This window comes from Pinus tabuliformis, chromosome 5_2 (assembly GCF_031772625.1).
Source record: "Pinus tabuliformis cultivar Carrire ecotype Pingquan chromosome 5_2, CPIR1, whole genome shotgun sequence".
Classification (NCBI taxonomy): domain Eukaryota; kingdom Viridiplantae; phylum Streptophyta; class Pinopsida; order Pinales; family Pinaceae; genus Pinus; species Pinus tabuliformis.
Window position 1 is genome coordinate 533,415,926 of NC_142306.1, and position 72,089 is coordinate 533,488,014.

The 72,089-nt window shown below is 36.9% G+C and overlaps 1 protein-coding gene across 1 annotated transcript; it reads right to left on the minus strand.

The window, feature by feature from the left end:
- Positions 1 to 8,324: 8,324 nt before the first annotated feature.
- On the minus strand, positions 8,325 to 22,533 carry LOC149160076 (oligopeptide transporter 4-like). Its single transcript, XM_089434504.1, has 7 exons — positions 22,455 to 22,533; positions 20,969 to 21,059; positions 20,169 to 20,735; positions 19,811 to 20,066; positions 19,561 to 19,706; positions 18,959 to 19,083; positions 8,325 to 8,871 (listed from the first exon to the last, which is right to left on the minus strand). The coding sequence occupies exons 1-7, from the start codon at positions 22,531 to 22,533 to the stop codon at positions 8,342 to 8,344; spliced, it is 1,794 nt and encodes a 597-aa protein (XP_089290630.1). The 3' UTR covers positions 8,325 to 8,341.
- Positions 22,534 to 72,089: the final 49,556 nt, after the last annotated feature.

Here is a 72,089-nt window from a genome sequence, read left to right on the forward strand (position 1 = left end):
CCTTCTTTAAGCATGAAACATGAAAAACTGGGACAGTCGAGAAGATGCAGGAAGCTCCAATTTGTATGCCATAGTACTATTCTTTTGCAACACCTTGTACAGACCATAATACTTTGGTGATAATCTATTATCCTTCTTAGCTTTCTTGAGAGACATTTTTTTGTATGGTTGTAGTTGTATAAATACCCAATCACCTACATCCAGACGTATTTCGCTGCGATGTTGATCTACCTATTGTTTCATTCTATTCTGCACCAAAGTGAGGTTATCCTTTAAGAGTTGGAGAACCTATTGTTGATGGTCGATGTGATCTTCCATTGCTTGAACCTTAGAATTTTCTGATGTTGTGATGGATAGTGGATGATATCCATAAAGTTCCATAAATGGGGTCATTTTTTCTATAATATGGAAGGAAGGTTATACCATCATTCAACCAGAGGCAACCACTTGACCCATTGTGTTTGTTTATTAGATAAAAAGAAACAAAGATATCCTTCCAAACATGTGTTCACTATATTAGTTTTCCCATCAAATTGAGAATTATAAGATGAGATATGAGCTAATTGAGTACCCAGACAAGAAAATAATTTGGTCCAAACATTTGAAGTGAAAATGGGATTTTTGTCGCTTACAATAATCTTTGGGTTTCCATGTAGCTTTCAAATTGTTTCCATAAATGCAGTAGAAACTATATTGCGTTTAAATGGATGGGATAATGCACAAAATTGTGCATACTTGGTAAGTCTATCAACTACCACCATGATGACACTCTTTCATTCACACTTGGGAAAACCTGTGATAAAATCCATTGAAACCTCTCCCCAACGTTGACTTGGAATGGATAAAGGTTGTAACAGACCCGGGTCTTAATTTCCTCAACTTTATTTTGTTGGAAAACCAAACATTCCACCACAAACTTTTGAATATCAGATTTAAGGCCATTCCAAAAAATTTCCTTCTTAACCCTATGGTAAGTTTTCAAAAATCCCGAGTGCCCTCCTAAGGGAGATGTGTGCACTTCCAGAAGAATATTTTGTTTGAATTGGGAATTATTACAAAGGTATAAGTGATCTTTGCACCATAACGAATCATTTTTCCAACTAAATGTATCAGATGTATTGGGATCTTGCTGCAACTTTTGGATGAGTGCCCACAATTCTTTGTCATTCTTCCATGCATCCCTTGCCTTGTTTATCTAATCGGGTTGGATGATAGAGATGGCACAAAGAAATGCTTTCACATCCTCATCCTTTCTTGAGAGTGCATCTGTAATAGCATTTTGCTTCCCTTTTTTGTGTATGATTTCAAAGTCGTAACCCAACATCTTTGTGACCCATTTTTTCTACTCTTCTGAAGATAATCTTTGTTTTAAAAAGTATTTAAGACTATCATGATCCGTTTTTTCCTTGAAGCGTCTTCCCATTAGGTAAGGTCACTATTTATTAAGTGAATGTATTATTACCAACATTTCCTTCTCATAAATAGCTTTATGTAAATATTTTCCTTTGATTGGATGACTTTCAAAAGAAATGGGTCTTCCTTCTTGGATTAAAACAACACCAATTTGATTTGTTAAGGAATCACATTCCACAATAAAGGTTTTTGTGAAGTTTGGTATGGCTAAGACCAATTCTTGGCACATTACCTCTTGAAGATATTCAAAGGCCTTCGTTTGTTCTTGAGTGCAAGAAAATGCATCTTTATTTAGTAATGTTGTTAGAAGTGCTTCTATTTTCCCATAATTCTTAAAAAACTTGCAATAATACCCTGTTAACCCAAGAAATCCTCGCAGATGCTTTATGGATGTGAGGATTTTCCATTCCTTAATGGCCTTAATTTTGCTAGGGTATATCTAAAAACCTTCATTAGATACAATATGACCTAGATATTCCACCTCCTATACTCCAAAGAAACATTTGGAGGTTTTTGCATATAATTGTTTCTCCTCCAATAGTTTGAGCACCCTATCAACATGTTGAGCATGATGCTTCCAAGACTTGTTGTAGATTAGTACATCATCAAAAAATACTAACACAAATTTTCTAGGGAAGGGTTTGAAAATGGAATTCATCAAACCTTGAAATGTAGAAGGTGCATTGATAAGGCCAAAAGGCATGACCAAAAATTCATAATGACGCTCATGAGTTATAAATGTTGTTTTTGGAATGTCTTCAGTCTTCATTCTGATTTTATGATATCCTAAATGAAGATCCAACTTGGTGAAGTAAATTTCTCCATGTAATTCATCCAATAATTCATCAATGACAGGAATGGGAAATTTATTTTTAACAGTGAGCTTGTTGATCTCCCTATAATCCAGACATATGTGGTATGATCCATCCTTCTTGTGCACCAATACTACTCAAGCAAAAAAAGAACTTTGACTAGGTTGGATTATACAAGCCTCTAACATTTTTGCAACCATACATTCAATTTCACTCTTTTGGACATAGGGAAATCTGTAAGGCCTCATGTTTGGAAGAACATTTTTTGGAATGAAATGAATAACATGATCATGATCACGAATAGGTGGGAGGCCTTTGGGAGTCTCAAATACCTTGGAATGATCATCCAAGACTTTCTGGAGATCTGGAGAAATAGATTATTTCAATGTGGGAACTTATAGTGAACATAATTGTGGAATTACGCCCCATTGTTATTTCTCTAGAAGCTTTGTCATGCCATTAGAGATGATTATTTTTCCCGGTTTCCATGTGATACCCCTTAATTCAACTTCCTTTTCTTTGAATTTTTTTTCAAGAAAAGTTCTTGGAAATTAAAATCTATCGTACCCAAAGAGTGTAAGCATTAGAGTCCTAGTACAACAACACTACCACCAACACCACCCATTGGAATAGAAAGCATAGGACTATTCAATAGATATTCTCCCATTGATAGATTGATATTATGGCACTTTCTAGAGTAATTTATGGTTCCTCCATTTGCAGCCATCACTTGACACTCTGGTGCTAGATATAAGAAGCAATTCAATTCCTTGGCTATCTTACAATGAATAAATTATGGGTACTACCCGAATCAATCAACACTATTACCTTTTTCTTTTTGATATGTCCTTCTATCTTGAGAGTTTGAGGAGTGGTAATTCCTACCAATGCATTACAAGATATGGTCAGATTCATTTATTCTTTCTCCACGGTTGATTCCTAGTGTATATCCTCTTATTTTGATGTTTCCTATTTCTTTTCTTCCTCCTCTTCACAATCTATGTAAAATAATTTCTTCTCAACACACTTCTGACCTTTAGTGTAATTTTTATCACAACTATAACAAATCCCTTTTGGTATTTTTTCTTCCAATTATTGTGGTGTCAACCTTGTAGGTTGTGGAAGGCTAGGGGTAGCAACACTTCCATCTTTATAGTTGTGAGTGGTAGGTTTCTTTGTTGCCATAATTTTTCTTGCTAACCTGAATCCCTTCTCTAATGAATTAGTTTCCCAAAGGAAAACCTCATGTTGGAGGTTATCCCTTAAAGTCCCTATGAACACATCAATCCTATGCTTCTCTAGAATATCATTTACCCTTATATTCAATTTTTGGAATTCATTAATGTACTCCGCCATTGAACCCTTTTGTTTGAGATTTATTAGTTGGTTAAAGAAGGTGTTTCTCTTTGTATCCTCATAGTGTGCTATCATTTCCTTTGTAAAAAGTGACCAAGTGAATTTTTTTTTACGAGAGCAAAGCCATCGATACCATACAAACTGATTGGGTTCCAAATATAAAGCTGCAATGCATACTTTTTGTGTTTTTTGCAAATTATGGAGATCGAAATATTGTTCCATCTATAGTATCCATGTTATGGGATCCTTGCCATCAAACTTCCTCATATTGATCTTTGGAACTTGGTGGGTCTTCATTCCAATGTTAGAATCTATGAAATCATGAGTAACATTTCTTTTGTTCTCATCATGAGTTTCTTCTACTACCTCTTCGCCATTAGGAAGCCTTTCTTGTAGCAACCTTGTCAAACCTTCCTTCAAAACTTCCACGTCTTTCTTTAAATCTTCAATGTGGTCATTCTTCAACTCATGATTAACATTTCTTTTGTTCTCGTCATGAGTTTCCTCTACTACCTTTTTGCCATTAGGAAGCCTTTCTTATAAAAACTTTGCCAAACCTTCCTTCCATCCTTCTATGTCTTTCTTCAATTTTCAATGTTGTCTTCCATACCATTCATGTCATTCTTCAAACCATCCATCTTAGCTTTTGTTGCCTTTTGTGCGAGTGAAATTTGTTGCACCTGGTCTCGTAATCTTGATATATCATGTTGCATTTCTTCCTCTTCTTCATGTGTCGTAGTAGAGATTTTGGGTTGCTTACTAGGTGTTGCCATTTTCTTTCTTTGACGCATCAAATAATGATAATTTTCTTTACTATACCATTTTAATCACTTCAAACTATTTTTTCAAACAAAACTTATGCAAGTTTTTTAAAAAGACTACACACATGTTTTCACTTTGTACGAGCTCGATATTGAATCTATTGTATCTCTGTAATTTTAGATTTCCAAGGTTTGAAATTTCGTCCCATGGTAGCCCTGAGAGTTCTCTTTTCAACGCCACAAGTCTAATCAATATTGGATTTTCCAAGAAAGAGTTATTCCCAATCTACCACAATGACCTGATTATAGATTGCTTTAGTAGAGCGAACTTGTACGAAGTGTCGTGTGTCACGATTTCGATGTTAGGCCCTCAAAATGATACTGGAAACACTATAGTTTGTCCTCTTTCTGTCCCTTTTTACCAACTTTGAACCTGATGCTCTGAGAGAAAGTTATGATGATTTTCCCAAGGCCACCTGTTTGAGATGGAAGTCGGGATTTTGAAAACACCCTCACTTATTCATTTCATATCTCAAAAGATATAGTGAAAAATGGTCAGAAATTGGCCATAATGTTCATCACGATTTCTTCTCAAATGGTTTTTTATCTAGCTTCTGAAGCTTCGTAGAAACAAATTTGTAGTGAAAATTCCACAATGACCTGTTTGAAGCAGCGAAATCGTAGAATCCAAAGCTCTCATACCAAATGTTATGCAACCGGGTCACAAAGTAGAAGAAAACATAGGTCAATGAACTCAAAATTAGCCTCTATGATGGGGAAACCTCCTTTACATTACACAAATGAATAATTCTTGGATGATTCAAATGACAAAACCTCCTTTCGTTATATAGGAGTCTAAGGGGCCACAATATAATCAGAGCCGACATAACAATAATAATATAAGGGCGCAACAATAAAAATAGTGGGCTTCTAGGGGGCACAATAACAACAATATGGGGACAACAAGGGCACAACAATAATGATAAGGGGCTACAATGACAATAGTAATGGTGGAATCACTAGTATTATAGGGACCTAACAATTTTATTTCTAATTTTTTATTGATTGAGTGAGCTATTATGGGGCATAATTCCTTTGGTGGAGAGCATTTTAGTTTTGGTATTTATCAACACTTGAAAAATAATATTAAAATTGAAAAAATCCTAATTTTGTTAGTGACCATTATGTCAGTGCATGCTCTGGCACCAACACTGTTATGTTATTACTCTATCCAATGATACCAGAATTGACGCGGTGGTACCATTGACGTTGTTGCAAGTCCTTTACGTGGGCTATGGAGCGCAGCGGAGGGGCCAAAACGAATGTCAGAACATTTATAAATAGTCATATCGTATGCAAGAATAGACCGAAAATGATTAACTAGAATTAAACGGGATGAAATTAACGTTGTTGACACTTTCCCACAACAAAAACAAAAATATTATTATTACAAAAACGTTAAATATTATTATTGAACAAAAATGTTCACTCTTCCGCACAACGAAGACACAAATACTATTATTAAACAAAAAAATTCACACTTCCGCACAAAAAAACACAAATATTATTATTAAACAAAAATGTTCACACTTCTCCACAACAAAAATATAAATATTATTATAAAAACAAAAATATTATTATTATGTTATTGACACCTCTAAATAATGAAAACACAAATGTTATTATTAAATAAAAATGTTCACACTTTCACACAACAAAAACACAAATATTATTATTAAATAAATTTCACACAACTAAAACACAAATACTATTATTAACTAAAAATGTTGACATTTCCACACAATGAAAACCCAAATATTATTCTTAAGCACAAATATTCACACTTCCACGTGCCAAAAACACAAATATTATTATTAAATAAAAATGTTCGGGCACAACGAAAACACAAATATTTAAGTTAAATCGGTTGGATGGCAGAACAAAGAATTGAATACGCACCATCATAACATAATGACTAATGACTTCTGGTGAAAAGCGAGTTACGAAATAAGGGGCTGAGGAAGTTGTGTTGAGGTATATGTGCAAATGAAGCAGTGTGGAGATGGTTTTATGGAGAAAGCATGTGTGAAGACACAGACGGTTAAAAACTTAATCAATAACTTAACAATAATAGTAGAAGCAACAATTATACAACTCTTATTCTTGTTCAGGTTTAATGAATGTTTTCTTAAATCCCAACTCTATTGAATTTAAGATTAAATATATTATAATCTTTAATATTCTTACATCGAGTGATATACGAACATTGAATAGGGGAATATTAAATAGCTAAATTTCTTTATTACATCAACAAACGAATGTGCGGTGAAATCAAAATTTCATAAATCACCTTGTAGGTTTTTAACATTTTGTTCATTTTAGTGGTTTTCACTTTTATGAAATTAGGTTTCTGAAATTATGATGTTTCTGTTTAATGGTGAGTTTTGAATGACAATAATGCTGAGTTTAATATTAAGCATGTTATAAGGTTCGAATATTCCTACATTTAGGATTGGAAGGATTAGATAGCTAAATTTCTTCTTGACATTGACAATGAGTGTTGGGTGACATCAGAATTTTATAAATCACGATGTAAACTTTTAACCTATGTTAATTTTGTGACTTTCACTGTTTTCAAAATGGTTTTTCAAAATTCCAAAGTGAATGCAAAAATAATAAAATTTCTAGAATTATTAGAGTATCTTGAAATGTCAAATTTGTTTGCATTAAATGTTCTTTCTTCTTTGTAGTTTTCATTTTCTTCCACCGATCATTAACATCAAAATAGATTTAAATTTTTATCTTAGTCAGATAGTTTGTATGAAAGGGCTACCATATATATCGTTTATGTAGCACATCATATTTGGTTTTTAAATAAAGTTCCGTAACTTGTATCAAACTTGGTTGAAAAATCTATAAAATCTCTAATTGATCTTTTTGCTATCATGATGTTTTTCATATGCATAAATATACAAAAACTAAAATTAAGCTTGTCATATTATGAAGTCCTACTTTTAAATGTGCATTTACATATGATATTTTAAAATTATTAAAAAAATTATTAACAAGGAAATTATTTTAGTTACTAATAATAACATAAATATTCTTAAAATGTTTATTGGAATGTGCTATAATGTTTGATGAATGTTTGACCTCTTTCACAAAGATGTTATTTTTTATCCTTTTTTATTAATATATTAGTGTTGTCACTTCATTATATTTGCTCGAACGTTAGGAAACTTCTTTTTGAGTTTGGAGATAGCATGATAAGAAGGAATATTATGTTAGCTAAGTTTGAAAAGTTGATTGAGGATAATTCTTTGTTCAAATTAATATCATCTCTTTGTTATGTTTGTTTGAACATCAAAGTAACCTCTTATACATTGAATGAACCTAAACTAAAATAGTCACTATCAATATGGAAGTCACTGAGGTTAGTGATGTTCTCACTAACATATTTTACGTAAGCCATCTTCACCTCTCCTACAATGCTATATGTGAAAATAGGAGAAAATAGAGAAGTGAAAAAATCTTACAATATCCTAATTTCCCTAAACAAAATCAACAACAAGAGAGGCTGCATCGCAGTTAGTCCCTGCACATAGTTCGCATAGTTTTTCATCTAGCCCATTTAGCTTCCGAGAATATAGCCTATTTCGTAGTGGCATTGGCCTCAATTTGGCTTATTGATCCAGTTGTTAGCTTTTTGCTTAGTTCACATAGTGAGTCCTATAGCCTGGCAAGCTTCCGAGAATATAGCCCATGTTCTTGTTATTTGGCTTCGTGTTAGTCCTTTAGTGGGTTCTTAGTAATAACACGCGCATAATGTAGCCACTCCTAATGGTCATGATCGAAGCCAAAGGCCAAGTAGCATGCACCCCAGGAGCTATGATAGTCTAATGAAATCTTTTGTGAACATAAAAATCAGAATGCAAAGACAGTAAAGATCAAATCAAAATTAATAAACACGGCAATCATCCACTTTACATCAGATCAGAATTAATAAACAGGGCAACCATCCACTTTGACACCCTTAGCAGTGGGGCAGGTGGCCAAAGGGCAATGTTCCCCACTTGCTCCCCACCAGTTTATGGATGTGTTGTTCAGACCCAAAGCAAAGTATAGCAGTATAGCCATAAAAGCCAAACCAGCATCAAGGCCTGCAGAGAGCACATAGTTGTAACGCTGCCACCAAGCCTTCTGATATTTAAAGATAAAATAGTTGAAAATGGTGCCAACAGTGATCCAGGATGTGTAGTTGACTGCAGTGGCTGGAGGCATATAGGCTGTAGATCCCAACATAACTGGCATGTTGATCAGAGGAATCCACTTGACCTTTGGAAAGGCCTTGTGTGCCAACCACACTAAAACTGGAGCAGCTGCCCCACCCAAGAAGAACCAATTTAACTGGGGATACACTCCAAGCTTGCCAAATATCCTTTTGGGACCAACCAAACCCCATATGACTGATGCATCGAAGAACACATGATCATTGGGACATGTCCATGGGCTATTTGCAGACAAAAGATCTGTTTGGCATATATCTTTCACCGATCCCAACATCCACCATGCAACTCCCAGGTTGGAGCGATCACTTCACTGTTTCTTGCGTTGCTAGACTTGCTGTAAGCTGCAGCCTGCGACACGAGCTAAAGAAATGGTCTGGTGAGCCACCCGCGAGGAGGTTTATAGGACAGAGCGTATCATCCTAGATGGACAGGGTAAGGGTCTGAACCAGGAGTTTAGTCTCATTATCTTGGGCGTAGTACGGCCAGGCCAAGAGCGTAGGCGGTGGATAAGTATTAGCCAAGTCAGTCTCAGCCAAGTCAGGGTCTGAGCTAAGGGTAGGAGATACGTAAATAATACATGCATTAGGTCTCAGGATCGAAAGCCTGTGAATAGGTCTCAGAAGGCTTTGAATAAGGGCTCGAAGGCTTTTCAGAGGGCTCTGAGGGGGGGTTACGCAAATGATACGTATAAGAAACAAAGTGGAAGAATAGCAATCAGCGGAAAGATGGTTCTGTCAGACATTAGACATATAGTGTAGTGGCTTGGCTAATTACAATTTTGAGCCCAAAGAGGTAAAATCAACACACTTACTGTAATAGGCATAGATATAAAGTACATAAAACACTTTCGAAAAGGTAATGTGCTTCTCCTGCTTTTTTGTCGAATCAATTAAGTAACTACTAAGTCTCAAGGAACAGATGCAAGTGTAACAAGGGTACTTTTCAGAAAACATATAGAAATATTTCTTCTTCTTCAATAAATGTCAAGGCTGAAGTACCAGTTTCGGTAACGTATATAGGGGGGTTGCTATATCGGTGTTTTGATAAGACCTGTAAGTAGAGACTGCGTCAACTTCTTCTGAAACTCAGACAACAGGCAATGATAAATGTCAAAATAGTAAACAAGAAAGAGTGTAAGACTGTAGAACAGATCAATGAAATAGGGATCAAACAGGAGCTCCTCCAAATAAACTCGCGCTGTTTCATTAACTATGGCCTGCAATATTACATGATATATTACTGGAAAGGGTCATCCACAAGCGTATTGTGCCAAATCAGGGGATGTTGCAATATCTATTGAAGTTTTGGGCTTGCACCAGTTTACACCAGTTTATGTTGCTAGCCCAAAATCACACAACTGCAATAGAGATAGTCACATGAGCACTATATACCAAAGATCTGAACATTATTGAATAACTAACTTGCAGAGAATCATCATCAATTCAAGACACGAGTAACATGAAAACCGCCGTGAAGCTTACATTTGACCTTGAAAATAAGCATTTCTTATGATAGACTGTAACATGTGAAGAATACAAGATAAGCACGAATGCTAACAATTAGGACATTAGACCGGGATCCCAGCAGAGACGATAGAAGCATAAAAAATGCGAGTTGCACCACCATGGACGACCCAAATGCATATTTGAAGCATCCGTCGTACACCTGTAACAGAGAAGGAAGCGGGGAAATAAGACAATGCGTAAAATAATGCAAAAATAGGCTTGAGATTCAGAATTACTTGTTGTAGATTCATATGCTCTTCGTTAGAGATGTTATTGTTTTCTTGGTTTCTTTTTTCTTTGTCTTTCGACTTGTACGATGTCAATAATCAAAAGAGCCATGAGAACAAGTGCTAAGATAAACAATGTCGCGAGTTGAGTAAGTTGGCTTATGCTAATGGATTCCATGTTATGTGAAGCGGGGAGATGTATGTGAATATCCAAGTGCAGAAGAGGCCAATTTATAAAAGAGTTCAACGTGTTTGTAAGCTGGTTTTAAGTGTGAATGGAGCTAAAATACTTGAAGCTCGGATGGAGCAGGCCAGTATTTAATGGTCGGCATAAAACGAAAAGCTTACGTTAAGTGAGCAATCGGTGCAATTAAGTGATCTATATGACATGGGGAGCAAATGGCATATGGAATGATGTATGTGGCGGCAGAAGTAAATGCGAAATTAGGTGATGTATCTGACATCGGGCAATCTTGGTGGTAGATTGGGTCGAAGCTATTCTAATAAACAATTGGCTAGACAGGAGATCTATGTCAATATCTAGGTGCAGAAATAAGTACATATACGGATTGATTTGGAATGGAGCTGAAATACTTGAAGATCAGATTGGAGGAGGCCAGTATTTAATGATGGGCATAAAACGAAAAGCTTACGTTAACTGAGCGATCGATGCAATTAAGTGATCGATCTGACATGGGGAGCAAATGGCATATGGAATGATGGATGTGGCGGCAGTAGTAAATGCAAAATTAGGTGGCTGTGGCGAGTGTGCCCACAAGAAGAGCATCTTAACCAGCCAAATTTGTTGAAGATAGCCCCTTTGAGCCTGTTGCGGTAGATTCTGTCTGAGACATTGTTATCATACAATTGAGTCGTACTTGAATGTTATGTGTCCTATAGGCTTTCTTGGACATTATAGGACTAGACAATACCGGTCAACACTGAATGTATGTGGCGGTAGAAGTAAATGCGAAATTAGGTGATGTATCTGACATCAGGCAATCTTGGTGGTAGATTGGGTCGAAGCTATTCTAATAAACAATTGGATAGACAGGAGATCTATGTCAATATCTAGATGCAGAAATAAGTACATATACGGATTGATTTGGAATGGAGCTGAAATACTTGAAGATCAGATTGGAGGAGGCCAGTATTTAATGATGGGCATAAAACGAAAAGCTTACGTTAACTGAGCGATCGGTGCAATTAAGTGATCTTTCTGACATGGGGAGAAAATGGCATATGGAATGATGGATGTGGCGGCAGTAGTAAATGCGAAATTAGGTGGCTGTGACGAAGCATCCGTCGTACACCTGTAACAGAGAAGGAAGCGAGGAAATAAGACAATGCGTAAAATAATGCAAAAATAGGCTTGAGATTCAGAATTACTTGTTGTAGATTCATATGCTCTTCGTTAGAGATGTTATTATTTTCTTGGTTTCTTTTTTCTTTGTCTTTCGACTTGTACGATTTCAATAATCAGAAGAGCCATGAGAACAAGTGCTAAGAGAAACAATGCCGCGAGTTGAGTAAGTTGGCTTATGCTAATGGATTCCATGTTATGTGAAGCGGGGAGATGTATGTGAATATCCAGGTGCAGAAGAGGCCAATTTATAAAAGAGTTCAATGTGTTTGTAAGCTGGTTTTAAGTGTGAATGGAGCTAAAATACTTGAAGCTCGGATGGAGCAGGCCAATATTTAATGGTCAGCATAAAACGAAAAGCTTACGTTAAGTGAGCAATCGGTGCAATTAAGTGTTCTATATGACATGGGGAGCAAATGGCATATGGAATGATGTACGTGGTGGCAGAAGTAAATGCGAAATTAGGTGATGTATCTGACATCGAGCAATCTTGGTGGTAGATTGGGTCGAAGTTATTCTAATAAACAATTGGCTAGACAGGAGATCTATGTCAATATCTAGGTGCAGAAATAAGTACATATACGGATTGATTTGGAATGGAGCTGAAATACTTGAAGATCAGATTGGAGGAGGCCAGTATTTAATGATGGGCATAAAATGAAAATCTTACGTTAAGTGAGCGTTCAGTGCAATTAAGTGATCGATCTGACATGGGGAGCAAATGGCATATGGAATGATGGATGTGGCGGCAGTAGTAAATGCGAAATTAGGTGGCTGTGGCGAGTGTGCCCACAAGAAGAGCATCTTAACCAGCCAAATTTGTTGAAGATAGCCCCTTTGAGCCTATTGCGGTAGATTCTGTCTGAGACATTGTTATCATACAATTGAGTCGTACTTGAATGTTATTTGTCCTATAGGCTTTCTTGAACATTATAGGACTAGACAATACTGGTCAACACTGAATGTATGTGGCGGCAGAAGTAAATGCGAAATTAGGTGATGTATCTGACATCGGGCAATCTTGGTGGTAGATTGGGTCGAATCTATTCTAATAAACAATTGGCTAGACAAGAGATCTATGTCAATATCTAGGTGCAGAAATAAGTACATATACGGATTGATTTGGAATGGAGCTGAAATACTTGAAGATCAGATTGGAGGAGGCCAGTATTTAATGATGGGCATAAAACGAAAAGCTTACGTTAACTGAGCGATCGGTGAAATTAAGTGATCGATCTGACATGGGGAGCAAATGGCATATGGAATGATGGATGTGGCGGCAGTAGTAAATGCGAAATTAGGTGTCTGTGGCGAGTGTGCCCACAAGAAGAGCATCTTAACCAGCCAAATTTGTTGAAGATAGCCCCTTTGATGCCTGTTGCGGTAGATTCTGTCTGAGACATTGTTATCATACAATTGAGTCGTACTTGAATGTTATGTGTCCTATAGGCTTTCTTGAACATTATAGGACTAGACAATACCAGTCAACACTGAATGTATGTGGCGGTAGAAGTAAATGCGGAATTAGGTGATGTATCTGACATCGGGCAATCTTGGTGGTAGATTGGGTCGAAGCTATTCTAATAAAAAATTGGCTAGACAGGAGATCTATGTCAATATCTAGGTGCAGAAATAAGTACATATACGGCTTGATTTGGAATGGAGCTGAAATACTTGAAGATCAGATTGGAGGAGGCCAGTATTTAATGATGGGCATAAAACGAAAAGCTTACGTTAAGTGAGCGTTCGGTGCAATTAAGTGATCGATCTGACATGGGGAGCAAATGGCATATGGAATGATGGATGTGGCGACAGTAGTAAATGTGAAATTAGGTGGCTGTGGCGAGTGTGCCCACAAGAAGAGCATCTTAACCAGCCAAATTTGTTGAAGATAGCCCCTTTGAGCCTGTTGCGGTAGATTCTTTCTAAGACATTGTTATCATACAATTGAGTCATACTTGAATGTTATGTGTCCTATAGGCTTTCTTAAACATTAACCATAATAGACAATTATTAACAGGTGAGGCTAGGACCTGTTGCTTCGATCGTAATCAGCGTGGATCTCAATCTCATCAGTGAAATACATAACACAAAAACGATCATTACAAAGAGTGCAATACAAGTCTCGATCTTAGAGACCCATGTTACAACGGTAATGACCTATGATTTCACCTGTATACATAACATAGGGACCAGTTCATTATGCTAATATAGTACATATCACACTATTCATAACATACTTGCTGTTTCCATATTCTAATAGAGTAGATTGAATGCTTAGAACACAGATTAGGTCAATACTGTAGATATGACTAAGCTTGATAACACGTAACCAGTAGGCTTAGTTCCGTAATTGAGTATACAACCAGCTTTGTTTCTACATGTACCTGTATTTCATCGATAGGAGCTTCATGTCAGCTTTAAGCAAGCAGCTAGTATTTACTCTGTTTTCCACCCTTCTTGTTTCTCTCATAACCACCTATCGTAATAAGCATATTGATATTGCTTACTCCAATGCTCGTCGCACTATCTCAGACTTTGACTCGGGGTAGGTTATAGGGAGAGTATTAGTACTACTACACATTCACACAAACATAATCATAACAAGTGCAATCATAGTACATGCAGTAACTAGCTTGATCATGATAGCTGGACTAGATATACCACCTCTTTTGACTATTGGTTCCATATAAGGCAATCGATGGTATTGAGACTATTACTAAGGATTGAATATTATATATATGCTGGTATCTGTGTTTCACCTTTCATACGTACCTGCTTTGTATATCCTATATCAGTAATTAGGCTTACACGTTATCAAGCTTATAAAAGATATGTGATGATTACTTGATGAAACTAAGCTATATACCTTGCTTAAACCATATAGTATTGACACCAGTTACATATGGATATCATACTAGTTAACCAAATAAGCTGTAATACTATAAAGAGCAGTACTATCATATTACGTTCCAATTTCTTGTATTTCCATAAGTATCATGGTTGTTACTCCATGGACTACTAAGCTTCTACTATGCTTACTCTACTTACTGGGATAGTAGTGATATAAGATGTATTGTATTTACATAATATACATATACGTGATACCAGGGATAGTTAAGCAGGATGAAATGAGGTATAAGCTGGAGCTTACTGATGATTAGACTAGTATGTGCACTACTATTCCTGTGCAAGGGTAATAAAAGGCATTACTAATATATACCAATCCCGAGGAGCTGTATATGATGGATCATTGAGCTAGACATAGCGAATAAGAGATAGCATAAGACAAGCTACGATACAATAAGGGATAAGCAATGGTACTACTAAGATGAAACCGGACCCTGGATGTGACTGGAAACGCTGAGATTAAACATTAAAGCCAAACAAATAGAGCAGATCTTGTAGCAATACAGAGAGAACCTTCAGATCAGGTTTTGATCATGCAAGTTGAAAGTATGAGTATGGCATGCCCTTAACAGGATTGGGAAAGCTGCAACTACACATTGCAAGAGCACCTGAAGATGGAGATGGGCCTTACAATTGGGAAAAGAAGTGTGTCATGAGAAGAGGCATCGATCTAATGACCCTTCTTACAAAAGTTTGTCAAGCCACTGTGTCAAATTCAACTCAACACAGAAAGCAACCTGAACTGATTCATTCACACGTGAAACTCCTACCAGTCAGTGAGTTTGAATACCCAACAAGTTTGACTTGCCACTACTCATTGGCAGTACAACACATGTAATAGAGATTCACAATATGGATAAAGGATAATGTTAATGTTTACAGTTCAACAGCCTAAACGATTTTATAGGGTGACTTAAAATCAGTTTATATTGAGAATTAAATGAAAATTTAATTATATAACCAGTGGGGTAGTGGTTCAATATGGTGGGAGGTGTGCCTTCTCAAGCTTCCCACCATGGATCCAATCTGCCTACAGGCATGTGCTTTGTGTCAACCCCCATGCATGTAAGGCCATGGAAACTCTTCCACAATCTAACTTGTTGAAGGATCATTCTCAAGCAAAAAATGCAAGTATGTTGTTGCCTCTGAAATTCATCATCACAACAGCAACATGGAGAAAATCCTCATTCAGTATAGATAGAATGGTGCAGCCATTTCTCCTTATCATGAACAATGAATCAAGAACTCCCATATTGTTGTACTTGCATCCTAATTCGTCTCTTGGTCCAATTGACTGTTTTTGTTCATGTGAGGAGATTAATAAAGTTTTGATTTCAATTTCAAAGGATTACAAAAATCCCTGTACAACAGAGCTTACAAAAATTATATGATAAAGTGTTAAAAGAAGATTTCTGAAGGAGAGGGCATTGAACTCCAATGACAAGTTGAAGGGAAGGAAACCGGACCCTAGATGCGACTGGAAATGCAAGTATGTTGTTGCCTCTGAAATTCATCATCACAACAGCAACATGGAGAAAATCCTCATTCAGTACAGATAGAATGGTGCAGCCATTTCTCCTTATCATGAACAATGAATCAAGAACTCCCATATTGTTGTACTTGCATCCTAATTTGTCTCTTGGTCCAATTGACTGTTTTTGTTCATGTGAGGAGATTAATAAAGTTTTGATTTCAATTTCAAAGGATTACAACAATCCCTGTACAACAGAGCTTACAAAAATTCTATGATAAAGTGTTAAAAGAAGATTTCTGAAGGAGAGGGCATTGAACTCCAATGACAAGTTGAAGGGAAGGAAACCGGACCCTGGATGTGACTGGAAATGCTGAGATTAATACCCAACAAGTTTGACTTGCCACTACTCATTGGCAATTAAAAATTTAAAACTAGCTTCCAGTAAGTTGAACTTGGGAGCAACAAGTTAACTCGCAAGTACTGCTATGTCAAACTATGACATGTGAGTAGTCGCAAATTTTTACACGCGTCAGCAAGTTTGACCCGCAAGTGCAATGGCATTTTTGCCCAAATCTTTGAGAATTCAATCGGACCCATCACTCTCTAAACTCACCAAGTTCTTTTTCAAAAATGAGTATTGTAACTTTGCCAAGGACCCATCAGGTCAGTAGGATCGCCATGATGACATTATAGGCAAGCATGATGAAATAGATGGGTTTAGACCTTAACAATGGAGAAAAGTGGTCCATATTGCCAACAAGACATTGATCTTAGCATAACAGGTCTAGCAAAGGGAATTTTGTCTTTTATCTCTCGATTTGGCATCAACAAAACTCAGGTCTCAGATGTGACACAGTGTTTATTTGGCACCTATGTTCTTAATGTGGCTTGGAATGTGCGCACCAGCGGCTCACATACTTCTGACCACCATGGTCTATCTGCTTATAATTTCACTCATAGCAACCACCATGACCCGGGACACTCTCCAACTCACCTCTCCTCAACAGGATCCAATAAGAAGTAAGGAGTAAACAGTAAAGGCCTATCCGTCCAACTATGTATGGCCTCAACAAAGGGAAAAAAGACGATACCCATAAGCATTGGCTCATTAAGAAAAAATTGTGCCTTCAGCTAAGGCATTGATCCTAGAATGGCAGCTAAGACGGACAGGAAACAAATACAGCCTTCCTCCATCAAATTGAAAGCTGAAAACACACCAAAATGGAGCATCACAACAAGGCTTAATAAAAATAGATAAACGGAACATAGATCTCACCACAACAGCTAAGAGCAAAAGGTAGGCAAAGCCTTAATGACAAAACTATTGCACATTGCAGTGGAACTGATTCACCAGCCGGTATTCTAAACAATAATTCTCAAGCAATGATCCATGAGCAATTTTGCAAATACCATTCTCCATAAATATTATCATAAAGGGGCCTGTGATCGAAGAAGCCCCAATTAATCTTTAAAATAGCCAAGTGCATCATAATAAAGTTGCTTCTTGATCAGCTTTTGTACAAATGCAATATGCCTAAGAAAATTCAGAAACATAAGCCTAAACGCAATGTCGGGTCATGATTTTCTTGTTTAATTGCTGACCTGCATTAAATCGATATTAATTTTTTATATCAGTCTTTATAAAGTGACCCTCTGGCTCTAACAGTCAGTGAAAAATGGCCTTAATACCAATAAAATTTTCATGTCATCACTATATATTCCCAAGTTCATCAAAAGTGGACCAATCCGGCCTCAGCAAATGCTCATTATCTCAAAGGAATCAACAAATGTGAAAATCGTGCCCTAACATGATCCAGAGTTACATAAAGCAAACAATAACTAAATTTGTGAATAAATGCAAGTTCAATCAACAAATAAATGCAGACAGGTAAAGTCTCCTTTAGTGAACCACATAGAGCCCAAGGGTTAGCTCCATTGGTAGTGCTCTTCTGCTAAGTCCATAGAGGCCTTTGGATCGAATCTCATAGGCTCCTTTGGGGTTGACAGCCACTCCACCTTCCATCTAGAAATTCCAAGGAAGAAGGGGAAGAGCTACAGCAGCGCTGGCCTGGTACCAGCATCCCATTCTTGACTTAAGTGTGCGAGGGTGGGGTAAGATTATGAAAGAAAAAAGTGAACCAAACACAAACAGAAATTCCAAGAAAGAAGGGGAAGAGCTACACCAGCTCTGGCCTGGTACCAACATCCCATTCTCGACGACATAGTATGTGAGAATGGGGTGAGATTATGAAAGAAAAAGGCGAACCAAACAGAACAAAAGTAGGAAGATCCTTTCGTGAATTTTATAATAAGCAGCCACTACTGTGCCAATAAACTGCATTGCACACACAATATCAATAAACAGAACAAAACAAATGTGCACCGCCGTATCATGCTAAAAACATTCTGCAAATAATTTAAATATAGCAAATTCATTCTGATTTTCTCAAAAATTTGAATACCTGGTACTAAACTAAGAATTGTAATATGTATCTATAATATGTCTGGGAAGTTTCATAATTCACAGAGAGAGATTTGAAGCTAAGCAAAAACAATGCTTTTATCAGTTCACCAAATTGCTCAAGAACTAAAACCTAAACAAGTATAGGTTTTAGCACTGTAGTTTATACTTGTTTAAACCTGTAGTTTAGACCAGTATAAACTACAGGGCTAAAACCTAACATCAGTTCTTTTGACACAAAAAGAATAAACTCCTCAAAAAAAGCCAAAACCTAACACCAGTTCTTTTGACACAAGAAGAATCAGCTCCTCAAAAAAATTAAACTTTTACCCCATATAACTAATGCATCGAAGAACACATGATCATTGGGACATGTCCATGGGCTACTTGCAGACAAAAGATCTGTTTGGCATATATTTTTCACCGATCCCAACATCCACCATGCAACTCCCAGGTTGACTGTTCCAGCCACTACTGTGCCAATAAACTGCATTGCACACACAATATCAATAAACAGAACAAAACAAATGTGCACTGCCATATCATGCTAAAAACATTCTGCAAATAATATAAATATAGCAAATTCATTCTGATTTTCTCAAAAATTTGAATACCTGGTACTAAACTAAGAATTGTAATATGTATCTATAATATGTCTGGGAAGTTTCATAATTCACAGAGAGAGATTTGAAGCTAAGCAAAAACAATGCTTTTATCAGTTCACCAAATTGCTCAAGAACTAAAACCTAAACAAGTATAGGTTTTAGCACTGTAGTTTATACTTGTTTAAACCTGTAGTTTAGACTAGTATAAACTACAGTGCTAAAACCTAACATCAGTTCTTTTGACACAAAAAGAATAAACTCCTCAAAAAAAGCCAAAACCTAACACCAGTTCTTTTGACACAGGAAGAATCAGCTCCTCAAAAAAATTAAACTTTTCTTCCAGTTATCTGATAAATAAAAATCTAACTTTTCTTCCAGTTATCTTAATGGCTGAGCTTGAAGTCTGACAAGAAAGAAACTGCCTGGCTCATGCTCATATAACCATAGACCTTGAAGCAAACATTGGCAGTAGGCTTCCCAGGAAGGATATATCCCATTAGGTATTTGGTGATAATGTTCAGGCCTAGTGTCTGTGCCAAAACAAAATAAGAAGATGAAGTATAACCAGAACATATGAATGAATATATATATATAATTCCTTCTACAAAATAATCAATAAAATCAATGTGCTTACCTGATTAGTAGTAGCGGTGATGATACTTATGGGAAGAGTGAAAAATGAAGCGAGAGCACAGGCAAAAAGTAACCCCCACCATGGTAATTGTACCTCTTTCTTGTAAACCTCGCAGAGTGCAAAGGCAACAGCAAGAGTCCCAAACAAGAGAGTGTAGAACCACCATTGTGGGATGTCAGGGTATTTGCGCATCAATTTAGTATGGATATCAGGCCGATTGTTTTTGGATGCTGCTACAGCACGCTGCCATATTTCCCTGCACCATAACAACGCATGTCATTTAAACTAACATCCATAATTGATGATCTTGCAAGAAAGCAGTAATGGAAGTTAAGTCAATACAAAAATCAGAACTTACTTCCCATAGAATAGAGCGACATGGGTAATTGTAGAAGCAATGGTTGCAAATCCAAACCCATAAGTCAGAGCAAAAAAGAAGCTCATATGTATTTGACCATTCTGATTGTAAGCAGCGAGATCCAGCTCAAATTTATTGTTCACAATCTGTGAAATATTATAGTTTTGACCTTGGGCTGTGAACAAATCGGAGCTGAAAATAGGAAAAGCCTTTGCATTGTACATGTTAGTGCCCCAATAAGCAAGAGGGACTGCAAAGTATACTACGAAGACATAACCAACCATGACATTCATAATGGCAAAGAATGGAGAAATAAGAGGACTGAACAAGAAGGCTGCGATGGTGCTCCAATCGAAACCAAAGGCACCTAGTCCGAGGCCATTCATGCCGGAGCCAATCTGCTGTGTTGTGACAGAGTGAGGCCAAATCCAGCACACCCACGATACACTGGTCAGGGTTGAGAATAGATAACCAGGGAATACATAGTAGCAAAAGCTGCTGGTCATGGCAATGAAGAAGAAGGTGTTACGAGACATCCCCTTTCCATGGTCTCTCTCATGCAGTACCCTGCATGTCAAACACAGAACCTTCTCCATTACCAATTCTCACAGTATAATTAAATGAAAAGTAACTCAATAAGTGGACTGGCTAAATTTGTTTTCAGAATTTCGTAAGAACTATTTTTCTGAATTTCACAACGAAAAATTATTAAATTTAACCACTTATCAAGTAGTAGATCCATTAACACCACTATGATTTACTTAAAACATTCCCAAGAAATATTGACATTTTTATTATACCGGAACAGGGTCACCTGGACCAGTGTGCTTGGCCACCACATGTGTGCAGGTTCTACAACATACTTACGGAGCAGTCCAGCCCATCCGTATCCTCATCTTGCAAAAAGAATGCTGGAAGATGCAACCATACCATGTAGCTCAGAGCCAATCTAGAGATCTAAATTCTTTAAATTCCATAGATGTGTGTTCAATGCACAGCGACAACTAGAGGTGAAAAGAATACACAGCCAAAAAGACACGAAAGAATGAAGACTATTGAAGACAGTTGCCAATTCAACAAATTAATGATTATGTGAAAAGGTTAATAGAAAGAACCACTCCGAAGAACAATCCCTTAGAGCCACAACTGGAAAAGGTCATCTTTTTCACAGCAATCAGTTTCCCAAACCTCAGACTGCCTCTGTAAACGCAGCTATGAGCTACCCTCCCCAGCACTGGCCATTCTGCTCATCATTCTGCTCATCAAGGTTGGTAGGCCCGACATTCAGTGCCTTGAGTTCAAACCGTCCAGAAACTAATAAATAAGAAACTAAAAATATTTTCTACATTATTACAGAGTAAATTACCTGGCAGGTCTACAATATATGAATAAGTTGCAGAGACATGGAATCCACTGCCAAATGTCGGAATGAACCAAGCCGAGGTTAAGGAGGGCAAAAGTAGGTATGAACCAAGCGGAGGTTAAGGAGGGCAAAGTTTTGATAAATGGAATGATGAGAGACATGGCGCTCATGGTAGGTCCCACATAGCTTTTTGTGTAGGATGATTTCTATGTTATGTCGACAATGGTTACATACAAATAAAATGATGGTTAACAGTAATATATAGAATTTGCATGTGCTACGCGTGTCCTACTGCTTCACCACCAGAGGTGTAACGAAAGAACAAGTGCCTTCACAGAAACTCAGCTGCCAAACACACAACTTTTCACAAAGGATGGACCGGGAGTAGCCCTGACCGTGTCTCATGTCTCACCACGTCTCACCAGCCCAGTAAACCCTGCGCTGCAGGAGGGAGTTATAAGCTTAGGTCTGTGCTGCGATAAATCGATTGTATTGACATTTGATAGCTATTTATAAACAATTTGAAAACTGAGATGAACGTACCTCAAGAGGCAAGAACTGCAGTTAGAACGCTGGATGTGATCTCTCCCATATCCCGAATCAATCGATAAAGGGTCAATCTGTGATCTCTATCTGCGCCTGGATATGCTGTAAGTGATGGTGGTGAATCTGGAGCCGTACAAAGGGAAGTAGCGGGCTATGGGACCAGGGCAACCAGATCTGTTACTTGAACAAAGCATTAATTTAGCTCGCAACAACAGATAGTCGGATTTCAAGCGCTTCACCAGCTTTACGAGGAGCAAGCCCAACACTAGCGTGATGAGGAGCCAGCCCAACCCTGCTTGACGAGGAGCCATAACCAGCTAAAGTACCTCTCCTTGGTTAAAGAGTATCGCTCGAATAGCTTTACGAATAGTCTAGACCAGCATCTCTTAATTCGGCTCCGGTCTCAGTTAATTCGGCTCCTGAACGAAGCGAGGCCAGCGAAATGCCCTGAATCATCCTGTTCACTGGATTTAATTTTCGCCACTTACCTGAATGTCGGACTTGGTAAGGCCCGGAACGTCGACGTAGAACACATACTCCTTGGGCGTTTCTTTGATGTCCACCGCTGCAGGTTCCACGCCCTTGTTCTCCTCATGGTGATGGTCATATAACCACTCGGACGGAATTTTGATCCGCTCCAGCTCTTCCGGGAAGTGCAACAGAGGGCTCATGGCCAGAGCATGATCCAGGTAACTCTTCATCGCTCAAATCTCAATCTACCTAGCTGCCATAGCTGCCATTAAAGCTTACACCCTGCAACCAAAGAATGTTAAACCCTACGAACAAGAATGCAAAGCAGTGTATAATAGACTTAGAGGCAGTTACAGCAGCGTGCAACCCTACGAACAAGAATGCAAAGCGGTGTATAATAGACTTACCCAATGGAAAAAATAGAATGGATTACAGGCAGTTACAGCAGCGTGCAGCGTGCAGACATCGACAAAGCAAATGGATTACAGGCAGTTACAGCAGCGTGCAGACATCGACAAAGCAAATTCAATTGAAGGCGCCTCCTGGCACTCCGCCATGCACGAAGAGCACGGACAGCAGAACACCTGCCATGCACGAAGAGCACGGACAGCAGAACACCTGCCAATATGCCAAAACTGAAACTGCAAATAATTCACACTGCCAAACTAATGTTAAGTACACTGCCAAACTAATGTTAAGTAATGTTAACATTAATCTATGAAATCGCCTGACGGTCACAATAATAAAGACGGCAAAGGAAGATAGTCTATGCTCCGGCCTCTCCCGCCTCGGGAAGAGGCCAAATAAGATGGCAAAGCTGAAGAGTTTGGTTATCTTGGGACATCCCCGCACAACGCTTTTGGAAAACTTTATAATAAGCACTGAATAACACCGGACTAAAACAGCAAACTAATGCTAACTCAAAACTGATCGATTACTATAGTCCCTGCCGGTTGCCAGATGGCAGGGACTAATAATTGCCATACTTAATATGATCCTAGTCACAAACTGCATCAACAAAAACCCTTGAGGGATGTATCCTCATAAAAAAAAATAAGGAGGAAACAGATCCCTAACAGTTTTTTTGTTATAATAGAGTGAGAGTATGAATCCTTGTCTTACTCTTAGACCTCCCACTATTGTACAAATTGTATGGGTCAACCTATTATTATTGTCGTCGTCATTATATATGGTTCATAACAATTTCATGAAGAACCTACATGGAAATACACGTGTGCATGAACACACATGGAAATACACATGTATGCACACGTACACACACAACATAAACAAATTCAGATATATGATATTTAAAAAGAAAATGAATTAAATCAATGCTACATATTATAAAAAATACTTAGCACACCATCCATAATATTACGTCCAAAACATATCACATTGATATTGTGGCTATGGGTTTTATTGACATTATTGTTGTGGCACTTGTTATGTGCACTAACACCTACGCGCACACCTTTCATGACATGGGACACCACTTACAACATGTCTGCACTTTCTAAACTACATCGATAAGCTAGAAAATATATTGTTTACCTAGAAGTAATGTTGTGCTTAGTGTGTACTAAGGAAACGGTAACGATACATCCCTACATTGAGGTTAACAATTAATGGCGTATTTATAATATTGAGAAGAAACATAGGAAATTATAGAATTTGTTAAAAAATGAGAGCTTTTAAAATTATTTTATGTTTTAAAAGTGTGCTCCATGCCAATCTTCACAACAATGTTTAAGAATTTAATTTCCATTTAGTTAGCGCACTTGTAATATCGAGATGAATAATTAACCATGCTTCTTTAGAGTAAAAGGCATTGGAAATGCGATATATGTTTATTATTATTTTCATGTTTTACTAGTATTATTTTATTAAGTTTAATAGATTTATCAAATGTCTTGAAATATGGATGCTTTAAATAATATAATTATAATATGGAGATAATATAATTATAATATGGAGATAAATTTAAAAGGATTGTTTAAATATGAATTTTTCCTACAGTAACCACTGCATTGGTAATGTTTGTAGGCCCTCATAATGGTTCTTCTATGTATTTTAAAGAACTCTCAGTAAACACAATTGGTTTTTTAATAGTTTCTCATCATAATGTTTTGCTCTATGGAAATCAATGCCATACTAATGAGCTCTATGGAAATCAATGCCATACTAATGAGTTATCTTGTATGTTTATAGGATATGGCCATATTGTTCACTGCCAGCCGAACTGTTTCAATGACCCTGCAAAATTAATGAAAATATGGGAAACTTAATTTAGATTCTAAATTTTAAATGATTGAAAATCTAAATGAGGTAACAAACCATTTTTCTATAAAGAGGTATTATTAATTTGCAAATAAAAAATATGAAATTATATAATATTTTTATAAAATTTTAAAAGAACCAAATTCATTAGTAAAATAAATAAATTGAGAAATTTGATAGCATTGCATTACTCACTATGGTATATTTATATTAATTTTAGATTTACCCAATCTTAATAGGGGTCAAATATATATTTTAATGTAAAAAAGGTTTGCATTTCATGATATATTTCAGGAGAATTAATCCCTCTCGATGCTTCCTAGATCTAGAGTTAAGATAGATCTAAGATGGTTTAATTCTTAATTTGCATATCACGAGATTTGATCCCTCTCGATGCTTGGTATATCCGGAGCTTAGATGGATCTAAGATGATTTAGTTCCCCACTTTAAATAGACTATATTCCATATGAATATAATGGTGGAGCTAAAAACCACTAGTAGCTTGACCAAGTTAAATTTACTTTTAAATACCCAAAAAAAATTAATAAAAATATAAATAATAACATAGAAATTTTATTTTTATGATTTTAGTTTGAAGTTATTTTTACCTAAACATAGGTTGTTTTATTTTATTTTTACTAGGTTGAAATATTTATAAGACATTACATTACACCATCTCTACCATATTAAGTTGTAGACCACCTCTCAACACAATTAAGTCATACATAGATGTTGAATAGTAATTGCATCAATAGGTGCTCTCCAGGCTAGCATGGAAGAGATGTTGTCCTATGATATTCTATTATGATATATAAACATTTCGAATTGGTCAAATTATACAATAACAATAATAATAATAATAATAAAACAAAAAAATAATAACAATAATTATTAATTATAACATTTGCACTCTCTCAAATTACATGAAATAAAAGAATCTAATTAATAGTTAATAATTAAATCAATATATATCCAACTTAATTCTCATCTACCAAGTGTAGAGTAGAGGGTTCAAATCTCTTTTCACTCCGAAATAGGTTTGCACCTAATTATTTGATCTCTATCGGTAGATCTAGAATTAAAATAGATCTGTGGTTGTATAGTTGAAAGAACTAAAAAAAATGTAAAAATATATTTATAAATTGATTTATTATTATTATTATTATTATTATTTTTATTTCACTTTATGTTAGCATGTTCAACATGAAAAGATAAGTAAGTATAAAATCGTGTTTCATGTAGAATTTTTATAAAATTTGTATTTTGGTAAATGGTTTTTAAAAAAAAAACCTTAATATGGATATTTCTAGTAAAATGCACCAATTTATTTTTTTAATTAAAAATATATATTTTATTACAAAATATTATAACTTAGAACAATGCAACTGATTGTCATCTTCTTCGGTGTGTTTTTATATTCTTTGCACACCATTTATTGTTTAATGAACGAATATGGTAGTTTGTTGTGTGTTTAGATGCCTAAGTGCATCTCTTCATAATTAAACATAGTGGTTAGAATTTGAATTCAAAAAAAAATTACAAAAAATTATATTCACATTTTAAGAACTCCCCTGCATGTGTTAAGTTCCTATAACCCTAATGTATTTCCTCATTATTATTAGTGTATCCCCCTTATTATTATTGTTGTGTCCATGTAGTCCCCATATTGTTATTTTTGTGCCCTTACATTATTATTGTTATGTCATCTCGGATAATATTGTGACCCCTTAGACTCCTATATATATATATATATATATATATATATATATATATATATATATATATATATATATATATATATATATATAGGAGGTTTTTTCATATAAATCATACACGAATTATTCATTTGTGTAATGTAAAGGAGTTTTCCCCCTTGAAGGGTCTTATTTCCAAGTTATTTATCTATCTCTTCTTCAATTCTATGAGTTGGTTGCATAACATTTGGTACCAAAGCTTTGGATTCTAGGGTTTCCTTGCTTCAAATAGGCCACCACGGAATTTTCTCTATAACTTGTTTTCTACAAAGTTTCATAAGCTCAAATTAAAATCCAATTGAGACGAATTCTTGATGAACCTCGTGTTTGAATTTCAGTGCTTGGCTCACCATATTCTCGGAGATATGATTTGAGGAAGTTAGGTTTTTTGTAGGTTAACGAATTCCAGCTCAAACAGGTGACCTTGGGAAAATCGTCATAACTTTCTCTGTGAGCATTAAATTCAAATTTCATAAAAAGTGAGAGAAATAGGACAAAATTTAGATTGTTAGGTATCTTTTTCTGAGCCGAAGGTTGAAACAGTGACACGTGTCACTTCATACAAGTTCTCTCTACTGGAAAATTATATAATCAGATCATCATGGGATATTGGGCATAACTCTTCCTTTGAGAATCCAATTTCAATCAAACTTTTGGAGTTGTAAAAAGGACTCTAAGTGCTAAGATGGTTCCAATTGTTAGACCTTGGAGATCCGAAATTTTAGAGATACATCAGATTCAATATCAAGCTCCTACAAATTAAGAAACGACATGTAGTCTTTTTGAAAATTTTCATAAGATCCATTTGAAAAAATAGTTTGAAGTGATTCAAAAGGAATAGTGAATCATAATTATCACTAATTGATGCCCTCGAGAAAGAAAATATAAACACCTAGTAAGCAACCTAAAGGCTCTACTATGACTCATGAAGAACCACAACATGATATATCAAAATTATGAGACCAAGTGCAACAAATTTCACTCTCACAAAAACTAACAGAACCTCAGATGGATGGTTTAAAGAATGGCATGGAAGCTAAGATGTATGGTTTAAAAAATGAAATCAATGAAGCAAAAGGGAACATTGAATATTTGAAAAATACAAGGAAGGTTTGAAGGGATGTTTGGCAAAGTTGCTACAAGAAATGCTTCCTGATGGTGAAAAGGTAGTAGAGGAAATTCATGATGAGAATTAAAAAAATGTTAATCATGATTTGATAGACTCTAATGTTGGATTGAAGACCCATCATATTCCAAAGATCGATATGAGGAAGTTTGATGGCAAGGATCCTATAACATGGATACTACAAATGGAGCAATATTGTGATCTCCATAATATGCCAAACACACAAAAGGTATGCATTGCAACTTTATATTTAGAACCCAATCAGTTTGTATGCTATCGATGCCTTTGCCCTCGTAAACAAATTGTCACTTGGTCAATTTTTACAGAGAAAATGATAGCACATTATGAGGATACAAAGAGTGGCACCTTCTTTAGCCAATTGATAAATATCAAACAAAAGGGTTCAACAGTGGAGCACATTGAGGACTTCCAAAAATTGAATATAAGGGTAAATGATATTCTAGAGTAGCAAAGGGTTGATGTCTTCATAGGGACTCTACAGGATAACATCGAACATGAGGTTTTCCTTTCGGAATGTGATTCATTGGAGAAGTCATTCAAGTTGGCAAGAAAAATTGTAAGCAAAATTATGGCAACAAGGAAGCCTGCCACTCACAACTATAAAGATGGAAGTGTGGTTTCTCCTAGCCTTCCATGACCTAAAAGGTTGACACCACAACAATTGGAAGAAAAAAGGGCAAAAGGGCTTTGTTATAGTTGTGATAGAAAATACACTAAAGTTCATAAGTGCGCTGAGAAGAAATCATTTTACATCGATTGTGAAGAGGAGGAAGAAAAGTAACAAGAAATATCAAAAGAAGAGGATATACACCAAGAACCAACCCCAAAGAGAGAAGAGATGAATCTGACCATATATTGTAATGAATTCGCAGGAATTACCACTCATAAAACTCTCAAGATAGAAGAACATATCAAGAAGGAAAATGTAATAATGTTGATTGATTCGTATAGTACCCATAATTTTATTCATTCTAAGATAGCCAAGAAATTCAATTTCTTCTTAGATCTAGCACCAGAGTGTCAAGTGACGGTTTCAAATGGAGGAATCATAAATTGCTCGGGAAAGTGGAATAATATCAAGCTATCGATGGGAAGATATGTGTTGAATAGTCCAATTCTTTCCATTCCAATGGGTGGTGCTGATGTTGTACTAGGAGTCCAATGGTTACAATCTCTGGGTATGATAGCTTTTAATTTTCAACAACTTTTCTTGAATTTTTTTGGGAAGGAAAGGAAGTTGAATTAAGGGGTATCGTAGGGAAACGAAGAAAGATAAATAGCTCTAATGGCATGAGAAAGCTTTTGAAGAAATAAAAATGGAGCGTAGTTTCACAATTATGTTCACTAGAGGCTCAAACATCAAAATCATCTATTTCTCCACACCTCCAAAAAATCTTGGACAATCATTCCAAGGTCTTTGAGACTCCCAAAGGCCTCTCACCTATTTGTGATCATGATCATGCTATTCATTTGATTCCAGGAATTATTCCTCCAAACATTAGGCCTTACGTATATCTATATGTCAAAAAGAATGAAATTGAATGTATGGTTGCAAAAATGTTAGAGGTTGGTATAATTCAACCTAGTCAAAGTCCTTTCTCTACTCCAGTAGTATTGGTGCACAAGAATCATGGCGCATGTGTCCAGATTATAGGGAGCTCAACAAGCTCACTATTAAAAATAAGTTTCACATTCCTGTCATTGATGAATTATTGGATGAATTACATTGTTGGGATGGGGTCCCTAGGGTCAAATTTTGTCAAGTTTTGTAATAGTTTTTGTGAAAGAATGTAAAGTCTCCACGAAATATGGAAGCGGAGCACGAAGCTAAGAGATAGTCAAAGGGGCATTAGTCCCTTGTATGGGTAGGTGATAGGTCGGCCTTTTAGACTCACCCATGGTCTGCGGGCCATGGTATTGTAATGAAAAGGCTATATATAGTGAGTCATAACGAGTCTAAAGAGATAAATTTTGATAGAGAATCATTATAAGGGCAAGGTGCTAAGGTAAGAAAAGTTTGTTTCCTGTACTTAGGCGAAAGGGGAAGGCTCCTGCAGCTAAGTGCATGGAGACCTTGGTAAGTTCACAGTTGAGTGTGTGGTCCCCTACAACTGGGTGCACAGGGATAAGAAGTCTCTATCTGAATGTGTACATCTTAATAAAGACTGTTTTGAGCCAAATTTGTGCACATGTGCCTTGTTTATTTACTTCTGTTAAGTTTATGTATATTTGTTATATGATCTCTGTTATGTGAATTAATGCTTCATTTCTACGTGAAACAAATAGATCTATAATACTTATGCATAATAAGTATAATTAACCACCTTCACGGAGCTTGGGAATTTGTTAAATAGATTTGTTGTAGTTAACTGCTCGAAAATGATAGATCTATGCAAAGGCATATCTAGGTCATAAAAGATTCATAAATAAAGTTTATTGCATGAAATTAGTAAATATGTGTCTTTTATGCCTGTTACGTACAATCAAGTACCTTCGTGAAGGTCTGATGGTCATTCTGGTAGAGTTCCAGTAGCTGATAGTCAAAAGGAATAGGTTTGTACGAAGGCAGATATAAGCTATAAGAGCCTTAGGAAACCATCACACAGGTCTCTAGATGCAGAAAACTGGTTCTAGCATCCCCCAATACTACTTCAGGTGAGACTGTATTCTGTGCTACACAGGTTTTGCCAAAAGGGTTAGCAGTTAGGGTTTTTTTGGTTGGCACAAATAACTTTGAACATGGGTGAGGACCCCTTATTCCAAAAAATGGTTATGTTGTCAAGACCAAGATCAATTTGACGAATGTGTGATGTCGAAGAAGTGGTTCCCTACTAAGAAAGCAATGGAGAAGTGGATCGATCGAAAGGAACACACGTTTGCATCTCAGGAGAACAGAAATTGGCGATTATCCAAGGAGCAGTGGTTGAGTAGATACCTATACTCAGATGAAACCGAGAAATTTTTGTGTTTATTCCCTTGTGAATTGCACAAGTGGCTGTCTAGATTAGCAGAGAGTCAGGGTACGTGGAGACTTGATGACCCTATTGTGTGGACTCCAGTGCCGGTGAGGCACTTGGAAGCCTTATAAAACAACATCGCATGGGTCATTGATCACTATATTGATCGAACACTCGGAGGGTTTGTGACTGAGTTCAAAATCAATACAACTATCAGTTAGAGTGAAGCAGAGCATGGGCTCTTTAAAGGATCACAAGGTAAGTACTTACAATCTCTGAAAACTTGGATTAAGATGTTTTTCTGTGAAAAATGGGTTATTCCATTACCTTGATGTTTCGAACTACATGAAGTGGAAAACCCTTCAAAACGATCAGATATTCAAGCTCTGAATATAGTCCGCTATTGGGATCCTCGTCGAGTCACGATGAAGGAAGGATTCTGAATACACCATGAAGTGCGTTGTAGTTGGTAAGTCAGGGTATCCCACGGGTACCTGATCCATCCACTTCACCTCCACCTCCACCTCAACCACACACACCTACACCTTCACCTCCACCTCTGCCTCCACCTCCACCATTCAACATGGCAAACGCAATGAAGATGGCGATATTTAAAGGGGTAGGGAGTGAAGACCCCAAGCAATTCTGGTTTGTTGCAGATGTTGTGTGGATAGCACAATAGATCACTTATGATAATCTAAAGAAAGCACAGTTTGTCACAGCGCTGTAGGATAGAGCACTGACCTGGTATATCAAGTATTTTCAAGATCACCCTGTTGTGATGTTGGCAGATACTCAAAAAGAGTTGAACCATGAGTTTAAGAAGCCTAAATCTCAAGCACAGTCTGTTGCAGAGTTTAAGGAGATAAGGCAAGTGGTGAATGAATCATCATGGGATTTCAATCAGAGATTAAAATTTCTGATCCTGCATGCTAATATGAATGTCATAGACAAAAAAAACATAGATTGGTACATTGCTTCATTATTGCCCCACTTAACATTTCCATTATCACAACAGAAGATAGTGATGCAAGTAGAAGTTGTAGAGATTGCAATGAGGTTAGAATCCTCGCCAATACAAGATACGAACATTAGAGTACAACAGGTTCACTCACTGTTGGCAAGTCTATGCCTGGAGTTGTAGAGCCTCAAGAAGGGAAATGAATCCCAGCCTCAGGTGCAAGATGAAGTTTGGTGCTTAAAATGAAAGGACCATGGGCATGATAAGGACCATTGTTCAGAACTATCTTATTGGGGGGGTCATGTCCCCCTGAAGCTGGAAAATACTGATGGGTCGAGCGCAGGAGCAACACCATGGTGCGCTATCTATTAGGTTACAGGACAACATGTGACAGACAATTGTCATCTTCTACAAAAATTGTTACAGACCCCTCAACAGTTGTTTTGCAATTTCTACAAATCTTTAGGTCACGATGAGCACCATTACCAAAGTTATGAAGTGATGATGGATAGAACCCCTACCTATCAAATGTAGGAAGAAACTCGGCCTTCGGATTAGGGCACGGGAGGAAGAGGAAGAGGAGGAAGAGGAGGAAGAGCTTATAGAGTTCTTGGACAAGTTATTTTCTATAATTGTGGTGAAGCAAGGCATTTTGCGCGTGACTATCAGAACCCAATGCATCTGTCTTGTCAATATTACAGACAGTTCGATCATGTGATAGAAGATTTCCCAATCCTTATAGAAAAGATGCAAGAAAAGAAGATGCATATGCAATAGCCTACGAAGAATATCCAAATGATGAGGGCAGAGCATCGCGAAGAAGATCATAGCGTTAATATTGTAACATGTAGAGGTATCGCCATAGGTGAAGATAAGGAAAAGCAGCCAAAGATCGAATGATGGGTGTGCAAGGCCGCTGGAAAGGAAGTCGAGTTTGACCTCAACCAGGCTAAAGAAACTTTTATGGAGGCTAAAAAGAACTTCGTTGAAGCTTCTACGTGTGGAAGTCAAGAGAAATCAGCTGGGAATAGTGAAGTGCTAGATCTGGACCCTTCATTGTAAGCTAGTTTCCTAAAGACTATATGAAGTTGTTTTGCTATACGAGGGCAGTAGAAGGGCTCCAAGAGCTAATAGAAAATTGTGCGGGTAAGATTAAGCTTCCTTCAGAACAGCACGTTATAAGGAAGATAGGTAAGCATAAGAAGTGGATAGGGCACGAGATGAGGTTGACCGTGTAGATAGGAGAGTATGAAATGGAACATGTAATCTTGGATCTGGGGTCTGATGCGAACGTACTACCTAAGTAGACATGGGAAAGGATGGGGAGACCTGTGTTGCAATGGTCTTCTATACAAATATGCATGGCTAATCAACAGAAGATTATTCCTATGGGGAACCTATATGGGTTAACAATGGACATTGAAGGATCAAGTGCATTGGCTAACTTTGAGGTAATTGAAATAGTCGATGACAACAATTTGTATCCTGTGCTACTAGGAATTGATTGGGCCTTTGACATGGATGTGGTGATTAATCTGAAGAAGTGGAAGATGACATTTGAGAGGAAGGCACTCTGGGTTATTGTACCAATGTACCCTGTTGAAGGAGTGCACTATACTGAGCCTGCTCATGACTTTGTGGAGGATGATGATGATTTAGACCAAAATATACAAGATAACGACAAGAGATGAAGATTGGATCAACCCCACTACAGATGGACAAATTACATGGGATAGGGATATTTCATGTACCTCAAACTTAGATGAAGAAATCGAGCAATGGTAGAATCGATTGCATGAAGTATCTAAACTACATTGCAATATGATGACCAAATCACTACGATGCATATCTACGGAAGTAAGAAAGCTTCTGCACTATGATGGCTTGATTGATGTTAATCTCTTTTTGGATGAATTTGGAGCTCGAGGAACATCGATTCTAGGCCCTTGAATTGGCGCTACACTCTACGGCTTCCCAATGGTGGGGTACACATAGGGAAAGCTTCACTGACTGGAAGGAATATAAACAGATGATGAAGCTAAGGTTTGGATATGCTAATACCTAGATGACTGAGAAGTATAGTGGGAAGGATGATCTGTGTGAACACTTGGCATTGTGGACTAAAGCTTGGGGTGAAGAACCTCAACTAGAGTGGGTACATGTTTTTTTTCACACCTTAGATACTATTCCAATGAACTAGTATTTGGAAACAGAGCTACGCCACGGAACAAGTGAATGGGATATCTTGAGGGAAAGCTTATTAAATTTAAGCTTTGAGGATGGATTTTAATGGATTTATGAAGCACTACAAGAAATTAAGGCTGTTATTTTTAGAATGCCTGAAGAGCTGGTGGAATGGGTACAGCCAGACTAGAGTACACAGTTGTGTCATGCACTGGAATGCTACATATGAATACTAAAGAAGAGGAGGATGATCCAAGAAAAATCAACATTCTAGAAGTTGAAGGTCAGTGTGAGATTGAAGGACCTCAGACAGAGAACCCTAATGTAACAGAGTTGCTGAAAATTGGGCAACTAAATATTTGATCTGATGAGGAGCCTAAGTTCGTAAAGATAGGAGACTATTGGGACAAAGACAGTAGATAAGGTGCTGAACTGCTATGTGAATACAAAAATAACAATGTAAACTTTGAAACAGGAACTATAAACTCAAAACGGGAACTCTGGCCCAAAAACCCCAAAAAACCACAAAAACAGTGCTCAAAACGAAAAGTGTGTATACTGGAACGATGTTTTTTTTTTAGGTGTCAATTTTGCGGCTGTTTTAAAAATGGCAGTGACTACGAAATTTTCCTGCAAAATATAGCTTCAGAACGAAAGTGTTGATACTGGAATAATGATTTTTTTTTTTTAGGTGTCAATTTTGCGGCTGTTTTAAAAATGGCAGTGACTACGAAATTTTTTATGAAATTTTCCTACAAAATATAGCTTCAGAACGAAAGTGTTGATATTGGAATAATGATTTTTTTTAGGGTCAATTTTCATACTTTTTAAAAAATGCTAATAAAACCAATTTTTTATGTCTCAAACAAAGTTAAATTTTAAGGAAAAAACACATTAATGTTTCTGGTAGAATATCATTTTGGGCCGCCCCCTCCCCCCATGGCCCCCCGTCCAGGCCGCCCCACCCCCCTCCCTCCCCCTCCCCCTCCCCCTCCCAGCCCACCCCGCCCTCCCTCGCCACCCCCGGGCCACCCCACCCCGCCCGACCCGGCGGCGGGTCGATTCCCGGAATCAAGATGCAAGTTTGTGTATCATGCAAGATGCAAGAGACATGCCCAAAGTATTTATCATATAACATGAACCAACGTCAAAACAATGGGTAGAGGAATAGGTCATTTGATAGAGAAATCTAGGTTGATAGGGATAGGTCATATGATAGAGAAGCCTACGTTGATAAATGTCGACCAAAAAGAAAGAAGAAGAAGAGGAGGATAGACACACTTAATTGGAACTTTACTTTGCTGATTGGATTTTTATAATTAAAGAAAGGTGAAAAGAAGTAAAAAATAGCAATGACATGTTGGTAGTGTGTGATTGTGGTTGGCTATTGTTGGTAGTTTGTGATTGTGGTTGGCTATTGTATTCTTACCCATTGTTCTACATTGGATTGAGGGATTAGAGAGCAAAGGTTTGAAGTGAACTCTTGATTTAGTAAAGAGGCACCAAATAAATTTTCAATTTGAATAAATACAATTTCATTGATTAATGTTGTTACAAACCTATTTTAAAATTAAATAATAAAATTAACAATTTATTCAAGTGTTATGTATAAATGGAAAACACATTCATGAAATTACATTTATATCATAAAAACAAAAAGTAGTATCTTGTTTCCTTAGGCACCAAAACACTTATCTCGTGATACATCTCACATCACCAAAATTATAAAAATTAACTATATTATAACTTTATTATTAATATTATTATTATTGTAACAATAATTAAATTTGACCCATTAATATTCAGATTCAATTCTTATATATTAAGTTTCGTAATAGAAATATTGTTTCAATAATTTCTAAAAAACTAAAATATATATATGGTTTATATAAAATGCAAAATTATTTTAAAACTTAAAAAAATTAAATTTATCTTTTTCGACTAATCGAATTTAATACATTAGCGATGAAACTCCATTGGTTTATTCTACAAATAGATGTTTTTTCACGACTCCACTTGGGCTATTTCAGGATAAATATATCTTTGTCATAGTAGATATAACTTTAATGTTCAAAAATACCTAATTTTCATGATAGAGATACGTTTTAAAACAAAATTCACTTTAATATTTAAAAGTAATCAGATCATGTGTAATCTGATTTGATTATAAAGGGTGGTTATTATCATCTTTCTAACGACTACTATAAATATGACAGTAAGACACGCTAGCTGCAACGATGGATTAATCAGCGCCACCGGGGTGACGAAAGCAGGATTCCCATTAGCAATCAGAAATTATGGTTTCGATCTGTACAGAGTGCAAAGTTGCCAACCATACGCAGCGCCACCCCCGGGCCGCCCCGCCCCGCCCAACCAGGCGGCGGGTCGATTCCGGGAATCGACCCGCCACCGGGTCGGGCGGGGCGGGGCGGCCCGGGGGTGGCGCTGTGGGCGCTTGGTTGAAATATTTCAGGTCGGTTGATGTCACCGTGACAAGTAATTAACATGTTTTGCACAACAGCTGCCTTAATGCATTTCCACCATCCATTAATCAATTTCTCTGAAACGGAAGTCCAAGTTCTTGAAGTCACGTCGAATGCTATTGCCGCGTTCCGATACCCTCGTAGAATTATCTTCGTTCCCAAAGCAGCAGACGCCCTTAGTGGAGAAAGACCTCTGCTATGGGCTCTTGCTAGCGCTTCAGATCGGGGGATTAATCCCGTCCATTTCATGGTACACGGATCGTACACTTCACCCCATCGGTGGTTTCTTATATCGCACCCTCCAAACACATAAATTCTTCCATCGACAACGACAGCATGGCCGGCACTCCTCTCCACTCTGCTGAAAGTGACATCAGACCAGTTATGCGAGACTGGATCAAACTTGTGAACAAGACAAGAGGTACATGTGCCTCGGCTACCACCTATAATATATAGATTATCATCTAAGACTGAACTCACATTCTTCCAGTAGAAGTTCATAGGAGGGTCGGTCAGACGCACATATAAGTTGTTTTCTTTTATATCAAAAGCATACAAGCTTTTGGTCACAATCTCAGTTTCCTCTGAGAATCTTGCGTACACCCAATAACATGAAGCATCATGCACCATGCGTGCAAAATGTTCTTTCGTGACCTTTACTGGTGTCGGGAAACCTTGGGAACTAGATGCAACATCCTGAGGACTGTCCGTGATTTTGTTCTTCCCAGTCTTACCCTGAACACCTCCTTCGTTTGGAACATTATCAACACCATCTTTGCCTCTAGTCATGGGGCGGGAGTTGCAGATTTCCATGACCTTTGCCTCACAAAGCAGGTTGCGCACAGAGAATTTGGAATAAATTGCCTCGATCTCGTTCTCGTTCTCAGCTCTATCTTATGAAAAAAGAAGCTATCCGTTCAAAACGGTTTAAGATTTAAAATGTATTCAAGGTAACGTTCGTTCTTCTAGAAGATTATTTCCGCTGGTCACGAGCATGAAAATTGGTGAGCAATGAATTATACACATGGTAACACCGTTTTATCCGCTGTTACAAGCAAGGGATGTGCTTGGCCATTTGTTGTTCTATATTGTTCTTTTCCATAATATCCTTGATTCCAGAGACTTTCCTTCGTCCTACTGATAGCAATGAACACCATCGATGCGTAAACAGTTGGATAACCAATTAAGATACAAGATCACCAGTGATCAGGTTTGTATTCAAAAGAAATATATTTATTATTTATTTATGTGTGTTTAAGGTTCACAGAACATGAGCTATATAATAAGCCTTAGTTGTAGGTTCAAAGATGGCAAGCGAGTGTTCTTTTACGACTATCTCAATTCGGATTATGTACTTTTTAATAATATTTAGGATTGTGCTAATTATTTTATTATTATAACATATGTTTTGTTTGTTTTTTTATTAAATTATGAATTTTTATTTTTATTTTTATAATGCTTTTGCACCAATATGGATTGTTATTAGAGCTTTTGTATTAATATGTCGTTAATTTTATGACTTTTGTCTTCAGAAGTATTAAATAGTTAACATCTACATGTATTTTTCTTAATTTTATATTTTTTTGTTTTTTTCAATTTTACATTTTTTTCATATAAGTTGGTGCTTCTTGTAAGGTTTATTTTTATATATCTTTTTAATATTCTTGTAAATTTTATTTTTATATATATTTTTAATATTTTTCAATTTGAAAGTGCCACATTTTTTTTTAAGGCATCAATAGTCATTTTAGTGTTCATAAAACATCATAATAGCATCATTATGTTTTGTCGCACCTATTATTGTTACATAGTTGCACATTATTTTTAAGTAACTTATTATAATCAATCTTGTCATTTTATCATCCTTGTTTCTAATAAATATATCATTTTGCATTTAAGTAATATAATTTAGCATTAGATTTTATACTATGTTAATGTTATGAATCATGATTTAGAGGTATTGAAATTATAGTTAGGTTATGAAAACTTTCGAGCATGGCACCTCAAATCTATTACAACATTATTTAAGAGGAAATAATATCAATAGGCATACTTATGAAAGAGAGATAAAAGGTAAACATATGAATAAGAGAGAAATGGGTTCTATAAGTTAAAAAGCTTATCACAATATCAAAATATGATGTTACGAATGATGTATGAATTGTTTATTTATACACAGATTATGACATGGGGTAGCATCTTCCTACATGGAGTATGGGCCCACTTAAATTCTTCTGTGAACCTTACAAACCCCAGACAAATGTGATGACCGAAATGAAATTATTTCTTTTATGAATGATTTTCAAAGGAATCAATGGCACATTTAGGACATTTTGATTCATCTTCAAAGGAGAGAGCACAACTGTGATTTTTGCATTGATTTTTAAGTTAATTATTATTTTTTGAAAAAAAATTGTTATTATTATTTTTTTGACATGAAATTCATAAAAAAAAAACTATTATTTGACCATTTTTAGTTAATATTTTTGTATAAAAATTGTGATTTTGACATGTTAATTCTAGCAAAAAATTATCAAAACTTTTAGTTTTTTTGTTATATTTATGTTAAAAATGGTTATTTTTATGTCCATTGTTAAAAAATGTTGTTTTTCAGAAACAATTATTTCATGTGGATTGAAAAATTAATTAAGGATGTCTAAATATGTAGATTATCTAAAATTCAAACTATCGACTTTCTAATTTAAAAACGCAAAACAATAAAAAGCCCACTAAAAAAAAAAAAAAATAAGATAGAGAACAAGAAAATATGAATACAATGACAACTTCAAAAACTATCAAATTTAGAAAATAATTTTTTACATTTCACACACTAGAAAATTTAAAGTCAAAAAATAGGTCTTTTAAAAAAAGGGTGTGATGCAGAATACTCACTTTTTAAAATCAGGATGAAAATCACTACCATTCACTACCATTCTAAAACTTAATGCACATGAAAAAAATTAAAGTTCCAAAAACCATGTTCTAAAAAAAACATGTGTATTCTGCATCACCACTTTTGAAAATCGAGTCATTTTTTTGCCACCTCTACAAAACGGGTAACAGTATCAGTTCCCGTTTCAAAGTTTACATTGTTAAATCTATTCCAAACGAATTTCTACAATCTAAAAGGTATTGTAGGATATTTGTGTGTAATGAAAATTACTTTGAAACTTGACGCGAAGCCCATCAAGAAGAGACCTTATCGTCTCAATTCGAAGTATAAAGAAAAGGTGTGCAAAGAGCTTGATAAGATGCTGGAGGCCGACATTATTTAACCAGTTGAAGAATTTGATTGGGTGAGTCCCATGGTGGTTCAAGAAAAGAAGCAACAGGGTGAAATTAGGATATGTGTAGATATGAGAAAGTTGAACGATGCATGTGTTCATGATCCATTTCGAACACCATTTACAGATGAATTGTTAGAGAATGTTGGGGGACAGGAGGCATATTCATTCACTGATGGATTCTCAGGATACCATCAAATAAAGATCACGCCAGAGGATCACAACAAGACAACCTTTCCGAAAGAGTGGGGTTTCTTTCAGTATACAGTAATTCCATTTGGGCTGAATAATGCGCTCACAATCTTCTCCAAGGTAGTAATTGCGGCATTTCAAGAGTTTATTCATAAATTCTTGGAGGTGTATTTTGATCACTGGATTTTGTTTGTATTAGTGAAGAGCCATGTTGCAAGTCTACACCTCATGTTGGATACATGTCACAGATACGAGATAGTGTTGGACATGAAGAAATGTATATTTTGTGTGCCTTTTGGAATTTTTCTAGGCCATGTAGTATGTAAGCAAGGATTGATTGTAGACACTGTGAAGATAGTAGTAATTGTGAATTTAGAAGCTCCCAAGAATGTTAAGCAGATTCGTGCAACATTAGGCCACACAGACTACTATAGGAAGTTTATCAAGTCTTATGCCTAGATAACTACGCCGATGAAGAAACTATTAAAGAAGGATGTGACCTTTTGTTGGGATGAGTAGTGTCAACAGAGTATCGATGTGTTAAACGACGAGATGGTGACTACACCCATCTTAGTATTTTTGGATTGGAAGAAAGAATTTCATGCGCATGTATCTGCCCAATGTATTGCGTTGGGTGCGGTATTGACCCAGGCTGGTGAAGGTGATATTGATCATCCAATAGAATTTGCAAGTAAGAAACCAACGAAACCAATGAAATGGGTAAAAGGCATCGAGTGGGCCCGATTGCTATATCTGATGTGTGTGCCAGACTTTCAAAGATCAATTAGCAATACTGACTGTGTATGCCAATTGCTCACGCTAATGAACAATGGGTGTTTGTGGTTAGATGAACCCATCCGCATAATAGACATGCTCATCCATAGACTTTATGAAGTTTCCCTATAAAGGGGTGGATCCAGCTAAGGAATTTAGAGGCAAATGAAATGAGAAGGAACTTGCAGATAAAATGAAAATTGAGTATGGATTGTTCAAGAAGTCACGCGGATACTCTATCTGCTCTATCGCAAACCCAGCGATGCAGTTTTCTGCTTAGATTTTGGCCAGGAAGGTCATGAGAAAATGTCGCACGGACGAGGTTCCGGTGCCAGTAATTTCATTGCTTGCACAGTGTACAAAGGGGGTGCAGTACAACTGATTGCATTACCTTTTCAAGGAATTTTTAGTAAATTGTTGCAAAGTGCAGGGGAAAGCAAGCCATTTCACTATGCATGGCTACTTCTGTTAATTGTCCTTGTTATATGGCGACTTCTAGAGGATTGTCAGTTCCCTACGTAGGATGAAGATTTATAGGAGGTAGCGAAATTCATTTCATTATGGGTGACAAAGGATCCAGAAAGGATCACGAAGTAAAAAGTCTTTAGGATTCTGTTTGAGATGGACCTTTACATAGTAATCAGTCAGAGGCCAAGGTTGTCTCTAACCTTGTTTAAACAGTTGCAGGCCTTTGTAGAATTTAAGGCCGATTTTCGTAATGTATCCATCCATGCAAGAAGAGACCCTAATAAGATATGGAAAAATTTTCCATACCTAGTTACAGAGGCTAATGTACAGGAGATTATGGGGACTTGGCTAACAGAGTGGCAAAAACCCATAGGTATTGGTGAAAGTACCAGCAAAGGTGGAGAAATCTCTTCTACACAAACGATAGATACGCGGAAACAGAAAGAAGCAATAGAAGCAGAAGCATGGGAGTTGGCCAATCAGAAGAAGAAAGAAGTCATTGCTAAAGCAGCTGCCGATAAAGAGCACGCTGCAAAAAAGGCCACAATGGAAGTAGAAGTATCAAATTCCCAGCATACTGAACAATAGGAACACTTGGTGCAAGAAGGAGGCAGGGGTGATGAGCAAAGCACTCCCTTCAAATTGCATAAGCGGACCAAGGAAACGACTTTTGGACCCCAAAAGAAGATAAAATAAGGCAAGGGGCAAACACAAATCCAATGGTCCTCACTAAGAGGGACTTGGATGAGATTGGGAACAAGCTCCAATATACAACAATAGAACTGTCGTAAAAGTTCGAGCTACAGTCGTAGTAATCACTCGGAAGCATGCAGAAAGATCTACACAAACTGAAAATACAGACAGGTCCGCTGCAAGCAAGCATGGGCTAAGAAAGCAGGGTTCAATTGAGCCTCCAACGTGCGAGCAAGAGCATATTGGACACAAAATGAACTATGGACCTCAGAGTCATTCCCTTACCAGATGAGACCTTACACGCAAAATCAGAGGAAGATAACTCTCAGCTCAGAAAGATCAAGGGTGTGGGTATGAATTTAGTCGTGCTTCCACTTTAGACCCTCCACGCACTTCATCAGGGGGTCTTAGATGAACTTTGGATCAGAGAACAATGTGCACTATCAGTGATTAGCAAAGTTAAAATGAACAATGAGCAGATCTTCACCCAAAAGGTTTAGGGTCTCAAGGAAAACGAAGAGCTAGTGTAGAAATTCTCATTGTAGATCGCCTGATTTTGCAATATACTAAAGCAAAATACTTGATTTACTTCTACAAACAAACTTGTGGAAGCTTAATTGATTTTGAGCAAGATCAAACAGAACACATATAATAGAGAAGATGAATCAATCACACATGAAACACAAAAGAATACTTTGGGGAAAGCTTCATCTAAAAACCCCGCTATCTGTATTATCATACAAGTGGAAATATCTCAAGATTACACAAAGCTTTAGCTCTCAAGATATCCAGCTCTCTGTACAATCCCTCACTACTACTCATAGATAGAATAGACAATACATATGCCTTCCTTCAGTCCTCCAAGCCTCCTATTTCCTTCCGGAGTTTCTCCTGGGTCCTCAAGTTGCCACCTCTGTGTAATTACCTCACACATTGCTCACTAACCTTTGAAATAATTGTGCAATGCTGAAGGAGATAATTCCTTCTGCATGGATGAGTTTCCTTTATAGGAAAATTCCTCCAAATAATAGTACAATGTCCCTATCTTTAATCTCAACTGGGTCTTTGTCTGAACTAACATGCATTGGTTATTTATAAGAGAATATTCAGTTATCTAGAGAACACTAGTTGAATGCATGCATGCATTAACTAACTGAACTCACCATCAGTTCCACAAATTTTTTGGAACTAATCTAACTGGACTTAACTCAGTTAGCTGAGCTAACTAATTACAACTCAAATACAACTCATCCTTATCTCCTTAATTAAGGGATAACTTCCTCAATCAAAGGGATAACAGTTGCAGGTCTTCATGAAGACTTCATGTTTTATTTTCTCCAACTAATTAACTCAATATGAATTAATTAATTATTTTTCAAACAGCTAGTGAGACTAAATTCGAATTTTAATTCTCAATTTTGATTCAAGGGAAAATCAAAATTGGAATATATCCTGAAATGTTATTTATAGCAATGCTATTTTTAACATATCTATTTTTTGCTATTTCCAGTAGAGTTGGACTATATCCTAAAATGATATTTATAGCAATTCTAATTTTAGCATTTCTTGCTGCTATTTTCAACACTCCCTCTCAACAAGAAAGGCATTCAACTCGAAAATGATCCTGAACCTTTGGAATGTTATACATGCAACACTTCTCTCAAGTGTTATTGCTCGAGCAACTCCAAAAAAAAAAAAAATATCGAACTTGAATTAGAATGATGCCTCTGTCATCAAAGTCTCTTACTACTATTGCCTCTGTCGACTGAAAACTCTGCACTCTGTGCTCTTCAATATCTAACTACTCTAACCTCTATCACTTTGATCTGTAACTCCATCAATCACATTGATTCCTACTACTGCATCTGTGCTTGTTGCTGGTCCCATCTCCCAGCATGCATCCGCACTGCACCTCCTCTCATCATGTTGTATTGTGCTGCCCACTGCTACACTGTAACTCGGTTACTGAGAAGTAAGTAACAGATCTCCCAACTAACCTCCCTGTTGGGCTAGAAACACCCTCTGATGCTGAAGCTCCCTCTCCCACTCCATCCGCATCTATCTCTACCCACTCAGCCAGTCCTGCTACTCCTCATCAGGGCTCTCATAGAAAGGTCTAATCAAAGAGGTTGGGTACCTCAAAGATCCTACAACTATTTTAGCCTTATTGGGGTTGTCATGCCACATCGCCCCACCTCCTACCTGGAGGTATGAATGCATGTGATCCCTCTACCCAGTTGCCTCAAAATTTACCCCTACTGGAGGTCTCTGCATGTGTGGATGCCCCCACTCAATATCCTCTCGGCATCTCCAGTTGTGGCTACTCCACAACCTCCTGAAGCTGCTTCACCAATTGTGGCTCCTCCACAATGTAGGTTTTAACCCTGTACAAAAATTACTTGCATATGAATTCTAAAACACAAAAAAATAATGCGATAGCAGAACACATAAAACACATATACATAGAGATTTTCCCCTGGATCCCAAAACCAGGACTACGAGCTTGATTTTTCATTATGTTCCTTTCAATGTTATAATACATATTTATACATGCCGAAGCATCCAATACCGTGGACTGAAAACCATTGCATCCAATACCATGGACCAAAAACCATTGCGTCCGAAAAACTTGTGTGAAAATCATGCACAAAACCATAGGTGGGTCCGCCCAACCTATCATAGGGTCCAAAACCAAAATTTTCTGGGGCACTGCCCCAGACCCCATAAAGTGGGTTACGGGTGCCCTTCAAACCCCCTGTTAACTACGTGGACAGAATATAACACAACCCAACATTCTCCCACTTGTTCTTTTCTTTCCACAAGGGGCCACAAGAGAGCTTAATCATTTTTCCAGCCCTGAAATGCCCATTGTCTCTCTACACCAAGAGAACTTCTCAGAGCTCACAGATTTTGTCAATGCATTTGCAGTATTCTTCAAAGTGTCCACGTTTACCAACAACACCTTTTTGTCTTCTATCATATCCCTCACAAAGTGATACTGAACATCAATGTGCTTTGTCTTTGAATGATATGCAGGGTTCTTTGCTAAGAAAATTTCACTTTGGCTGTCACAGTGTATCCTTATATCTTCCTGTACTAACCCCATACTTGAGCACAATCTCTACAACCGAATTGATTCCTTTCTTGCATGAGTGGCTGTCATGTATTCTGCCTCTGTAGTTGATAGTGCCACAACAGATTATTTCTTACTCATCCAACTGACTGCACCTCCAAATAGGTTCAACACATACCCACTTGGAGATCTTCTATGATCCAGATCTCTAGCCCAGTCTGCATCAAAAAGCCATGAATATCCAACACTCTATCTAATCTTAGTCTTCCTTGGTAGCACAAACCATAATCACTAATGCCACGCAAATAACTAAAAACCCGCTTCACTGCTGTCCGGTGCTCCTTCCCTTGTTTTGACATAAACCTACTCAATACTCCCACTGCATGTGCAATGTATGGTCTAGTACAGACCATTGCATACATCAGGCTACTAACTGCACTTGCATATGGAACACGGGACATGTCCTCTTCCTCTTCTTGTGTCTTGGGACACTATTCAGCATATAACCTAACACCTACAGGAATAGGAACCTTCACCGGTTTACTATCCTGCATATTAAACCTATGCAATATTGTCTCGACATACTTCCTCTGGTTTAAAAAAATCTTCCTCTTTGCCCGATCTCTTTTAATTTCCATGCCCAAAATATAGTTTGCAACACCAAGATCTTTCATGTTGAATTTGGAGGACAATTATGTCTTCAAATATTGGATAACTTCTTTGTCATTTCTAACCAACAATATATCATCCACATACAAGACCAGATAAACAACACGATCAACAATTAATTTAAAATACACACAGTGGTCTACTTTTCTTCTGGTGAAGCCAAGCCCCCGTATAAGTGTATCAAATTTCTAATACCACATCCTTGGTGACTGTTTTAACCCATATAGAGACTTCTTTAACTTACATACCAGTTCTTTCTTACCCTTCACCACAAAGCCTTCAAGTTTGTTCATGTAGATCTCCTCTTCCAGATCCCTGTGAAGAAACATTGTCGTCACATCCATTTGTTCTACCTCAAAATCAAAAGCAACAACAACAAATAAAAGTAATCTAATAGAAGTTACCTTGGCAACATGAGAAAAATATCACCAAAATCAATTCCCGGCACCTGGGAATAACCTTTTGCTACCAATCGAGCTTTGTATTTCTCCACTTTTCCTTTTGCATTTTTCTTCTTTTTGAACATACATTTGTTGCCAATGGGTTTCCTTCCAACCGGCAACTCCACCAAATCCCAAGCCTCATTTTTGTGCAAAGATGCCATTTCATCAACCATGGCCTCTTTCCAGAGTTTTCCATCCTCTGAATCCACTGCTTCCTTCACAGTTCTGGGATCATCATCAGTAACAGACAAAGCAAAATTTTAACAGAAAGTAGATGGACTATACCTTTCTGGCTGCCTTCTTTCTCGAACTGATCTTCTCACAGCTGGAGTTTGTGGCTCTTCATCTTCTGATTCCTTCTCTGCTATATAGTCTAATTCTTCCTCCTTTAGCTCAAACTCTATCTTCTCAGGTTCCTTTAGTTGGACTTCATGTTTAATAACATATTTCACCTCTCTGAACACCACATCTCGGCTGTACATAACCTTCCTTGTTACTGTGTTCCAAAGCTTATAACCCTTTAAACCATCCTTATACCCAATAAATATGCACTTTTCAAATTTACTATCCAACTTTGTTCTTTTCTCCTTGGAACATGTACATATGCATCACATCCAAATACCCTCAGATGTGAAAGAGAGGGTTTCTTACCAGTCCATACCTCTTGTGGAGTCTTATCCTCCAACGTTGGTGAAGGTGACCTATTAACCAGGTAACATGCAGTATCCACTGCCTCTGCCCAGAATTCCTCTCCGAACCCGGCACCACTGGGCATGCTTCTTGCCCTTTCCATAAACATCTTGTTCATTCTTTCTGTAACTCCATTTTGCTGAGGTGTATATGGAGTAGTCTTCTACCGTGCTATACCACACTTCTTGCAGAATTATTCAAATTCCTTACTGCAAAACTCTCCACCATTATCTGTCCTCAGCACCTTTATCTTCTTCCCTGTTTGGTTTTCCACTAGAGCCTTAAATTCTTTAAACCTATCAAAGACTTCAGATTTCTTATTAAGGAAATATATCCATGTATTCCTTGAGAAGTCATCTATAAATGATACATAGTACACAGACTTACCAAGTGATGCAACCTTCACAGGTCCAAACACATCACTGTGCACAAGCTCTATATATGTTTCACCCTCTTACCACCAGAGGGGAAACTCACCTGATTCTACTTCCCGTATACACAATTTTCACATAAATCAAAATCCAAAGAGATATTACTCATACCTTCTACCATACCTTTACCATGAAGTATTCGAAGGTCCTTCTCTCCAATATGTCCAAGCCTTTGATGCCACAGCATGGTCTTTTCTCCAAAGACCACTATATTTTCTGTTCCACTTTCACGAACCATTGAACTGTTGCACCCATCAACAACAGTGCTACCTTGTAGCTTGTACAGAGTTCCAATCCAAACTCCCTGCATCAATGCCAGTGCTCCCTGAGCCATCTTGCATGTATCATTCTCGAACAATGTTCTTACACCTGCATCATCTAGCTTACTAATAGAGATTATATTTTTGACTAATGCAGGAATATGCAGAACACCTGGAAGTGTTCTAACCCTTCCACCTTGCAACTTCAACTTTACTTTTCCATGACCAATGATTCTAGCCTTCTTGTCATCCCCTAAGAAGACATCACCACCATCATATTTCTCATACTCATAGAACCACTCTCTATGGGGAGTGAAGTTAAAGGATGCACCTGAGTCAATGAACTATGCCTCATGATCTACATGTGTACTTGAAGAAGCCAAGTACACATCCCCACCTTCATCTGAGGTGGTTTTCGCCTCTACAGAAGGAGCCTCATCAGATCCATTTCCTTTGTCAGGAGCTTTAGATTTATAGTCCCTTTTGAAGTGGCCTTCCTTTCTGCATTTCCCGCACACCACCTTTACAGGTTTCCATGGAGATTTAGATCTCCCTCTAGATTTAGATCTCCCACTCAATGACTTATTTTTGTTTATGTTCTGGGACTGTCCTCATACAGATGAGGCATCACCATTTCGGCTCTCCATATTTTTCCATCTCATCTCCTCCGTCAGCAAGGCTGAGACTGTTTCATCAAATTGGAATCCAGTTGCATTGCTACCTATTGCAATAACCAGATTATCCCATGAATCTGGTAGAGAACACAACAAACTGATGCACTTATCTTAATTTGAAATTTTAATATCAACAGATGCTAACTAACTTACCACAGTATTAAATGCATTCATATTTTCTGTCACCGAGTCTCCATCTTTCGTCCTCAGGTTATACATCTTTTTCCAACGAAAATGTTTATTCACCATAGACTTAGATTGGTACAAAGTCCCTAACTTGTCCCAGAAAGCCTCTGTTGTAGTTTCCCCTGATACACTCAGCAATACTGAATCTGAGGCACACAATCATATTGTGCTCTTTGCCTTCCGATCCAACTTCTTCCATTCTTCATTGGACACTCCTGTTGGTTTAGTACCCAGATCTACCGCGATCCACTAATGTTTATCCAACAACAAATCCTCCATCTTGAGTTTCCACAACTCAAAACTCTGACAATTAAATTTCTCGATCTCTATATTTCCACTACTCGCCATCTTCTTTCACCAATAGAATCAATCTCACAGATGTCCCACTGAACAGGGTCTACAGGCCCGAGTGAAACCCCTCAGCAACAAAGCCATCCCCTTGAAGCCAAATTTTCCCTGATACCAAATGTATGTTTTAACCCCATACAGAATTTACTTGCATATGAATTCTAAAACACGAAAAAAAGTAATGTGAGAGCAGAACACATAAAACACATATACACAAAGATTTTCCCCTGGATCCCAAAACCGGGACTACCAGCTTGATTTTTCATTATGTTCCTTTCAATGTTATAATACATATTTATACATGCCAAAGCATCCAATACCATGGACCGAAAACCATCGCATCCAAAAGACATGTGTGAAAATCATGCACAAAACCATAGGTGGGTCCGCCCAACCTATCATAGAGTCCAAAACCAATATTTTCTGAAGCGCTGCCCCGGACCCCATAAAGTGGGGTTACAAGTGCCCCTCAAAGCCCCTATTAACTACGTGGAAAGAATATAACAAAGCCCAACACACAATTGTCTAAGACTTCTTCTGGCACTGCATGTTGAGAGGTAATGTATTCTCCCTCTCAACCACCAAGTATCCAATAGTTGCCTTACTCCTCAATGCTTTGCATGCATCTTGAACCTCAAGAGCATACAGGTTCTTGACTCGTGAACTAATCTGCTTCACTTGTCTCGTGGTGATGTGTCTAAGGAAAACCTTTCCCTTACTAAAGACTACATCATAGCCTTTGTCTTCCAACATCGCGATCACTACCAAGTTGTTCTTCAGTCCTAGCACATACTTCACATCTGTCAAGGTAATGCGAGCTCCATGCTCCCTCTAAAAATAAACCGTGCCCACACTTGAAGCACTATACTTTTCATCATTACCCATCGCTATGAATATCTTGAGATCTTTCTCATCCACGGTACTGAACAAACTCTTATTTCCGGTCATTTGGAATGAGGCTCCACTGTCAAGAAACCAACCACAACCCATCATCGATGAAACCATGCATGCGATGAGGGTAAAATCCAATTCGAACTAAGAGGCCAATGCCTCACCTTCAGATCCTTCCTTGGATCCCTTCTTGGATTTCTTTAATGGAAAATTAGTTGCATAATGGCCCACCTCATGACAATTAAAGCATCTCACTTTAGATTTGTCAATCTTCTTCCCTCCATGAGAAGAACTCAATTTGGGATGAGAATCCTTCTCCTTCCCTTTCTTTGCCTTATCGGCTAAGGCTAGATTTTCTTCATCATCCTTGGATGAAGAGCCATCTTTGATGCTCCTCCTGATCTCCTCTTGCATGAGATCTGACCACAGTGGTTGCTAATTTGGCAGTTTCTCTCTTCCATTCACTGAGTACTGGTAGATATTCCAGCTCTTAGGAAGACCGAGGAGAGAAAGACTGACCATATCATCATCGACTGTTGTGATTCCTACACTTCCAAGCTCATCTCTGTAGGTGGTGAGCTTGTTTAGATATGTAGAGATCGTGTCGCCCTTTTCACACTTAATTTTCTGAAGCTTTTCCTTCAGCACCACCTTCCTCTGATCATTTTCGTTCTGATATAGATCCTTCAATGTTTTCCACATTCAAAATGGTTTCTCCTTCCCATGGAGACTTGAGATAATGTGGTCTCAAACTCCCTCTAGAAGAATCCTCCTCGCTCTAGCCACACATTTCTTCCATTCTCCCAATTCTTGGGCATTAGCAGTTGCTGGCTTGGGGACTTCTTGATCAGTTAAGTCTTTCAAACCATTGTCCTCTAATAATGCTTCCATGCAATCCTTCCAGGCTATATACTTTGAGCTGCCATCAAGGCATCCTCAAGTCTGAAACCGTTGAATGCCATTGGTGAAATTTGAGATGTGATAAGAATTCGATTTCTATAATCAAGAACTTCAACCTTTGAACTTCTCCCTTCTTTGTATACTATTCTCTGCTTTGAGCACCTTTGCTCTGATACCATGTAGAAATTCCTATTGTAGATCACCTAATAATGCAATATACGAAAGCAAAATACTTGATCTACTTCTACAAACAAACTTGTGGAAGCTTAATCGATTTTGAGCAAGGTCAAATAGAACACATATAACAGATAAGATGAATCAATCACACATGAAACACAGAAGAATACTTTGGGGAAAGCCTCAGTTAAAAACCCTGCTATTTATATTATCATACAAGTGGAAATATCTCAAGATTACACAAAGCTTTAGCTCTCAAGCTATCCAGCTCTTAGTACAATCCCTCATTGTTGCTCATAGACAGAACATACAATGCATATGTCTTCCTTCAATCCTCCAAGCCTCCTATTTCCTTGCATAGTTTCTCCTGGGTCCTCAAGTTGCCACCTGTGTGTAATTACGTCACACACTGCTCACTAAACTTTGAAATAATTGCGCAATCCTGAAGGAGATAATTCCTTCTGCATGGATGAGTTTCCTTTATAGGAAAATTCCTCCAACTGATAGTACAATGTCCCTATCTTTAATCTCAACTAGGTATTTTTCTAAACTGACATGCATTGGTTATTTATGACAGAATATTCAGTTAGCTGGAGAACACTAGTTGCATGCATGCATGCATTAACTAACTAAACTCACAATCAGTTCCACAAACTATTTGGAACTAATCTAACTGGACTTAACTCAGTTAACTAAGCTAACTAATTACAACTCAAATACAACTCATCCTTCTCTCCTTACTTACGGCATAACTTCCTCAATCAAAGGGATAATTGTTGCATGTCTTCACAAAGACTTCATGTTTGATTTTCTCCAACTAATTAACTCAAGATGAATTAATTAATTATTTTTCAAATACCTAGTGAGACTAAATTTGAATTTTAATTCTCAATTTTGATTCAAGGACAAATCAAAATTGGAATATATCCTGAAATGCTATTTATAGAATTTCTTGTTGCTATTTTCAACAGCTAGCAGTGGGAAGCTAGAGCCTAGAAGAAGAAATTACGTAGGTGTGTTATTTAGCACCAGAGTTACACATTCCAAAGGATGTGGCTAATTTAGCAAAGGTTCGGAGATTGGCTACTGCAATGAGACAGTGTAAGGAGGAGATTAGCCGATTTACTTTTGATTTTAAGATGAAGATCTCAGAATTCCAATTGAAATTGCAGCCGACTTCTCTGCCAAAGGTTAGGGAGAAGTGCAGCGCAGCCATTAGAGAACACATGCCTACCTTGCATAGTCCAGTAACATGCTGCAATTTTCTCTTTGAAAATGAAATGGAGCTATGGACCATTTTGCATGAGGACTCAAACCTGAAGAGATTGGGTATAGAGATCAGAGAGGCACATCAGAAAGTTGATGAGATTAGGGCAAATGCATGCATTTTGGCGCCAGTCAAGCGCTTCACATGCTTACAAGAAATTAAGGTGCTGCAGGCTCAGGTTGAGGAGATACAATGCAAAGAATAACTTTTGAAGGCTGAGATTCAACCCTGGATAGAGGAAGCAACCCATATCACTCTAGCTATCCAAGAGAAGTTGAAGACTTTCTAGCAGACACAGAGGATAATGCGCTTCGCGATGGAGGGGCCAACTATAGAGAAGTTGGTCGAAGAAGTGTAGCAGGCCGCTATACAGACCACAATAGACCTTGAATTTTTGAAGACGGAGTTCAGTCAACTCCACAACGAAGTGGAGAAGCCAGCTGAGTGAGTCAAGGGAGTGTCACCATATTTGTATTGGGGGCCTATTGGGATGGGGTCCCTAGGGTAAAATTTTGTCAAGTTTTGTAATATTTTTTGTGAAAGAATGTAAAGTGTCCACGAAATATGGAAGTACAACGCGAAGCTAAGAAAGAGTCAAGGGGGAATTAGTCCCTTATATGGGTAGGTGATAGATCAGTTTTTGAGACTCACCCATGGTCTACGGGCCATGGTATTGTAATGAAAAGGTTATATATAATGATTCATAGCAAGTCTAAAGAGATAACATTTGATAGAGAACCATTGTAATAGAAAGTTGCAAAGGCAGGAAAAGTTTGTTTCTTGTACTTAGGTGAAAGGGGGAGGCTCCTGCAGCTGAGTGCGCAGAGACCTTGGTAAGTCCACAACTGAATGTGTGAGACCCTACAATTGGGTGCGTAGGGATAGGAAGTCTGTATCTGAATATTTACATCTTTATAAGGACTATTTGGACCCGAATCTATGCATCTATGCCTTGTTTATTTATTTCTGTTAAGTTTGTGTATCTTTTCTCTATGATCTGCTTTACGTGAATTAATGCTTCATTTCTACACGAAACAGATAAATCTGTAATATTTATGCACAATAAGTATAATTAACCAAATTCGCGGAGCTTGAGAAGTTGTTAAATATATCTTTTGTAGTTAACTACTTGAAAAGGATAGATCTGCGTGAAGGTAGATCTAGGTCATAAAATCTTCATAATATATAGTTTATTGCACGAAAGTAGTGAATCTTTGTCTAGTATGCCTATTAAGTACAATAAAGTACCTCTGTGAAGGTCTAAAGGTCATTTTGATGGAGTTGCAGTAGCTGATAGTTAGAAGGAATAGGTCTCCATGAAGCTACACCTAAGCTATAAGAACCATAGGAAACCATCACACAAGCCTCTAAATGCATAAACCTGGTTCTAGAATTCCCCAATACTACTTCGGGTGAGACTGTATCCTATGCTATGCAGGTTATTGCTGAAAGGGACAACAGTTAGGTTTTTGTTGGTTGGCACAAATAACTTTGAACCTAGGTCAGGCCCCCTTAAGCAAACATACATGGAGCAATTTACTTCACCAAGTTGGATCTTCATTTAGGATATCATGAAATAAGAATGAAGACTGAAGACATTCCAAAAACAACATTTAGAACTCATGAGGGTCATTATGAATTTGTTGTCATGCCTTTTGGCCTTACCAATGCACCTTCTACATTTCAAGGTTTGATGAATTCCATTTTCAAAACCCTCCTTAGAATATTTGTGTTAGTATTTTTTGATGATATACTAATCTACAACTAGTCTTGGAAGCATCATGTTCAACATATTGACGGGGTGCTCAAGTTATTGGAGGAGAACCAATTACATGCAAAAATGTCCAAATGTTTCTTTGGAGTACAGGAGGTGGATTATCTGGGTCATATTATCTCTCATGAGGTTATGAAGGTAGACCCTACCAAAATTAAATCCATTAAGGAATGGAAAATACCCACATCCAAAAAGCATCTACGAGGATTTGTCAGGTTGACAGGGTATTATTGCAAGTTTGTTAAGAATTATGGGATAATATCAGCACCTCTAACAACATTACTGAAGAAAGATACATTTTCTTGGACTCCATAAGCAACTAAGGCCTTTGAATGTCTTGAATAGGTAATGTGCCAAGCACTAGTCTTAGCTATACCATACTTCAAAAAATATTTATTGTGGAATTTGATGCCTCGGGAAATGGAATTGGTGTTGTTTTAATGCAAGAAAGAAGACCCATTGCTTTTGAAAGTAGTCCAATCAAAGGAAAATATTTACAAAAAGCTATTTAGGAGAAGGAAATGTTGGAAATACTACATTCACTTAAGAAATGACGACCTTACCTATTGGGAACACACTTCAAGGTAAAAATAGATCATGATAGTCTTAAATATTTTTTAGAACAAATATTATCTTTATAAGAGCAGCAAAAATGGGTCACAAAGATATTGGGTTATGACTTTGAAATCATCTAGAAAAAAGGGATGAATTTTTTTTTTGCAGATGCACTCTCAAGAAAGGATGAGTATGTGCAAGCATTGCTTTGTGTCATCTATATTATGCAACCAGATTGGATAGCCAAAGAAAGGGATGAATGGAAGAATGATGAAGAAGTGTGCACACTCATTCAAAAGTTGCAACACAATCATAGTACATCTGATGCATTCATCTAGAATAATGATTCATTATGTTACAAAGATCACTTGTACCTTTGTAAGAATTCGCAGCTCGAAAAATATATTCTTCTAGAATTGTAGACCTCTCCATTAGCAGGGCACTTGGTATTTTTAAAAACTTACCACAGGGTTAAGAAGGAATTTTTTTGGGATGGCCTTAAATATAATATTCAAAATTTTGTGGCGGAATGATTGGTTTGCCAACAAAATAATGTTGAGACAATTAATACCCCAAGTCTGTGACAACCTTTATCCATTCCAAGTCAACGTTGAGAGGAGGTTTCAATGGATTTTATCACAGGTTTACCCAAGTCCAAAGGAAAGAGTCTCATCATGGTGGTAGTTGATAGACTTACCAAGTATGCACACTTTTGTGCATTATCTCATCCATTTGAAGTCAGTATTGTTGCTACCACATTTATGGAAACAATTCAAAAGCTACATGGAAACCCAAAGATTATTGTAAGTGAAAGAGATCCTATTTTCACAGGAAATTTTTGGACGAAATTATTTTCTTGTCTGGGCACTCAATTATCTCATAGCTCATCTTATCATCCTCAATCAGATGGGAAAACTAAGATAGTGAATAAATGTTTGGAATGATATATTTGTTTCTTTGTATCTAATAAATAGACACAATGGATCAAGTGGTTACCTCTAGCTGAATGGTGCTATAACACTTCCTTCCATACTATAGCAAAAATGACCCCATTTATGGAACTTTATGAATATCATCCACCATCCATGACATCATATTTATGAGAAAATCCTAAGGTTAAAGCAGTGGAAGATCACATCAAGCATCAATAATAAGTTCTCCAATTCTTAAAGGATACCCTCTCTTTGGTGTAGAATAGAATGAAACAACAGGCAAATCAACATCACAACGAAAGTAGTTTTGATGTAGGTGACTCAGTATTTTTACAGTTACAACCATACAAACAAATGTCCCTCAAGCAATCTAAGAAGGATAATAAATTATCACCAAAGTATTATGGTCCTTACAAGGTGTTTCAAAATATTGGTACTATGGAATACAAATTGGAGCTTCCTACATCTTCCCGAGTGCACCCAGTTTTCCATGTTTCATGCTTAAACAAGGTTATCGGTTACAAGATCCCATTTCAAATGATATTTCCAGAACTTGAGGAGGAAGGAAAAATCATATTGGAACCTGAAGCAATCATGGAAACAAGAACTCGATAGCTACGAAATTGATCAATTTCAAAGTATCTCATCAAGGGGAAGAAATTACTAGCATAAAATTCCACATGGGAGGATGATAATTTTATGCAGAAGCATCCAGAACTACTCAAGCATCGAGGACAACACTTTTTTGAAGGAGAGGGGCATGTTAGGTCACTATAACACTAGTGTATTCCCTCATATAATTACTTTAGCCCCCTTATTGTTATTTTTGTTCCCATGTAGTCCCCATATTGTTATTATTGTGCCCCATAGAAGCCCACTATTTTTATTGTTGTGCCCTTACATTATTATTGTTATGTCGAATCTTATTATATTGTGACCCCTTATACTCCTATATATAGAAATGAGGTTTTTTCATTTGAATCATCCAAGAATTATTATTTTGTGTAATGTAAAGGAGGTTGCCCCCTTAAAGAGGCTTATTTTGAATTTGTTTATCTATGTCTTCTTATATTTTGTGAACTGGTTGCATAACAGCATGCCACCATGTCTCATTGTTCGTCATCGATATTGTGTGTTAGATGATTAAAATAATATCAATACTTGGATCATCATAGGCAGTGGAGATCCAAAAATAACTATTTGGAACGAGCCAACAACGAGCATTTATTGTTCAAAATGTTAGCGTATACATCCAATGATGGAAGATGGTTAGGATTTCCAAATTCCTTTTCTCATTTTACACAGGTGTTGCACCACCAATAGTCGAGGGTTTCTATAGGGTTTCTCTGTTTTCAATTTTGAGCTCCCTCAAATTTTTTTTAACTTATATTCTAGCGATACACTTGATAGGTTGCGAGGGAAGCTATGCTGGCGACCCTTCGAGATAATACTTTACAATTTTCCCAATTTGATTTCTTCATTTCTTTATAATTCATTTCACTGATTTCCAAGTTGTAGGTTTCACTCCAATGATGATGAGAAACTTCACGGACAAGCAAGAAGAATCCCTTAGTAGGAGTAGGAAGCAATGCTTTGGGTTTTGTTTTGAAGCAGTGAAGAAGTAGTAGGAACAAATTCTCCTCCTCAGTTGGCAACGACAAATTCTTGTCTCGGTCTCTACCTATATATTGTTAATAACATTGTATGAGATCTGAGGGATTTTTGGTTGTTGTTGACATTATATTTATGCTAACAATGATATGGGTTTCATGCAGAGAGTTATGGAAGTGTAAGAATTGCATTGGTCTTCATTTGTTTAGGGGAGGAGAAAGGGAAAATTAGTGTTAGGGTTTAGAGAGAAATATGTCTGTTAAAAGAGGAGGCATGTGGAATTGGGGGTGGTAGGTCTCCCACCGTAGCAGAAAATGAGAATGGGGAAATCAGGGTTTTCATCATCTAATACATGTGGTTGGATTTCTTGTCATATTTTTGGTTATTCGATTAGTTAACAATTAATACAAATTGTTATCATGGATCTTTGGATCAATAGTGGAATGGTGGTGTTCATTAGAGAATCGGGGACCTGACAGGGTGGAGCGACTGGTGGTTAATGTAAAGGAGATGTGCTACCAACAACTATAATCAGAAAATCATTAGAGGAAAATACATCCTAAAAGTTGCCATAAAATATTCACTTACATAATATGTAAACCAATCAAAATCCTTTAATTTTAAAAAGAGGCACATGTAAATATTTTTGAGGGGAAAAAAAACCTACATTTTTTAATTGTATTTTTGGCTTATTTCCTTATAGGCTTACTCCAATTTCAAGTGTAGAGACTCATTGGAGGTGCAATGAAACTTTTCATCCAATGGATACTTATTATGCATACTTTTGAGAAAAGCCACATTGATAAAAAATTGAAGATACATTAAAAAAAATTGTTTCAACATGTTTCTTTAATGTATCTTCAATTTTTATCAATGTGAGACTTCTCAAAAGTATGCATAATGGGTACTCATTGGATGAAAATTTAATTTTTCATCCAATGAGTGCCTACATTATAAATTTGAGTAAACCTATAAGAAGATAAGATAAAAATACATTAAAAAAAAATAGTTTTCTTCTTTTCCCTCCAAAATTCATATCACTTATTTTATTATTTTTCTTTAGGAGGCCACTTTTAGGCTGAAATTTTCTCTAATGAGTAGTGTAACCTCAATGCAAGGCATGCCAAGGTGGCTCCTACTTAGTTAAATTAGTAAGTTTATGGGAATCATATTTTCCCAATGTTGTTTGCATGTTCTCTCTCTTCCTTTATAGTAATGGATCACCAGTCAACTAGACTGATGGGGATCCCCAGTAATAATATCATCTATGCTGGCATATGAATTAGAATGATTGGTTTCCCTTAATTGTATATTTTGGTTTGATAATACAAAAGGCTAACAGAGATAGAGACCCTCAGATCTATGTCCTTTCATCCCCTATTCCCATTTTCATCTATATTTTTACCATGCAAGCATCCCTTTCTTTCTCAAAAATGACATGAAATTAGTTTATAACGTTCATGAAATATTTATTTATATTTTAAATATTCATTGAATAACACAGTGAATGTCAATTTGGTCACAAAAGCTTAAAAAATTCTACGCATTATCAACTTTTATCATGTCTTGTCTATGTCGTGTGTCTAAGTGAGAGAGAGATTGCTTGATACATTTCTTGAGAAAATGTATATGGAAATATTTAGGAAGATGGGTTAGTTCTGAATCTTTTACCTGAGGTAGCTCTGCTCAGGTAAGGTTTTTCCAATTTACCTGGCAAGACCTTTTGAGACCTTGGTTACCACTATGGGGTATTCTGGTAATGGAATACATCCCTTGCCTCAATGGATGACATCTCTTAAAGGAACAATGAGCAGGTAGGAAAATGTGGAGATAAGTAGCACACATAAAAATGTGATTTCCTAGATTAATGCATTCAAAATTTTGTGCTACTAGCATGTGGGAATGGACATGAAAGGTTGATCTTATCTTTCAGGTCAATATGAAAAATGTTTATAATGTCATCACAATAATCTGCTTCACACAATTTTATTTGAAGAAAAAAACAAATTTATTTTTCTGATCTATTTTTTTTGCTGAGATCTCTTTTTCATGATTTCCTATTATTATTGACAAGTTTCAATCATGTATGCTTTACAATACTTTATTTCCCAGGAAATATTTCTTCATGACAAAACTTTGTAGACTTCTCTCAGTGCAAGCCAATTACCAGACCTCCTCTTTTAGCTGAAATGATTTCCATGAGAGTTTGACAATCTTTGTATTCTTATCCCTTGGTGCTAGTCAATTAGCAGACCTCCCTTTTTAGCTGAAATGATTTTCATAACAGTTTATATTAACAGTGAAAAGGTACAAGTTGATTTCTCTTCTAAAAGCGAATGATTGGTTTAACATTTTTACATTGATCTATTTACATTCAGAGGGTTCTGAACAAAAGAATTCCCTTTGAGACTAGCCTATACATGCAAATTCCCTATAAAGATAAATTATCAGCAAGATTATTCAAATACAATTGAGTTTAGCTTTTCTGAAGAGACAAATGTTGTCTATTGATAATTTGATACCTATGGAATTTTTCTGAATTGGTTGTTACAAATTTTATTTAAACCATGTGTTTTGGTAGATTGAAATTCTGTATATTTATCCATAACTTGTGTTTTGTCATGTGTAATAGAACACTATATGGTTATCAATTTGTTTGAATTTTCTTATGTTATTGTATGGGACATCTTGTGCAACTCTTAAGCGACATAATAATGTTCCCAGTAGCCTATCCGAGATATGGCTAGCAGCATCAAAGGACTAGTAAGTGTAAAATATATTATAACATCATGAATATAGATTATAGGTATCATATATAGAGAGGAATAACCCCACAAATTCAAGTTGTATCATACATTTTCGAATGATAACCAAAAACAATGTAGACAATCATAAAATCATTGTACCAATATTCTCAATATAGAAACTAAACCATTCATTGGCAACAATAATATAGAAATTTATGGGTACATATGTGTTGATCAGCCTAGTGTTAATATACTTGAATCTTTCTTGGTGGCTAGAAGCTTGAAGTATTGTCACTCTAGAAAGTGTTCTCGATAGAATGTGAATAATATGTGCCATTGTAATTAAATCCAAACAAATTAGTTCCCTTGACATGTTGAGAAATTACCTCATATATGCTATATAAACCCATCCTAGGAGAATAATGACAAATAACAGTTGCCATGTTACTTTGGATGTAAGAAAGATTACTCCACTAAGTTGGAAACTTGTCTCCTTTTCAAAACTCAATTGTTCATAGTATCAAATATTCCTTGAACTAAGTGTGCAGAGATGCCACAATGTGAGATAATCAAGAGTGAAACCCTCTTAATATTCTACAAAACAAATCATGGTATTCCAATCACACATCTTCCAATAATTTCTTTATCTCTTTTCTAATTGTAGGAAGAGATGTTGTGGGAACATATCAACTGATAACATATCCATATTTTGCAACCAAAAACTTGGTAAACTTCCACTTGATACAAGATCCTAGGAATCCACACTTATTTTACTTCAGAAAATTATAAACAAAATTTATATTTGTACCATTTATGTCAACCTTGTCAAATATTGGAAACTCATCTTTGTATCTCGTACATGAATATTTTTTTATCTCCTCATTAGTCCCAAGCTCCTACAACCCAAATTGGTTGGTGCCCTTGTATTTTTCATGCTAAAAATCCTCGATTTGGAAATGGAGGCATTGAATTTCATATTTAACATGTGATATTGGAGTCCTTTATTCCATGAAATATCCATTATGGTGGTTAGACTACGATTCAATTATCTATATTGAAGTTGCAACTTGATCATTTCCAAATAAGGTGTGTGAATTTTCTGGTCAAGTCGTTGTTTTTGTTCCCTGCGAAACATTATGATGATTGTCTTAAAAAACTAATAACGTTAAGAAATTTTGGAGATATGGTCATCACACAAATTCTAATGGGCACTCAATCCAGTCTAATAAAATATAGAGGAAGATCCTACCACACAATCGTTTATCCCAATAGTGATTTCACTACTACATCTCTTATCACTAATAACTCTAGCATTTGCAGTGAAGAGGGTGGATGGACCAACTGGGTTCATAAATAGAAACTTCCTAAATGATAAAGATATAATTCCCAATATATCAACAATAAATACACCATACATTGCTTACCAATCAGCGTTTATATGTGTATATACTTACATTTATATATATTGGACCAAATATTGTTTAGGTTCATCCTTATGGATGGAAATCCTCTTTAGCTAAATCATTGAGCGAGGAAATCATCCTGGGTTCCAAGTGTATATGTAGAATAACTCCGTAGAGTTGCTTTCCTTAGGGTAAAGGTGTCAAAAATGTTTAAATAATCATTTGACCTTTTCTTGGTTAGTGTTTATTACAACATTAGATTATTATTAAGTAACCTTAGTATCATTATGCAATACTAAAATAAGGTCAATACTTATGAGGTGAACAAGGATGCACAAAATAACCTCATATTTTTTAGTAATGTCACCTCTATTATATTGATCATACCCAACAACTTTATCTTTATTAAGGATGCAAGGCGTAACTAGATAAACCATTAAGGTGTAAATTTTGATGGATAGTCAAAATTCCTCTTTTTTTTCATCTCAACTCACCAATCTTACACTACCCTTATAGTGATATAAATTTCACTTAATTTTTATCTTTGATTACAAAGTTATGCCCATTTGGAATTTTCCCCTTTCGGGGCTACACCAGCATATGTATAGTCCACTAGGCTTGATACATGGAAATCCTTGGCCAAGTAGTACCTTGCATGTGTCCAAATTAGTTTCCCGACTGTCATATCATACTACAACTATATTGGAAATTTTCAAGCCTTGCATGTTCTCCAATCTTTTGACATTGGGTATGTTGATAAGCCATCCCCACACTAATACATCAATATGTTGATATGTTGATATTGAGATATCAGTAAACACTACATTCATTTGTATCCATTTATAAGGCAATATATTAATACATCATATCACCAATATAGCAATTTTACCCTAAAACATTGATATGTGAATATAGAATATTAATGTACCAAAAATTTAGAAAAAAATCTATAACTGTGATACCTCAATTTCCTAATATGTTAGGGTTAGTAGTCAATTCATCTCCACCCTATAATCCTCATATCACATGATCATGATGTTGACACATCCTACCCACATGGAAAAGCTAATATATATATCAGGATATCGCAATATTAAAAATTTTCCAATGTCTAACCTTTAGAAAATACCAAAATTCCAATATGTTGATATGTTAGCTTAGCATGTCATACCATTATCCATCCCAAATCAACACTTGACATGTGGCAGGTGTTGATGTCTCCCTAACCACATGGCATTACTGGTGTGTGCCATGTGTCATTCTTCCATGCCTACTCATAACAACCCACCCAAGGCTCTTGTATAAGCCACATTATGAATATGTGTAAATATTATGCAATGCTTGAAATCAAAAGAAAAGGGGACTTAGTCAAAGGGACATGGATTCTAGATTTTGGGGAGGATAATTGTTGCTTGGGATGTTGTAGCTTATTATGAAAAGAAAAAACCTGAATTTAGGATAGCCATTAAGGAACTAGTTACTAAAATTAATGGGTTGAGGAAAAGCACTCATGCACATGTTTGTTTGAATAAACACTATAATCAAAGAGGAAAAAAATTATGAAAGGTTGGAAAAAAAAACGTGGACAAGAGTAAATAATGTGATAGAAATGTAGGCCAGAAGGAGGCATTGAAGACAGAATTCGAACAAAAGGAGAAGGCATGATTATTTAGAGGAAGCATTTTTCAAATAGTAGAGGATATTGAACTCCTCATAGCAAGGGAGTAGAGCCTCTTGTTTTAGAGGAAGACAAATAAGAGACTGGAATCGGGCCTCCATCAGAATCTTTCAATAGCCAACGTTGAAGAGAATAGAAGAGAAGAGAATGGGATCAATTCTTTGTCTCTAGAGGTTGAGGTTTGAGTCCTAGTCTTTGGAACTCTATAACAGCTTGGGATCCTTGGAGGTTGTAGGTTGAGATAGGATCCCCGGATCCCTGTAACAGATCAGGTCCCTAGAGGATGTGGGTTGAGATAGCTACTATAAAGGAATGTAAGAACTTGGGAAGTGGCCATCCTAAAGCAAAGACAGAGAAATACTTGACTAAAGACTTGTGGATACAACCCTATTGGTATCGTGGATTTTAGACTCCCTATAACGGAGTGAGTCATTGAGTGTACACTTGGGGGTGAGGTGGGGCACTGTTGGAATCCCTATGTTGGCAAAGAAAGAAGCAATCAACTAGTGGGATTGAGGAAAGAGGTCATCTGGAGTCCATATTTGAGTTGGAAGTTGCTGTGTAGTCTTGGAAGCAAGTATTTTCCCCCAGACTCTGGAATCTGGCTCGAGGTGGTAGTTGCAAGTAAAAGTGGTTGTAGCTACCTAAGATTGGGTGGAGAGTCCTTGTCCCAAACTCAATTTCCCTACAAATTCAAAGATATTTATATGTGTATTCTTGTTTACTCTTTTAACAAATCATGTTGCATTTTTGTTATTAATGTTTATGGATTAAGGACTGTAGCTGTGTTATTAATGCTTTTATATGTGGTTCACCTTGTGGGGATATTCCACTAATGTACGTATATTGAATGTATATGTGCATTGTGCTTGAATCTGGAAGAAAAATGTGTGTGATGACCTGCTAATGTTAAACACAGTGTGTCTAATGTGTAAGAGGTGCAATGAACCACATGTTAATAATGTCTAATATATCAAGCTGAATCTGAATGATATGTTTAACAATGTTAAGAATAATACATTAACAAAAGTAAAAAAACTTTATGATATGATTCAGGCCATATCCAAGGCCGAGGGAGCCTCATTTGAACCTTATTAAACAATAGTTCTTGAGATAATTGTATTAATGTATAAATTACATGGAAGATCCTCTACTGGCAGAGTCGGTAATTGTTTACAAGTTATGCATTCTCTTACAAGCTACTGTACCAGAAGGAAAGCAATGTATGAATGTTAAGGTGAGTTTTCTTGGGGCCAGTCAATCCTTGCAGCTTTACCTAAATGTACTCTAACATTGCATTTTCATAATCCTCCATTATCGCTAAAAGGAATTTGGTGATGAGGGCTACCTGTCCCTCAAAGTAGCCAAATTCCCCGGAAACCCTTATGTGGCACCAGGGAACTTCTTGCAAAGTTAGCATGTGTTGTAGTCAAGGTGGGAACTTCTAGGAGATCGTGCCAAGCCCATGGTCTGAAATAGTCCTAGGAGTGCCTACGACACCGTGTGGTGAATTTCCTACTCGAGGGAAGGGAAGGCCCATAGGCTAGAAATTCTTGATTATAGCTAACACCCAAGCTTAGGATCAATAACTTTGTGGAATGATTTAGTTGGACATTAGTAGAGTGGAAAGATCTTAAAGAAGATTAGGAGGTCTACCAAACCTATGGGATAGAGTCATGGAAAATAATATTAGTTCGATTAGGCTTGTGCAACGATAAATCTTGTCCTCAAAGAAATTACAAAGATTTGTGCCTAAGATGTTGCAAGAGGCAGAATCGAAGTTCCTTGATCAAGCCATAACAGAATGATAATTCAACATGAGTCGTTGTGGTAGAAGGGAGTGAAGCCTAATCTTATTTAAAATATTGGATGACCTTATCATTGCAGAAGAAAAATCCCTAAGTGGTAAGGCTTCCTATTAGAGAGGTCAGATTCTCCTTTCACGCGATTAGTCGTGAGGTAATTGACATGGCATAGAGGTGGTCACCCAGAGATTTATCCCAAGGAAATTTCTAAAGGCGCAATAAGGGAGATTCGATATGAAAGCACTAGGATGATGTAGTAAGATGACATCTGGCTGACAATATTTTTATTGGCTAGTGGGTTGGCCCACAACCCACATAATCCCAGAGTGTCCCTAAAGGTGCAAGCAAGGGAGAGTTGGGATTTAAGCATAAGGATGATGTGGTACATGGCGTACTCCTAGTGGTGTTGCTATTGGCTCCTGGGTTGGCGTACAATCCACATAAGCCTGAACGTATAACCCGATTTCTTTCCTATATGTATGAGTAGAGTAAGATAAACGGAAAAGATTTAGTGAATAAAGCATCATATGCCTTAAACCTATCTTTGAAGGAGAAACCTCTTATGCTCTCAATAAGTGGGGATCCCTCTTCCAACTCCGTTAAACATAATAAGTGCCTAAGGAAAATTCTAAAAATAAAGAAATAAAATAAAAGGTGAAAGAATAGAAAGGCTTCCTGCAGAGAAAGATGAAGAAAGTGACTTGATTAGGATACTATCTAAGCTCACTTGCAGTGAAGTAGTGCTTGTGCTCCTGAAGTGACTCTGTCAGGGAACTGTCTAGGTCTGTTGGTAGCGAAGAGACACAAGAGATGTAAAACTCATACACTGATTGTTTTTAACTTGTCGTGCTATATTACCCTTACTTTCATCAAAAGGGTTATGATTTGGCTTGCTTTATGTTGTGTAACACTGAGTAATAGTACAAGTAAGACTATATATTTAACCGGTTAGAGTGGGGAGGTAAGGTAAATCACTTACTAAATCAATACATAGTAGATAATTGAGACTTTGTGCATAAATGAAACCATATCAGAGAATATGGGGTTGTCCCAGTATGTTGCCAATTGTTGTTACTGCGACAACAAACTTCCAAAAAATTTTCCTAGGTCAATTTTGAAGCCTACATGAACTTTCATTTCAAGCCCCCTAGTGTCTTCATGTTTTTTGATTTGTTATTTTTATGTTTTCATTAAGTGTCTCCTAAGTCACTTTTTCCTAAGTGTCATCACCTAACACTTAGAAGTGTTTCTCCATGGTAAGGTGAGCTCATAGATTTTCTTGACTTAAAAACTAGCCTTTTTTTCCATGCAAACACAAGAAAAGCACTCAAAATCACACAAAAGAAAACAAAAGCAATAAAAATTAGCCTTTAAGGAAAAATCACACTTCAAGTTGACGAAGACTTTCTCTTTTTTTAACAGCACTCCTTTGGGTTGAAGAATTGTGCCTTCCTTGAGTGCACTCCTTCATGCTTAGCAAGTGCACCCTCCTTGAGTGTATTCCTTCGACATGAAGACATGTACCCTTCTATAATACATGCATGACATTCCGTTACATGTGCACGCATTCCTAGAAAAGAGGAGCCCATATTACTTCTCTTAAATAACTTAGTCACTTTCTGACAAGTGGAAAGCATGCATGAGACAGTTTTGCATGTAATATCTTTTATATTAACCCAACTAATCATTCATTCTCATATTCATTCTCATATGGGTTGGGTGCATATCTGTGGATCAAGAAACTCTTCTTTGATCTTCACTCCAAGTAAGTTTTGGATGTCAATTCTATTGATTCCCTTTAACGATTTTTTTGCCAATATATCTTTCCTTATTGGCGTTTCCTTTCTTTTTAGTTCATTTACTGGTTTTTCTGTTCATTCTTGCCTCTACAAGTGTTAATTTGTTGTCTTAGACTATGACTCTACATATCCGTTAACTCTTCACATTCTAATCATGATTACAATAGCACCCATAAAAGCTTGAAGACTTTTCCTCTCCACATTTCTATCATGCAATCTTGTTGTTGGACTTGTCCTTGAGCCATTCTATGACAAAGCACACTTTTGGAATAGAAGCCCAACTAACTCATAAAATTGTTCCCAAAAAAGACAAGCTTTCCACTTGAATGGACTCCTTCGTCACAAAGAATCGTGCCCTCCTTGAGCCCATGAGCACACCCCAAAGGTCTAAATGTTTTCCCTTCATCCCTTCAGCATGTTCCATTGTGACCTCTTTACCCTTGAGCACATGAGAGCATATTGAAGGCTCGAAGCTCTATTCCTTCACCTCTTTAGAGTGCACTTGTGCACCCTTTAATTCTGCTTGAGCACATGAGTGCATATTGAAGGGCCAAATGTTTCTCCTTCATGCTTTGACAGTGTGCCTTGCACCCTTGATGTTTTCCCTCTCTTGCTTGAGTGCATGAGAAACTTCAAAGCCTCGAATGACCCTTGAACATCCTTCATGCTTTGGAAATGCACCCTCCTTGTTTACATGGATATTTCTTGTCCATGCAAGTAGTTATGTGCCATCATCTATAGGCTTACATTTTCAGTTACATTTAATGGTTCTTTAAATATGATTTTCTAATCTTTTTCTTATAATAAGTAGGACATTTCATAAAGCTAATCATTGTCACCATGAGTGTTCTTCCATGAACAGGTGTTTGAGTTACAAGTAATGTTACTCTTTCATCATCTGTTTGAATCATGCCTCTTGCTACACGTAAAGTGGCCTCCAAATAAGTTTTTAGAGGCAAGCACTGAGGAAGCAGTTAAACTTAAAAATCCTATTTTTCTTATATATGCAGATACACAATTCTTCATAGATAAGTCTATAGTTACATGGAATGACATAAAAGACACATTCATGTATAAATAGTTCACATAAAACTTCGAGGATATGGGAGTGTACATCAATATCAAGAGGCTCCATGATACACAAGATCACATGCATATTCCTAGTTATCCCTTGTGTATAGTGATTGAGTGGATTCTTACACACATGGATGATCCTCACCTTGTGCTTTGAACTGAAGGCAGTGGTCAACTTGCCACCTATTATGGAGAAGACATGCAAACTTACTATAAGATGCTTAGGCCCATAGAATATGCCAATAACAACTTTTACAACAGATGGGTTGATCTCAACACAAGTGATATCATTAAATCTTCGTATCGAGAGCCTATTAAGTTCCGTCACCTCCCATTTGTAGTTTGCCTGACTACGATTTTCAGGGATGTATATCAACGTGTAGTTAGTTGGATGGGGAAAAGAACACTGAGGTGATTGAGAAAAATTGGATATATATGCTCAACATGGTGGCTACCCATGTAATATCTTCAATTGCGCATATATATTATCATTTGAGTTGTAGTATCATGTGGCACAGGAAAAGTCATCTTTAAGGGAAAACCAAGCACAAAAATTCTATATGTTTGTATTCTATTAGATGCAACCTATGCACAATATGCTTTCTTAGGAATATACTGGAACTCGACCCACGAAATAAGTTTGCATTCTACTTCCACTGCGAGGTGTTGTGGGAATCAAGTTTCAGAGACACATAGGTTGGAAGAGTACATATTTTTCGTCATATTCCATCTTGTATATGAGATCGATCCTCCTTGCATGATCGATCAAGTGAAGGAGTAACTACATGATACCAAGGATTGGTTTGCAATGCCCAAGGACACATGTGTCAAGTATTTTGGATGTCAGATCTCCCCTCACCTTATGTTGTGATATGTGACCAATAAGGTGGTCTTACAAGAAGTAGCATATCAGTTGGACAAAGGGGTATCAAAAGTTCTTCACAGAAGGAAGAAATCCCCTTCACCCATCTTCCCTTTAAGGATCATATTTTATGAGCTAAAGAACCATAACAAGGCAAGTGAAAAAATACAAGAGTTAGATCACTTTCACATCACAGTTAAGGACTTTCATGAATATGATTCCAGGAGAGTGTGCAAGCAAAACTATGAAAGGATCATTTTAAATTGGGGATATTCATCAATGTCTACCATAGAATACAAGAAGGTGAGGAAATGGTACAATGCAATTAGGAAGTCATATCTAGGAGTGGAGACTGATTCACCCGAGATCCACCAACTCAGGATATGCAGATACAAGGGGCATAGTAAGTAACCCTTAAATAAAAGAGTGTAGCTCCTTGGGAAAAGATTAAGTATGATTTGACATGAGAAATAAAAAGGAAATGGAAAGTTGATCCTTTGAACATGTGAGCTAGTCAAGTTGAACAACAAAGGAGAGAGTCAGAAGAAGAGGAGAAGAGGAACTAAGATGAGTTCTTTAGCAAGCAACACGAAGAAGAAAAGGAAAGGAAAGAAGAACAGGAACATTAAAGGTAGTCCCAAGATAAATAGGCAACATAGAGACTAGAGGAAGAACAATTTAATTAGGAGATAGAGGAAGAGTTACAAGAAGAGGATTTCATATAGACCATATATGATGAGCCAAGTTCTCCAAAACAACCTCCTCTCATGAGTGGTCATATCCCATTTGATGAAATGGGAATCACACCTGCACTTGAAGATAGATTCATGGATGTGTGTAATTTCACGTTTGATCAACTCAAGAAGAGGATCATGAAGCAGAGGTGGAGATACTTCTCGAATGACCCTCAGAACCTAGTATCAGGATCTACAAAGAAGGTGACAACTTCGAATACCAAAAGGAATCGTAGGGAAATCATGGAAGAATTTTTTTTTTTCTAGAGAAACGCAAGACAACTATGAATATCTATTGAATGAGAATTCATGATTAAGGAGAGAGCTATCTATGGTGAAAAAATATGTGAAACACCTTGCTGCAAAAAAACAACAGTTACGTTCACACATATTTAATATAGTAGAATGGTATTGTGTCATGTAGGAGGAACTAAGGCCAATGGAGGATACCATGGCATGGTTGTATGATGATATGATTATCCTATAGAAAGTGGTGGCTCGTCTCATTAGAATTAAAAATAAAGAACAAGAAATATTAAAGCTCCTAAATGTGGCAAGCAGAGAAATTGATCAACTTCATGAATGGGTTTCCAAATACCTTAATGCTCTGCCACATTTAGTTAGAAAGGATAGGATTCTTGCTGAAATGGACCGAGTGCAGCTGAAACTCCATCATCATAATTACAACCTTCTTGGAGAATAGGTGAATAACACCATTTCCTTTTATGGTCATCGACACAATGGTTTTGAGTCTCTAGCACAGAAACATGGGATCCCTTCAATATTATCACTTGAAGAAATAAGAGGCGGGGAAATCATCTTCCAAACGATCAGGTAGTACGTCGAACAGATCAAGCAAGAATTATAACAATAAGGCTCGGAGATCACCAAAGACACTCGCATCAGTCAAAGCTCACATGAAATTGTCATGGCTATGGAATAATGTACAATCAATATCCAATACTATATTGATAAAATCATTGGAGGTGAAGGTGCGGTATGCAACGAACTTATTGGTTTAGTTTAAAGTCATCTCTACATAGTTTAGAGCATGACACACATACATCGAAAATGAGTTCTGTGAGGAAGAAAATAATATGTCAATTTGATAAGACATTGTCCTATTATCCGTTTTTTCTCATATAGCCACTGTCTCTGTGTAATTTGTCTTTTGTAATAAGTTGTATGTAAATAATTCTAAGAGATACATGTGGAATGTGAACAGCCACATATGGAATGTCAAGAGTCATGTATAGAATATGAAAAGTCATAGGAGTTGAAAAGCCACAAGGGAGCTAAAAGATAATTGGTATTTGTTGTAAATAGCTCCTCTTACTCAAGCTAAGGGCTTGGATTCTTGAATTCTTGCCTTGGCTTCTCTTGTAGTGCATAGATGATAGATCATTCTTTTGAGAAGCAAGTTGTGGCTTCATGTTCCACTATTGGATCTAGTGTTTTATCTATGTAACAATGTACTTGGGATCTTTCATTTATCATCAGAATCTCTATGACCCAACACTATTCTTGCATGTTTTTGGTATATGGTGGTTTAATTGCATACTAAGTCTAATGAACTATTTCATTACTTAGATATGGTTATTTCTGAATATGTTTTGTTATGCATTCATGATTGTTGTTTATTTTGTGGAATAATATGCAGGTAATCAATAATCATTTCTCTTCATTCACTTGTCCCCCTTTAGGATAGTACTATTACTTCCCTAACTGGAGGCTCATTTTCCTTTACTAGCTATGGGTTCGTTGTACATATTACATTTGGTGTCACACAAATATTACACACTTTCTACCCCAAAGAGGTGTTTATGATCTCTCATGCATGTGTTGTAACCAAGGCACATCTTTGAACCTTTCTAATGGTGGTTGGACCATACAGTTGAATGGGACTCCTATACCAAATGGTGTGAGGTCTGATTGGGAATTCACATTGGGGAGATCCCACTACATCTTGGAAACATCCAACACCATTAACATGTTTGTTTGTCTCATGTGTTGTTGAGCTTTTGCTCGTACTTAATAGTGAGCTACAACTAAACCTCCACTTGGCACCTCAACAAGCTCCCTCCTCTGGCTTGGTATTTTGGTATCATAGGTTCTCCTCCACTAGAACCTCTCGAGCTTCATTTTCACCTCTTTATATTGCACATTTCTCACCTCTCTCAAAAATTCTACCCACAATCACAACTATGGAATTTCCTTAACAAATTCTACCAAACGATAGTCGAAAGTTGTTTTCCTTCATCTTGTAGGAAATATTCCCTACTCTGATACCACTTGATGACAACTAATCAAGGGTTTTGATATGACTTGATTAAAATTGATTCTTGGGTATGTTAAATTTGACCCCTCAAGGTTCAATCTCCTGGACCTATCAGTTATGGGCCCACAAAAAATTCTCTTTCCCCTGCCCTAATTGCAACAATGTGACTCATATCTCTTGAGTCCCCAACCTTACACCATATTAATGTTGGACAGAAAAACACAATACCATTTTTGTCCTCTCATTCAAATCTCCTTCAACTCAAAATTCATTACATACACACAAAGTAATACCTCATCATATCAATGATCAAAATTTCATCACATAGATCAAAATATGGGATCTCACCTTACTTAGTTCTCGGTCCACTCGAGGGTTCAACCTAATTTTAGGAATCCAAACTAATTCGGGCCTCGAACCTCTTCTTCAACGTTGACTATTGATTGGGCTTAAACTTGCTCAGGTTGGGTGCCAAACCATGTTTTGGGATGTTCAACCCTATTTTGGCATTCAACCTACGTGGGGCACAAGCTAATTCGAGGGTTCAAACCCTCTTTCATTAGCTTCTTCATTTGAAATCTCAAAGGACCAAACTTCTTACTCTGGACCCGATGAAAGTCCAACCTCATGACTCTAAGCCTATTCTTCTTTGACAGAGTTCTACCCTTCATTGTTCTGGCCAATTATGACATGCTTCGAGTGCTAGCCTCCATGTGTTTAATCGACAACATTCATATCGTCCTTTGTGATAAATTTATGTAGGAAACCATCATCATGAAGAACTCTCATCTCCTATAGATTAGGGTTGTTGACTTAAACAAACACACATGCAGAAATAGGCAAAATTATATGCATATAATAAGCACACCACAGATTTAGGAACACATAAGTATTTGATTCAAAAATATAAAAAGAATGATTGCATCCATTGGCCTCTTAGGGCTTGACACCTTCTCCATCCCGATACTACATGAAAAAAGAAAGAAATCCTAACAAGCAAGAAAAATCTTGGCATGACATTTCTCCTAGAGGCTTCTAGACAAATATTCGTTTACAATTTTACAAGAATGATGGGAAATCGTGTCCTCTTTCTACAATTTCCA

Coding starts and splice junctions, on each gene's coding strand:
- LOC149160076 (XM_089434504.1), bottom strand. CDS start 22,533: ATGATTCAGGGCATTTCGCTGGCCTCGCTTCGTTCAGGAGCCGAATTA. Junction 20,067..20,168: donor GTCGCTCTATTCTATGGGAA/GTAAGTTCTGAT, acceptor GTTATGGTGCAG/GGAAATATGGCAGCGTGCTG. Junction 19,707..19,810: donor TCACCGCTACTACTAATCAG/GTAAGCACATTG, acceptor GTTTTGGCACAG/ACACTAGGCCTGAACATTAT.